Source organism: Apodemus sylvaticus, chromosome 21 (genome assembly GCF_947179515.1).
Source record: "Apodemus sylvaticus chromosome 21, mApoSyl1.1, whole genome shotgun sequence".
NCBI lineage: Eukaryota > Metazoa > Chordata > Mammalia > Rodentia > Muridae > Apodemus > Apodemus sylvaticus.
In genome coordinates, this window is record NC_067492.1 from 61768956 (window position 1) to 61841044 (window position 72089).

The following is a 72089-nucleotide window of genomic DNA, read 5'->3' on the forward strand; positions in this document are numbered from 1 at the left end:
AGAAAGTTTTTCCACTGTTTTGAATTCCAGACTCAACACATGGGCAATTCTAGTTTTGTTTTGTTTTGTTTTTAAAAGAATGTAACAAAGTTGCTTTCTGATAAGATTTACCATCGCCTTCCCAATCACAAAACTGTGTTTCCAAGTCTCTCCAAAAGCAAATAAGGGATGGAAAGGAAGAATACATGCAGATGTAAAGAATGGTAAACCTCCACAATAAGACAATAGAAAACAAACAAACAAGCAAACAAAAACAGGTAACTGGATCAGGAGTAGCATGTCCCCACAACACATACACACACAGACACAGACACAGACACACACAGACACACACAGACACACACACAGACACACACACACACACAGCTCTGCAAGACCCAGCTTCATTTCAAAAATTTCTTCAGTCCTGATTCTTCAACTGCCCCTGTGTCTTCACCTCTCCACTGGCCTTTCCTGGCCTCTCATACTGGCAAGGCTCAACTGCTACTCATTTTCGTTACCCCTTGTCTTAGTCAAGGTTTCTATTCAGGCACAAAGATCTTGACCAAGAAGCAAGTTGGGGAGGAAAGGGTTTATTCATCATACATTTCCACATTGCTGATTATCACTAAAGGAAGTCAGGACTGGAACTCAAGCAGGTCAAGAAGCAGGAACTGATGCAGAGGCCATGGAGGGATGTTTTTTACTGACTTGCTTCCCCTGGTTTGCTCAGCCTGCTCTCTTATATAACCTAAGAATACCAGTCCAGGGATGGTCTCAATCCACAAGAGACCCTCCCCTCTTGATCACTAATTGAAAAAAATGCCCCATAGTTGGATCTCATGGAGGCACTTCCCTAACTGAAACTCCTTCCTCTGTGATAATTCCAGTCTGTGTCAAATTGACACACAAAACCAGCCAGTTCATTTGACCCCTTGTCAACTTGACACACCAACATATCACTATTAATCCTCAACTCTTACTTTCTTTTTCATTCCCAAGAGCTAAATAACTTTAAAAGCCACATAGTCTTTACATATTAAAAATTAAATCCATTTAAAAGATCCAATATCTTTTAAAGATACAAAGTCTCTTAACTGTGGGCTCCACTAAAATAGTTTCTTCCTTCAAGAGGGAAAAATACCAGGGCACAGTCACAATCAAAAGCAAAAATCAGCCAGGTAGTGGTGGCGCACGCCTGTAATCCCAGCAATCTGGGAGGCAGAGAGAGGCGGATTTCTGAGTTCGAGGCCAGCCTGGTCTACAGAGTGAGTTCCAGGACAGCCAGGGCTATAAAGAGAAACCCAGTCTTGAAAACAACAAACAAACAAACAAACAAACAACAAAAAAAAAAACCCCAAAAAAAACAAAGCAAAAATCAAACTTAGATGTCTGGGATCCAACCCACCAACTCACTATGTTTTGGGCTCCTTCAAGGGAAGGGTTCACTTCTCCTGCTTTGCCCTTTTGTAGCACACACCTTGTCTTCTAGGCTCTAGCTGCCTGTTCTCCACTGCTGCTGCTGTTCTTGGTGGTAATCTCATGGCACTTGCATATCCCAAACACTGCTGTTTTCTGCTGTAACTAGGTTTCACCTCTCTTGGCGCTCTCCATGGTGCCAAACCTCAACTCCTATGCATGACCCCTTCAGTCCTGGGCCATCAAGTGCAGCTGAGGTTGCACCTTCACCAAAGGCCTTCCACAGCCATTCACAGTGCCAAGCCTCAGCTGCTCTTCATGGCCCCTTCATGCCTTCAAATACAGTACCACCTGGTGACTCTTGAACAGTACCAAGTCCAGTCACTGCACAAAGTAAAATCGTTGCTATGTCTGGAACACAGCCTCTGTGCTCTCAGAAAACTCTTCCCAAAAGATTTCACCTCAGTGATGCAGGTCTATTCTTAATCACTGCTAATTTCTTAGATCCAATTAACCAGCATTAATAGTCCCAGTAATACAAAATGTTTTGCTTTTGTCTTTCTATGATCTTGATATTCACAGGTGATTCTTTAGCCCCAGCTAACGAAAATCACAGAATCTTCACAATCAAAACAGCAATAGCCCTGATAACATTCTTACATTTTCTCTCTGAAATTTCACAAGCCAGGCCATCAATTTCTGCACTGTTCTCAACATTATCATACAAACTCCTATAAAACATTCTACAGAGCTCTTAACAACCAATGGCTCTTCTAGCCCAAAGTTCCAAAATCCTTCCACAGTTCTCTCGAAAACAATGTTCAGGTTGTCACAAGGATACCACACTATGCTGGTACCAATTTCTCATAGTCATGTTTTCTATTCCTGCACAAACATCATGACCAAGAATCATGTTAGGGAGGAAAGGGTCTATTGAGCTTATACATCCACAGATCTGTTCATTACCAAAGAGGTCTGGACTGGAACTCAAGCAAGTCAGAAAGCAGGAGCTGATGCAGAGTCCATGGAGGGGTTTTTCTGAATGGCTTGCTTCCCCTGGCTTTATCTGCCTGCTCTCTTATTTAACCCAAGACAACCAGTCTGGGGAAGGTACCAGCAAAAAAAAGGATCTCACCTCTTGATCCGTAATTGAGAAATTGCCCCACAGCTGGATTTCATGGAGGCACTTCCCCAACTGATGCTCTTTTCTCTGTGATAACTCCAGCCTGTATCAAGTTGACACAAAAAGCAGCCAAAACACGGTTCCTCTCACTTGGCTGCCTTGTATATCTTCAGTAAGAGATATATGCATAACCATGCAGAGACTTGAAATGACATGATTGATTAATACTACAGTGTTCCCTATGCTCCTTGGAGAGGTAAAAGGCGACAGGGATGATAGACTGTGTAAGGTGGATGGAGAGATGGGAGAAAGTAGAATTTAAATTAAATAAATACGTGTGGAAAGTGACCAAATAAATATAAATAGAATGAAAATTTAGAAATCACCATATTATTTTAAAATATACCCTATTCTACATTTCAGGTCTAAGACAAGGAGAAAAGATTTTTCAACAAAATATCATACAAATGACCTCTCATTAAAATTTACACAGTATCTATTTTCCTCTGAAATGTTATGATCACAATTTCCTCTGGCTGCATTACTCTCAATACTCCAATCTTGCAAGTCCTATGTGAACAACTGATTAAGCCACTTTTACAGATATTTATGTCTTTTGTCATCTCAATTTCTGATATTTTCAACATTCCCTCGAAAATAAAAAGAACACAGATTCTGTCCAACAGCAAAATCATGTATTGATATGAATTTTGTTGTTGCAGTTGTTGTTGTTCAAACTTGCTACTCTTCTACTGTGAAGGAATCCTCTGAGAAATAACCTCTCATGTAACAAATGGTTGTTGTGAATGGTTCTGTCAGATCACAATTCATCACTTTGGGAGCTTAGAGTAGAGACTGAAGCTACAAACTGAAGGCTAAAGAAAGGGAAACATTGTCTCCTGGCTTCCTTCCATGCTTGATCAGCGTCCCATGCTCTTATTGAGCACATGCCCACTTGCTTATGAATATTGTTACCCTCAGTGGAAGAGCATTCCCACATCAATCCTCAACACTATCACACACATAGCAACCAGCCATTCTGATGAGAGCACACCCTCCACTGAGACAACATCAGATGACTGCAGCTCTGAAATGTTGAAATGTTGGAAGTTTCACCTCTCTCCTGACTATGACTCCTAATGGTTTGCTAAGACTTTCTTATCCAGCACACCTCCCCTCCTTACATTTAACATTAAATAGCAATTTATCTTGAATATAACAAATAGGTCAGTAAAAGAGACAACACTCAGCCAACCCTCTTAAAATCAAGACAGAAAACTGTAGCACATGAATAACACTCCCGCACATACAAGACAAACTGGGAAACTAGTGCCTAGACCAATAATTACCACAAATGCAGATATTTAGAAAATAGCATAGGAAGATAACAATAACAACCAAGAAAATAAGCCACCATTCTCAGGTTCTCACTCCTCTTCTTTCCCACAAACAACCAATTTTGTATCAGAGGTCTTGTGTGTTTTACTTTCTCAGTATATGTTAGAGAACTAGGAGGAGGAGCAGGAAGAGGAGGAGGAGGTGAAGAAGAAGTAGTAGTAGCAGAAGAAGAAGATGAAGAAGAAGAAGAAGAAGAAGAAGAAGAAGAAGAAGAAGAAGAAGAAGAAGAAGAAGAAGAAGAAGAAGAAGAAGAAGAATCAGCATAAAGAAAATATTTCTGAGGAAATCACAAATGAAAGCTTTCCTTAACTAAAGGAAGGTGCCTGTTAATGTAGAAGAAGCATCAAAAATTCCAAAAAATTTGGGAAAGAGACTTTTGCCATATCATAATCAAAACACTAAAGATATTAGTTAAAAAAACAACAAAAATTACAGCAGAAAAAAATTAACAAATCAAGCAAAACAAAATGTAGTAATGTTTGAAATTAGAACTATTAGATTCATATCTGTGTTATTTTTTAAAGAATAAATTCATTACTTATACTATATTCTCCCTGCATGTATTCCTGCAGGCCAGAAGAGGGCACCAGATCCCATTACATATGGTCATGAGACACCATGTTGTTACTTAGAATTGAACTCCATGGCCTGTGTAAGAAAAACCAGAACTCTGAAACCCTGAGCCATCCCTGCAGGCCTAATCTAGCCTTCTTAATGTATACTGTAAAAGACAAAAAGCTTTGGACACAGGTGCTGCATAGTCACAGAACCACCCATGCTTCTAAAAGAAAGCAACTGGTCCACATGTTTTTGACAGAATTACCATCAGCCATGATACTGAAGTTATTAAGAGGCCATGTCCTGAACTAACAAGTTTTGTTTATGGATAAATGCTTGGCTCTGGAAAATTGAACCTCCCTTCAACAGGTGGGGCATGTATCAAACAACCCCAGGAGGAAACCAGAACCATAAGTGATAAACTGTTGAGCATTTTTACTCATCAGCACATTTACATCAGTGCCAAGGGGAGAAAAACCACATTGGGATTAGTACAGATTTTCTAGATCTGTACTTTTACAGACTTTCCTGAATCTTTCTATGTATATAGAAAGGGTAGTTAATAGAATGTCCCAATAAAGGATGTCTGTCCAGGGAACTTAGAAAAATCAAGGACTGGTTATTTTCATATTACAGGATATTACAGCTGATCATCAGTATATACCAGTATACTTAAGAAATAAGTACTTCCTAATACCAGTGTTAAAAAAAAATTCACCTTTGTTCAGGAAATTTAAGTAGTACAAGTACAAAAAACAAAGAACTACCTTTTCGTGACCTTTCTATATGTAGGCTACAAAAAGCAGCTATAGCCTAGGTCAAAGGTGGATCCGAACATCTCAACAGATCTAAAAAGAGTTTCTCATTTCAAAAGATATTATTAAGAAATATCTCCCACAGTAACCAGGGTTAGATTTATTGTTAGGGGATTAGAGGGTTATGGGTAGGATCAAGGTAAGGGTTTTTAGAATTAGGTTGCTTAGGAATTTAAAGGGTTAAGACAGGATTAGAGATTTAGGGTAAGCCCCAGGATTAGGGTCAGGTTTAGGTAGCCATCATTATTTTTGATGGTCCCATCGAATCAATAGTATCCCTATTACACAAAAAAGAAATGTCAGGGTTACGGTAAGTCTCAGGGTTAAGTCAAAGGACTTGTTTGTTGTGCTAAGTGAAATCAACTTCTATCTTTTCACTCATCTGCCTTCCTAGTCCTCTGTTTCATAATATCAAAATCTTCTTTCCTGCCCCAATCAAAGTGGAAAGTGAGTTATCCAAGAACCTAGATTTCCCAGATGGGAACTATCTTTACATTATTATGGGGCACAGTTCACATACAACAGAAAACCAATACTGCTTTAGTTGTTCTAAGTTTCATCTGGGGATCCTCATAAGATAGACAAATTCATGGGACTTGGTCAACATCTTTTATAATGATGTCATAAATATTGCATGGGCCATGGGTCATCACCACAGCTTTAATAAATATAACCAGGTGGTACAAGATAAAATGGTGGCCATCATTATTCTTGATGGTCTCATTGAATCAAAAGTATCCCTATTACAAAAAGGATCAGAATTATTCATTATTCATTTAATTTTTTTTTTTGGTTTTTGGAATTTGTTTCTTTCTTTTCTTTTTGTTTTTGTTTTTGTTTTTTTTTTTGGTGTTGTTGTTGTTGTTTTTGTTTTTGTTTGAGACAGGGTTTCTCTGTATAGTCCTGGCTATCCTGAAACTCACTCTGTAGACCAGACTAGCCTTGAACTCTGAAATTTGTCTGGCTCTGCCTCCAGAATGCTGGGATTACAGGTGTGTGCCACCACCACCTGCTACATTTTACATCTTAATGTTTTGATTTATTCTTTTTTTTTTTTTTGGTTTTTCAAGACAGGGTTTCTCTGTATAGTCCTAGCTTTCCTGGAACTCACTCTGTAGACCAGGCTGGCCTCGAACTAAGAAATCCACCTGCCTCTGCCTCCCAAGTGCTGGGATTAAAGGCGTGCACCACCACTGCCCGGCGTTTTGATTTATTCTTATTCTAATAGCTTTTACCTTACTTACTTAATGGCTACTCAAAAAATCCTAAAAGTTTATCCAAACATGTATTTCCAAAATATGCATAGTAGTAAAGGAAGTGAAGACTATGAAATTGAAAAAACGCAACAGATAATCATGGGATAAACTGCGAAAGGCCAGACAGACTTCTACTAGGAAATAATATTTATGCTACCTTGTGTTAGGTCTCATTGTCCATTATTTATGCAGCTAATTTTCCACTGAGTTACAATGCCCTTCAGTCCTCTTCTGCTCTAGACATGTCTGGTTTACTTTCTGCCCAATAAATTTACTTGCGGACTTTATGTGAAATTTTCATTCGACACTAAAAATTATGGTAATTTAATTCCAACAAGCAATAAAAACAAATGCATGGCTTATGAAAATATGCCATTTTATTACTTATGTATAGACTATTTACATGAGATCATGGTTTGTATTTAATATCAAATAGCAAATGGATTACAACTAAATTAAACTTGCTAGCATGGTCCTATTTCATTTTGTTTCTTATGACATTATAGTTAAAAATTTATATGAAAGTGTACCCTCACCCCAATCTTTTTGAGCACGAGTTTCAAAACTTTGCTAGCCACTGCTTTCCACCTAGGATGGAGTGCTTAGACCAAGGTGAATCCCATTGTTCTCCAAGGACACTAGCCTCCACCTGATGACAGCCTCCTGTGGAGCAAGCAGAACCTGTTCTGCAGACCTGTTCCCAGCTTTTTGGGGGAGGGGTCTTGCCCCCCCTGTGTGTATTTGGAGACCTTCATTATACTTTGAGCCTTGAGCAGAAAATCTCTTCTTGGTTCCATATTTCTCCCATCACCCTTTTCGCATACCCAGCTTTCCTTCCAGGTGACCCAGTAAAACATTTGAACGTAGCTGCGAGCAGCTACATGAAAGGATGAAAATATATTTATTCAATAAATCCAAACCGGTAAAATAAATATAAAATAATAATATGGCTTTCAATCTTTCTTTGGAATATGTAACATAAGGATATACTTTTAAATTAATGACTACTTTTAAGAACATAATATATGTAAACATACAATTATGGTCCAAATGGTATCTCACCGATCCCTAATCAAATTCTTGTACATAGCAAAGTCTGTATCCCTTAAGGTTCTAAATTAATTTTAACGGGTTTACAGCTCCTAGACCAGGTGTTGTTATTCATATTGGATATAGTCCTCACTCATACAAGAAAAACATATCTGTTCTTTATATTATGACATATACATATTTGAATTATTATACATATAAAAACATGTTAATTAAAAATATCTTTATCTTTTAAAGTTTTTTTTTTTTTTTTTTTTTTTTTTTTAGTGATCTCTTCTTGTGAAAATCCCTAGAAAGAATCTGATTCCTGAGATTTACAGTAAATCATGGTCAATTGTGGGACAAGAGAAGTTATGTGTCTCCAGAATGGTACTGTAAAATTATGGATAACAGGAATCTACTGTCACCTGTTTTCATGTGAGTCGAGTCTTGGACTACAGAGGCTAAAACATCTGCTTTCCATTCCTCACTGAGATGCGATAACTTTTCTAGTAGACTCCATTTTAGAGAATCACACATAACTTTGAACTCAGGTAAATTCACAGGCTGATACCTAGCACTAGTTTCCAAATTGCGCCCAATAAAGCCTGAGCCTAAATCCAGTCTCTAGGTTAATCCTCAACAACACCAGAGTTTCCAGGTTACACCCTCAGCAAGACCAGTGTCTCAGAGTATTCCCCCCAACAAACCTGCATCCCCAGTTTACAAGCCCATCCCTTGTCTACTGACCATCAATGCAGATGGGAGCAGAAGTTTAGGATTATGATATGACGTCCAGCAACAGTCAATTATTTTAATGGACATAGTAGTTTTCCAATTAGATGCTTGCACATGTACTCCCTACTTGATTCTTACAATATAGCCTTCCCCTATAGACATTAGGGGTTACCCCACCATCAAAACCATCATGTATGATGGTGGTTTGTTGGGGGAGAGGGCACGAGCTATCTTTAATAGAATAAAGATTCTGTTTTGAGCTGCATCCGTGTGTGCTTTCTTTTGGGATCACTAACCTTCCACTGAATCAACATGCACAATTTCCAGTAACATGGAATATCAGGCCAAGACCTGTCTTAAAAAGGGAAAATAGTTCGATTGAAGTGATGATGGTAGAGTACTGGTCTACCAATATTCAAAACCTATGGTTGACAATAAGGGCCTGCCAAAAGCTCCAAACAAATTCCTTTCTGACCATGAAACTGGCAGAGCAGCCTGCACAGCATCCTGGACCTTTTACAGAACCTTCTTCTGTTTTTAGCGCCCAACAGAAAGCTTGCAACTTTCTGGCTACTTGAGAAGCTGGCTGCGGTAACAAATCCAAGGAAGGAGTGTGGTGTCTCCAGAGTTCTGATATGCACACTAACTGTTGTGCTTCTCTCTTTGTAGTGGGAGTGCCCAAGTGCAATGACTTATTTTCCACGTTGGAATTTGTGTCTCTGAACACCCTATGCCACTAGATTTCTAAGCATTTCACTAAATTAGAAGACTACTAAATTTTAGTTGGATTTATTTTCAGTCCTCTAATGCCCATATGGATTACCAATGAGTTCACATTAAGTAATAACTCATGCTCTCTAGGTAAAATCTGCATAATGTACACTTCAGTTCACTAATATATTTATTGGAAGACATAGATGATCAACAGCCCCTCTACCTTAGTTATGACATAGGACTTCAAACATAATATATCCTAAAGGCAAAATTATAAAGGTATACAACTGTCAATTCCAAATACAGCAAATTGCTTCTGGTGATGTTAATGGAGACATTGTGGCAAAAAGGCATTTACTAGATCAGTAACTGCACACCATGTACCAAGAGATGTGTCCATCTTCTGAAATAAGGATGGCTCTAAGTCACCTTCCTGGACCTAGGAAATAATTTGCCCACTCCTTCCAATAATTTATGACTTAGCAGGAGGAAGAATTTCACATAGGATCCCTGCTCAGTCATATACCCAACAGAGCATTTGCTCCATTAAGTTAGTTTATGTTTTATTTATAACAGCTAGAAACTTGAAATAGTACAGATATCCCTCAACTGAAATATGGATACAGAAAACGTGTTTCATTTTCAAATTTGAATACAATTCAGCTATTACAAACAAGGACATCACAATTTTACAGGCTAATTCATACAACTAGAAACCATCATTCAGTCTGAAATAACCCAGACAGAAATGGAAAAGCATGTATATACAAACTTACAAGTGAATATTAAATATAAAGTACAGGATATCCACACTACTCTCCATAGACCAAAAGAAGCTGAACAAACATGAAGACCCAAATGAACATGGTTCAATCTCAGAAGGGAGAATAAAAAAGTCATGAGAGGCAGATGGAAGAGAGATATCTGGATAAGAGAGCCGATAAGAAAGGGGAAGGGGGAGAGAACAGGAACAGGTGAGGTGAGAGAAAAGTGAGGACCAGAGGGCCAGGAAAATGAATTGAAATCTGCAGCAGGTGGTGGTCAAAGGGTGGGGTAGATTTAAGATGTGCCAGAGATGACAAATTGGAGGGTACGGAGGAGTCTATGGGGATAATCTTAGCTGAAATGCATGGAAATTTGTTATGGACACTGAAGAGTGCAACATCCTGTAGACAGGCAAAACCCCCAGTGGAGAGTTAAGGACACCACCTGAACCCAAACCATTCCCACCCAAAATCTGTCCTGTCTATAAGAAATGTAATCCAAATGATGGAGTAGAGACTGAAGGAATACTGTAACAATAAGCTGACCAACATGAGACCCATCCCATGGGCAAGCAACAAACCCTGACTTTACTGAGGATACTGTTATACTTGCAGGCAGTAGCTTAGCATTATTGGCCTCGGAGAGTCTAAATCTAGATCCAGACTATATCAGATGCACAGACCCACAGCCTAACATTGGACAGGACTCAGGGTGTCATTGGGGAGAGGGTTGAGGGCCTCTGAAGGAACAAGAAGTCTATTCAAAGACCCTAAGAATCATCTAACCTGGACATTAGAAGTCTGAGCCACCAACCAAAGAGAATAACACAGGAAGGACTAAGACCCCCACCATATACATAATACATGTGCTACTCAGTCTTCACAAGGGCCCCCAAAAAACTGGAGAGGGAGATGTCCTTTATGCTGGTGTCTGACTGCCCAAACTGTTCCCTTAACATGGCTAGCTTCTCTGAACTCAGGAGGAGATAATGTGCCTAATCATGCAGAGATTTGAAATTCTATGCTTGGTGAATTCTCAAGTGGACCACACCCTACTTGGAGGAGTTAGGGATGAATAACTGTTTAAGGTGAATGGAGAGATTATAGAAAATGGAATTTAATTTAATTAATAAATGATAAATAAATAAGTGAAGAAATGAGCAAATACATATTACTAGAATGAAAATATAGAAGTCATCCCATTATTTTTAAATTTTACCTCACTCAGAATTTCAAGGTGTCAGCCAAGGAGAAAAGATTTCTGGTCAAAATATCACACAATGACCTCTCACTAAAGTTTTCCAAGTCTATTTTCATCTGAAATTCTATGATCTCAATTTTCTTTGGCTGCATACTGTCAATACTCCAATCTCCCAAGTCGGATGAAAACAACAGACTAAGATCCAAGAACAGCTTTGTATGATTTTGCCTCCTCAATTTCTGATAATTTCTACATTCTTTCAAAAGAGAACCTAGATTCTGTCCAGCAGCAAAATCACTTGTTAATAATGATTTTGTGGATGTTTCTGTTGTTCTAACTTGTTACTTTGCTGCTATATTGGATTCCTCTGAACAAAAGAATCTGAGGAAATAAATGGTTGTTGTGAATAGTTCTGTCAGACCACAGTTCATCAATTTGGGAACTGAGAATAGAAACTGAAGCTAAAAACTGAAGTTAAAAGCATGGACAAACATTGTGTCCTGGCTTGCTCTCCTGCTTGGTCAGTGTCCCATGCCCAGGTAACTCTCACATCCAGACCGGGCCCACTTGTTTATGAATATTGTCACCCTCAATTCAAGAGCCTTCCCACTACACTCACCAACACTATCTCACACAGACTTACCAACCAGTCATTCTGATGAGGGCACACCTTCAACTGAGACTCCCTCAGATGACTGTAGCTCTGAAATGTTGGCAGCTTCACCTCTCTCCTGACTATGTATTCTTGTGCATTGCTAAGATTATCTCTTCCTCGCCACCTCCTCTCCCAACTTTCAATATTAGCCAGCATTCCCTCTTGAACATACCCACCAAACACGTAAGTAAAAGAGGCAACACTCAGTCAATACTCTCTGATAATCTAGACATCAAAGTATAAGCCAGGATTAATCTCCCACCTAAACAAGACAAACTGAAAATCCAGCACCTAGCCCTATAATCACCACAAATGCAGATGCCTAGATACCAGCATAGGAAGATAAGGAATACCAGCAAGGAAAATTAGTCACTATCCATAAGTTGTCAGTCCTCTCCCTTTCCTAATACAACCTCTTTTGCATTAGATCTCTTCCATTTTTAATTTAGTTTAGTTTCTCAGGACATGTTTGAGGAGAAAAAGGAGGAAGAGGAGGAGGAGGAGAGGAGAAGAAGAAAGAGGAGGAGTAGAAAGAGTAGGAGTAGGAGCAGAATGAAGAGTAGTAGAAGAAGGAGAAGGAGAAGGAGAAGAAGAAGGAGAAGGAGGAAGAAGAAGAAGAAGGAGAAGAAGAAGAAGAAGAAGAAGAAGAAGAAGAAGAAGAAGAAGAAGAAGAAGAAGAAGAAGAAGAAGAAGAAGAAGAGGAGGAGGAGGAGGAGGAGGACGAGGAGAAGGAGGAGGAGGAGGAGGAGGAGGAGGAGGAGGAGGAGGAGGAGGAGGAGAAGGAGGAGGAGGAGGAGGAGGAAGAAGAAGAAGAAGAAGAAGAAGAAGAAGAAGAAGAAGAAGAAGATCAATAAGCATAAAGGTCTAGAAAATATTTCAAATGAAATCATAAATAAAATCTTTCATAAAATAAAGAAGGTGCCTGTTAATGAACAAGAAGCATCAAAAATACAAAACAGATTGGGAAAACATACTTTTGCCACATAATAATCAAAACAGTAAACATATAAGTTAAAGAAATATAAACAAACAAACTACAGCAGAAATAAAATAACAAACTAAATGAATCAAAATCTGGTAATGGTTGAAATCAGAAATATTAGATACATATCCATCTTCATTTATTAAGGAATTAATTACTTATACAATGTTCTCCCTGCATGTATTCCTGTAGGCCAGAAGAAGGCACCACATCACATTACATATGGTTGTGAGCTAACATGTGGTTGCTAAGAATTGAACTCATTACCTGTGTAGGGACAGCCAGAGTTCTTAAGCTATGAGTCATCACTCCAGCCCTAATCCTGCCTTCTTAATGTATATTATGAAAGAAAAAATTGTTTCGACACAGGTCAAAGAGTCATAGAAACCACCCATGCTTCTCCAAGAAAGCAACTGGTTTAGATGTTTTCAGCAGAATTACAATCAACCATGATGCTGAAGTTATTAAGAGGTCACGGCCTGAACTAGCATGAAAGAAGCACCACTAGAAACTTCACAGGAGTATACATCTGGATGATGCTTCTGATTCAACCTCATAGAGGACCCACCACTCCAGGTCCCATTGTTCAGCTGCATGTTCTTCCCATTGTGGGCAGGTATCCTATGCTCGACATGTCTTGATATCAGAGCTCCCTTTTGGTCCCCTCACAGCACACAACAGCAGAGTTCAGAGCAGGAAACAAAGAACCATTCAAGCCTGCACAGCAACAGGGAATACCTCAGAAGGAGAAGGAGAGGGTGAGGGCAAGTGTGAAGATCAATCAGCATAAATATCTAGAAAACATTTCCAAGAAAATAATAAATGAAAACTTTCCTAAATTAAAGAAGGTGCCTCTTAATGTAAATGAACCAGCCAAACTACCAAACAGATTGGGAAAGAGATCCTTTGCGAAATAATAATCAAAATACTAAATGTATTAGTTAAAGAAATATAAACAAAAAAAAACTACACCAGGAAAAAATAACAAATTAAACAAAGCAAAAACTAGTGATGTATGAAATCAAAATGATTAGATTCATATCCATCTTCTTTTTTTTTAAAGGATTTAATCCACTACTTATACAAATTCTCCCTCTAAGTTTCCTGCAGGCCAGAAAGGGCACCAGATCCCATTACATAGTTATGAACCACAATGTGGTTGGTAAGAATTAAACTCATATCTTGTTTAGGAACAGCCAGAGCTCTTAACCTCTGAGCCATCTCTCCAGCCCTATTCCTGCCTTTTTAATATATATTATAAAATACAAAAAAGGTTAGGCCACAGGTGCTGCATAGTCACAGATACCGCCCATGCATCTACAAGAAAGCAACTTGTCCAGATGTTTTGGATAGAATTATAATTAGAAATGATATTTAAGTTATTATGAGGACATGGCCAGAACTAGCAAGTAAGAAGTACCACTAGAAATCTCACAGGAAGTAACATCTTACTGATAGTTCTGATCCAACCCCATAGAGGACACACAACCCCAGCACCCACTACCATCTGGCTAATGCTTCCCATCCATTCCCAGAGAGGACCAACCACTCAGGCGCCCACTGCTCAGCTGCGTTTCCCTCTACATTGTGGGCAGATATTCTGTGCTTACCATGTCTTGATTTCAGAGATTCCTTGAGGTGCCCTCACAGCACCCAACAGAAGAGTTCAGAGCAGGACGCAGAGAACCATTGAAGCCTTCACAGCCACAATGAAAACACAGAAAAGCACCCGGAAGATCCCGCCTCTTTGTCTGCCTGGCAAGTCTGCCTGGCAGCTTTGATTGGCCAGCGATTCTTACCCCTCCTCAGGTTAAAGTGTGCTTCAGGTCTAAGCTCAACCTTCTCCTCCCCCCTCCCCAGATTTCAGGTGTGGTTTGCACTCTATTCGCAATTGAAAGAAGATTCCAAGAGGAATCCCACCACACCCGGTCCTGAGGGAGGACACACCATTCCAGCTCTGGCATGTCTGCTGCCAGTTCTTTCCCCCTGTAAATCAGGACCTTAAGAGGTCCTCACTTCTGACCTTGCTTGAGATATTCTCAAAGCACTTGTCTTCTTCCCATAATCAAGATGAATAACTTACATAGATTATTACCCAAGGTGAAAAGAACTTACCTGTATTACCCAGGAATGGATGACCAAATGCATGACACTAGCTATTAATATTAAAGATAGATATTCAATAACAAGAGTTTTAGACACGCAGTGGTGGTACATGCCTGTAATCCTAGCACTTGGTTGGCAGGCAGGTGAATCTCTGAGTTTGAGGCCAGCCTGGTCTACAGAGTGATTTCCAGGATAGCCAGTGCAATACAGAGAAATCCTGTCCCAAAAAGAGAGAAAGAAAGAAAGAGAGAAAGAAAGAAAGAAAGAAAGAAGAAAGAAAGAGAATGAAAGAGAGAGAGAGAGAGAGAGAGAGAGAGAGAGAGAAGAATCAACAAACAAAAGCAAACCAAGAGTTTTGTTTGTTTTACCTTACTTAAAAACAAACACAAATGCATGGATTACTAAAATAGGCCATTTTATTACCTATGTATAGACTATTCACATAAGATCATGGTTTGTATTTAATATCATGTACATAATAGCAAATGGATTGCAACTAAATTAAACTTGCTAATATCGCCTTATTTCATTTTGATTCTTATGACATTAAAGTAAAATATTTATATGAACGTGTGCCCTACCTCCAGCCTTTTTGAGCAGGAGTTTCAAAATTCTGTGAGCCACTGTTACCCGCCTAGAATGGAGTGCTCAGACCAGGGTGAAGCCCATTGTTTTCCAAGGACCCTAGCCTCCACCAGATGTCAGCCTCCTGCTGAGCAAGCACAACCAGTTCTGCAGACCAGTTTCCAGATTTTGGGGGAGGGGTCTTGCCCCTCCTATGTATATTTGGAGACCTTCATAAAACTTTGAGCCTTGAGCAGGAAGTCGTTTCTTGGTTCCATGTTTCTCCTCTCACCCTTTTCCCATACCCAGCTTTCCTTCCAGTTGCCCGGTAAACCATTTCATGTAGAGAGAGGCTACATGAAAGGATGAAAATATATTTATTCAATAAATCCAAACAGGTAAAATAAATATAAATTAATAACATGGGTTTGAATATTTCTTGGGAATATGTAATGTAAGGATATATTTTCAAACATTATTTATTTATTTATTTATTTACTTACTTACTTACTTACTTACTTACTTATTTTTGTTTTTTTCGAGACAGAGTTTCTCTATATAGGTGTGGCTGTCCTGGAACTCACTCTGTAGACCAGGCTGGCCTCGAACTCAGAAACTGGCCTGCCTCTGCCTCCCAGAGTGCTTGGATAACACCACTATCACCTGGCATAATTTTAAATTTTATTGTCTACTTTTAAGTACAAGATATAAGTAAACACACATATATCCAAATGGCATCTCACTGATCCCTATCCAAATTCTAGCACATAACACAGTCTGTATCTCTTAAGGTTCTAAATTAATTTTAAAGGGATTTAAACTCCTAGACTAAGAGATATTATTCACATTGAATTTAGTCCTCATTCATACAAGAAAAATACATCTGTTCTTTAAATTATAATATATATATATATGAATTATTATAGAGACAAAACATATTAATTTAAAAATATCTTTATCTTTTTTACCTGTTTTTTTTTGCAGTGATCTCTTCTTGTGAAGATCCCTAGAAAGAATCTGATTCCTGAGACTTACAGTGAATCAGAGAGTCAATGTGGGGACAAGAGAAGTTATGTGTCTCCAGAATGGTGCTGTAAAATCATGTATAATAGGAATCTACTGTCACCTGACTTCATGTAAGTCAAGTCTTGTCCTACAGAGGCTAAAACATCTGCTTTTCCATTCCTCACTGAGATGCCACAAATTTCATGTCAGACTCCATTTTAGAGAAACACATATAACTTTGAACACAGGTAAACTCACAGGCTGATACCTTGCACTAGTTTCCAAGTTGCCCCCAACAAAGCCTGAATCTAAATCCAGTCTCTAGGTTAATCCCCAACAAGACCAGAGTTTCCAGGTTACACCCTCAGCAAGACCAGTGTGTCTCAGAGTATTCTCCCCAACAAGCCTGCATCCCCATATTATAAGCCCATCCCTTGTCAATTGACCATCAATGCAGAAGGAAACTGGAAAAAGTGGATTACATTGATTAATTTTGTAGACAGATACCATGCACCAAGTTAATTCAGGTTCAGGTAAACCATCGAAAAAGTCCCACACTCCCCAAAGAATTAGAAGCAGTCATTAGAAGCCTCCCAATCACAAAAAGCCAAGGGCCAGATGGTTTTAGTGTAGAACTCTATTAGACCTTCAAAGAAGGTCTTTTACTATAACTTTTCACAATTTTCCATAAAACAGAAATAGAAGGAACACTATCCAGTACTTTCTATGTAACCACAGCTATATTGATACCTAAATTACCAAAAGGCTTAACAAGTAAAACATATACTGACTATTTTCCCTTATGAATATCTATGAAAAATAATGCACTAGAACTCCAACAACTAGAATTCTCCACGCCTGCTTTGGATTATTATATAATCTGAAACAGGTGGGACCTCTGGAAGCAAGGCTGAGTGGGAATAATTTTAGGAAAGATTCCTGCAATTAATGTTCTTGTCCTGTTGTTATTAAACATATATAATAATCAATAAGTAATAGCACACCCCTATGGAGCAGATTTCTGCAGATGCACAAAGATGTATTGTTTGATAGTCATGTTATATAGATGAATAAGTGACTTGAATTTTAATGATGATATTATAATAATTCCTAAAATTATATCTGTAAGTATTTTCTTTTAAAATGGGACTGCTACTAGGATCTTTTTCTTGTAGTCAAGACTGCAAAGAGAATTCTGCCAGTCTCCCAAGTGTCACAAGTTAATTGCTCTTAGATGGCAACAGGACATTCTCCTACTCAGAGCACATTCCAAGAGGATGCAAAACAATTAACCCAAGGTCATAAAAAGGGAAGTAGGATTTATTATAGGTGTTGGGACAGAAGATAAAATATTGACTGGGTTTATGTATACAAAACTTCACTTATAACTTAGTTATGCTTTTAAACTTTCTACGAACCTGTAGAGAAGACAAATGATAGCTAACTAGTTACCCCTAATGGATATGCATGCAAACATTCTCTGTTGTAAACTTCTATCTCAATTTCTGACTTGGTATTTTGTGTGAACTTGTGGTGAACTTTGTAACATGTGATCATGTATTCTGAAAGGTGTTTAAGAGCTGAGGACAAGAGAAGTCAGACCAGAAGAATTGAGTGAGAGGAGCAGATCTGAGAAAAGAACTGAAATGAGGAGTAGTTTTTAATCATAAGGGAACAATATTAGAAGGAGAATGCAGAGTGAAATAACGTAGAAACTATAGGTAACATAAAATAAGAGAACAATGTGCAGGAGGCAGAGGGAAAGAGGGAAAAAAGAAGATGTTAAAGAGAGCAGAGGAAGGCAGGCTTATCCTTACCCTGGGACAGGACGGGTCCCATGGTAAAGACAAGGCAGGCTTAGTCTTATTAAGAGAAACAAAGCTTTTCACTTACAAACATGAATTTAATTCATTTAGCACTAAAAGGGTGGAAGCTTTTTCTTTCATGATGCAATAAAGAGTCCATTTTCATCCAGAATGAGTGAGTACTTTCTGCACTGGTGCTTGGTCTTTTGCTCCATTTGCATATGTAAGTATGGATGTCTGTGTAAGTATGTAATTGTGAGAATGTATGCATGTGTGTGTTTAAGTGTGAAATTGTGAGAATGCATGTAAGCAGGGCGTAGCTGACTGTGTGCAAATATGTATGAAGTTGTATGTATGAATTTATGTGAGGTTATGCATATTTGCTTATGTAGAAGTTTCTCTTTCTGCAAGTGTTATTCACTTCTTCTGGTTCAATAGAAGTTTATTGCTCCTAAATTTCCCATAGACTGACAATCAATAGGCATCTGGACAAACGGGAAAAGGCTCTAGAAATAATCCTTTACTTAATGTCCTGAAGTTTTAGGATGAGGTGCTAAATGCCCAAGACTGCATTCTCTGGCTTCAGAAGAACACAAAAGGCAGTTCACCTACGTTAGAATAGTAACTTAGACTTAGATATGTACATTTTTTATTATTCAGCAACCCTAAATTTTTGGTAAGTCAAAGTCTTACCCATGCCGATGCTCTTCCCCCCTCCCCTGCCTCAAGAAGAACCAAAAAGAGAGAAACACATCTGCTGGAGATGGCTCCAGGCACATACTCATGGATTGGCAGGATTAATATCTTAAAATGGCCATCATGCTGAAAGCAATCTACAGATTTGAAGCAATTCTCATGAAAATTCTAACTCAATTAATCATAGAGTCATTTGCAAATTCATCTGGAGTAATAAAATAAAACAAGGAGAGAGAAAAATATTTTCCACGATCAAAGACCATTTGGGGGAAAATCACCATCTCTGACCTCATCCAATAGTGGTAAAATCTGTATGGTTATTGGTAATGAGACAGAAAGATAGATTAATGGAACAGAATTGAAGTCCCAGAAATGAACACATACACCTCTGTTCACACGATCTTTGATAAAGGATCTCAAATCATCCAGTGGGAAAAAAGACAGCAGTTTCAAGATATGGTATTTGTTCAATTGGCAGTCAGTATGTAGAAGAATGCAAGTCAATTCATTCTTATATTCCTGTACAAAGCTCAAGTGTAAGTGGATCAAGGACCTACACATAAATCCAGATACACTGAATCAAATGGAAGAGAAAGTGGGGAAGAACCTGAAACGCATAGTCACAGGGAAAATTTTCTGAACAGAACATCAATGGCTTGTGCTCTAAGATCACCAACTGACAAATGGGGCCTCATAAAATTGAAAAGCTTCTGTAAGACAAAGGACATTGTTATTAGAACAAAACAGAAGCCAACATATTTGGAAAAGGTCTTTACCAAGCCTACATGACATAGAGGACTAATATCTAGTACATACAAAGAATTCAAGAAGAAGATAAACTTTTAAATTGGTTCCAGAGAACCAATAAACCTATTAAAATTGGGTGCAGGGCTAAATTAATAATTCTCAATGAAGGAATATCCAATGGCCAAGAAGCATCTAAAGTTTTTCTTCAATATCCTTAGTCATCAGTGAAATGCAAATCAAAACATCAATCAGATTCCACCTCACACCAGTCAGAATGGCTAAGATTGTAAAATCAGGTGACAGAAGATGCTGGGGAAGATGTGGAGAAAGAAGAACACTCCTCCATTGCTGGTGTGATTGCAAGTTTGTACAACTATTCTCAAAATAAATCTGGTGGTTACTCTGAAAATGGGAAATAGTACAACCAGAGGACACAGCTATACCACTCCCGGGCATATATCAAAATTGTGCTTCAACATAATACAAGGACACATGCTTCACAAAGTTTATATCATGCTTATTTTTTTATAATATCCAAAGTAGGAAAGAACACAGATGTCCCTCTAGAGATGAATGGAAACAGAAAATTATTTACATTTACACAATCGAGGACTATACATGTATAAAAAACAATGACTTCATGAAATTCACAGGGAAATGGGTGGAAATAGAAAATATCATCCTGAGTGAGGTAACCCAGTCACAAAAGTATACACATGATATTCACTCACTGATAAGCTCAATAGCTCAGAATACCCAAGAAAAAAGTCACCAAGCAAATGATGCTCCAGGAGAATGAAGAACAAAGTGGGATGCTTCAGTCATTTCTAGAAGTAGAACCAAAATTTTCATGAGAGGCAAGTATGAAGCAGAGACTAAAGGAAAGGCCATCCAGAGTCTGCCCAACCTAGGGATCCATCCCTCATAGAGTCATCAAACCCAGACACCATTTTGGATGCCAAGAAATGGTTGCTGACAGGAGCTTGATATAACTGTCTCATGAGAGGCCCTGCCAGAGCCTGACAAACACAGAGATGAATGCTTATAGACAACCATTGTATCGAGCATGGGTTCCACAATGGAAGAGTTAGAGAAAGCACTGAAGGAGCTGAGGTAATTTGCACCCCATAGGAAGAACATCATCAACCAACCAGAATCCCCAGAACTCTATGGACTAAACAACCAAACTAAGAGGACACATGGTGGGACTCATGGCTCCAACTGAATATGAAGCAAAGGATGGCCTTGTAGGGCATCAATGGAAAGAGAAGCCATTGGTCCTGTGAAGGCTTAATACTCAAGTGTAATGTCAGGGAGGTGAGGTGGCTGTGGGTGGTTGTGGGCAAGAACACAATAATAAGTGAGGCAGAGGAGGGATGAGATAAGGAGTTTCTGGAGGGAAAAGAAGAAAATGGATAACATTTGAAATGCACATAAAGAAAATATTCAATAAAAGAAAAGGAAAATATATATTCATAAGCTCTTACGTGTTAATACACGTAAATTGTGTTACAGTGTTTAAAATGCATTTTATACCTGTGTATATTGAATAACAATCATTATACTTAAAAATGCTTATTTGTGTTACAAGGAAATGTAAGAATATGTTACAAATTTTAAAACAGAATGAACATTTTGAAGCTAAACATTAAGAAAATACTGTTTATGCACAGTGAGATAAACCATCAATAATATCAATATTTCCAGGATCTATGTAGAAATTTATTTTTTATTGATATATTTTTATTTACATTTCAAATGATTTCCCCTTGTCTGGGTCCCCACTCCCCGCAAGTCCCCCTGTTACTCCATCTACCCCTTCCCACTTCCCTGTTCTGGAATTCCCCTATACTCTTGCACTGAGACTTTCCAGAACCAGGGTCCACTCCTCCATTCTTTTTGGACATCATTTAATTTGTGGATTATGTCTTGGGTATTCAAAGTTTCTAGGCTAATATCCTCTTATCAGTGAGTGCATACCTTTATTGATCTTTTGAGACTGGGTTACCTCACTTAGTATGATGTTCTCCAGCTCCATCCATTTGCCTAAGAATTTCATGAATTCATTGTCTCTAATGGTTGAATAGTACTCCATTGTGTAAATTTACCACATTTTTTGTATCCATTCCTCCGTTGAAGGACACCTAGGTTCTTTCCAGCTTCTGGCTACTACAAATAGGGCTGCTATGAACATAGTTGAGCATGTGTCTTTATTGCATGCTGAAGAATCCTCTGGATATATGCCCAGTAGTGGTATAACAGGGTCCTCAGGAAGGGTCATGCCCAGTTTTCTGAGGAACCGCCACACTGATTTCCAAAGTGGTTGCACCATCTTGCAATCTCACCAGCAGTGGAGGAGTGTTCCTCTTTCTCCACATCCTCGCCAACACCTGCTGTCTCCTGAGTTTTTGAACTTAGCCATTCTGACTGGTGTGAGGTGAAATCTCAGGGTTGTTTTAATTTGCATTTCTCTAATGATTAATGATGTTGAATATTTCTTAAGGTGTTTCTTAAGGCTCTCCGAAGTTCTTCATGTAAAAATTCTTTGTTTAGCTCCATACCCCACTTTTTAATGGGGTTATTTGGTTCTCTGGCTTCTACTTTCTTGAGTTCTTTGTATATCTTAGATATTAGCCCTCTGTCGGATTTAGGGTTGGTGAAGATCCTTTCCCAATCTGTTGGTTGACATTTTGTCATTTTGACAGTGTCCTTTGCCTTACAGAAACTTTGTAGTTTTATGAGGTCCCATTTGTAAATTCTTGATCTTATCTTAATATTTTCAAATGCTAATATTCATTGAATGGAATTATTATTTTAAAAATATTTCATTTAAATTATTTATCCATTTCTAAGTACACAAAATTATATTATATACCACATACCCAGATTTTTATCCTTTGGGCTCTTTTTAATATGTACTTCTAGCATGTTGTTTCTATATCAATTTCCTAAAATCCTATCAGATTTCTCTTAACACTTCAGTCTTCGTTATTCTTTTACATCCTTTAAGTGATGTTTGAGCACAGAGATCTTCTCTCATTAAAGAATTTGTTCATTTGCTCCAACACAGTTAGCAGTTCACCTGCTATTATTACCTGTTACCTCTCATCAAGAGTAAACATACCAAACATGCTCTTTTGATGCAATTTGCATTTTCACTTGAGTGGTTGCCGCTAAGTTTTTCTATCTAAATCTGAAAAGTGTATTGACACAGTTCACTAATTTATAATTTTAAACCATATTTTTTCACCAATGAAAATTTCCACAGCTTTTCCAAGGAGGTGTGGAAAATACAGAAAACATCAGAAATGAATTTTCTACTAAACTAACATAGAAGAATAATAAGGTTAAGCAACCATCACTATCAAACTGTACAGTGTATTGTGGCTACCAATTGGAAAACATATTCTTCAAATCCAAAATACATGAAAATTGAATAAGAGATGCGATGAGCATCAGAGACAGAAAAGCACAGAAAATCTTGGTTTATGAAAGAAGTACCAAGCACAATGATTAGCTAAAAGGTGAATGATTTCAACACAACTTACCTCATTATCTCTAGGCACATATGGTAATATCTCATGCTTAGGATCTCAGACACTGAGGGTAGTTTCTTCTCAAAAAGTACATTTATTTTCCTAGTTTTCCTCTAATGCTATATTAATTAAATAGTTAATAGAAATATTGACCATCTATCTGATCCTGACAATAAGGAAAATCTGTATCTGGATATTTGTATGATTGGACCAAAATTTATTCTGATAACAGAATAGGAAGCCTTGCAGTCTTTTCCCACATTCAGTGACAAATACAGAATTGCAGAAAGGGCTTACTTAATGCCTATTTTACAAAGCAAAATAGATGTATATTCACAAGTACATATGTAATATTATACATGTAATCAGGTATAGTAGACCAACACATACATCAATATTTCAATGAATGAATGTATGCCCAAATCTTGGAGCGCAAAACTAGAAAAAATGTTATGAAGGCATTTAGATGAATGTTAATATAGGAATTGTTTGCAGACAATTGAATATAGAATATGATGCAATATCGTCATATTGAACTCTTACTTATTGTGGGAATTGTCGAATTAAAGCAGATGAAAAGGCATCTTTCACCATATGACATCAACAAAGACTCAACAGAGAGAATACAGGCTCATTTTCCAGCATTATGAACTGGAGCCCAATGAATTAAAGCTAAATTAAAGTGTGACACATTTGACATTATTAAAATAATGATTGGTGTAACAATTTTCAGTGGTTCCTAAACTTAGAGGGGGAGGAACAGGCCAGAAACCCACAGTTTGTTTACACAGTTAAATATTTCTAATTAGTGCCATTGATGCAGAAAATAAAGTTATTGGCTTAACTAAAATCAAAAATTTCTTTATAAAAATTGGCTTCAATTGGTCCTTTTTCTTTCCAAGGAAGTAAACCACAGTCACTTCGCAAATCTCCATCATTATCATGATTATTCTTTATCCTCCAAAAGCAAATGGGTTCAGTCAAACAGCAAAAAATAAGCGAAAAATTCAGGAGCAAAAAGGAAATAGTGAAAACATAAAGATTCTTCATGTCTGCTAGGATCTAAGATGCAGTTGTGAAATCTGTTTCTATGCAAACATCGCACACACACACACACACACACACATATATATTTACAACTTTGTGTCTGTTTAAAATCTACTGCTCTCTGGAAGTCCACTTAATTATATCCAAAATTTCCCTTCAATTCATCCTATGTCATTCTCCCTAGATACATTAAGAAAATTCTGGCATTAAGCTCTACATCTGATGTCCGAAAACTTTTGATCAAAACATTTCTGAAAACATGTTTTGGAGATCACGTTCTAGATCCTCAGGTGCCATGATGTTATTCATATTTCTGAAAACATGTTTTGGAGATAATTTTCTCCATCCTCAGGTGCCATGATTTCATTTGTATGCATGGCATAATTCCCAAGGACCATCTGCTCTTGAGCAGCTTGGTCCAGAATATGTGTCAACACCCATATATTCGAACACAATGGATTTCAACATAACTTCCATAGCCAAGAGTTTAGAAAGTCATAAAAGTTCCATATCTTTCACACCTTGAGAAGAATCATGGGGCATTATGTGTTCCACTGTCTAGTGTAGAGAAGTGCAGTCTTACCTGAAACACTGGGCCAGGAATTAAATGTGCTTTCTATTGTTTATATACTATTGTATGCTGGTTGTGTTTACAAAATATCTTCAAACTTACTGTGATTCCTATTATCTGGAGAGCATATCATTATGCCAAATCTAAAACCGCCTGGATTATAAAAAAATCAATGCCCATCCTGTCAATACCAGTACTTGTGCAGACATTCACTGAGTTATTATGCCGATCTCTTGGCTGATAAACATTTCCCGGCAGTCAGTGCCATTTGATGAACCATTTCTTTGTTGATGTTTGTTCACACCTCATTAAGAAGCTTGAGAACAATTTCATACATTTTTCTCAAAGAAATGAAAGAATTGACATGCCATTTCTGAGAGAGAATTGTTAACCATTTTATTGGTATTATTTCCCATGAAATTATTCCATTATTATATTTCTGCAATTTTATCAGAAGTAGATTCCTTCAAAATCTATACTTTTAAAAGGAAATTTTATATCTCCTTGGTCAATTAGTAAAGATATATTTTCTATGTTTACTATTTTACTTTTATTATTTTCCAACAAATTCTTCAATTTTAACATGTTTTTCTTTATATTTCCTCAATTTGATCAAAAATAGTATCCATTTAAATCTTGAATTTTATCAGAAATAGTTTCTTCTTAGCACTTCAATAATTTTAGAATTATTTAATTTTCTCTACCATTTTTTCTGTATTTTATTCCATGAAATCTTTAATTTTAACATTATTTCTATATATTTCTTCAATTTTATCAGATATATTTTCCATCAAAATCTTCAATTTCATTAAAATATGCTTCTATATGCTTCTATGTGCTTGGTCAATTAATTACAATATATTTTCTATGTTTTCTGTTTTACCATTATTATTTACCAACAAATTCTTCTATTTCAACATATTTTTCTTTACATTTCTTCAATATTTTCTGAAATATTTTACACATAAGTATTCGATTTAATCAGAAAATGTTTTTCTTATCTCTTTATTTACTTTGGAAACATTTCCTATGTCTTTCATATTATCTGTATAATTCTCCAGGAAAATCCACAATTTTAGCACATTTTTCTATATATTTCTTCAATTTTATCAGAAATACTTTTGATGAAAATCTACAATTTTATCAAAAAATATTTCTACTTAACACTTCAATTAGTTTAGAAATGCTTAATATGTATACCATTTTATCTATTATTTTCCATGAAAATATTCAATTTGAAAACATTTTTATACATATTTCTAAGACTAAGAGAGAGACAAGGGCTGTTTGGGGCATGTAGAATTTGACATTCATTTACAGATGTGGACACACATCTGGTGGGGAGTGTTTAGGGACATCTGTATCTCACAGTCTGACTGACAGAGGATGTAACACAGAGAATGTACCACACACTTTGTTTTCATCTCTCAGTCAGAGTGTCAGATCTGAGTCATCTTGTTTTCCTGAACCCTGTCCACTGGCATCATCTCCAAGCAGGACTGTCCTGAGAACGTTCCTCCCACCCTGAATCTCCACATGCTGAAGGTGTCCCTGGAACTCCCTTCTAACAAGTTCATGTGGCCTAGGAAGCCTAGGAAGAAAGTGGACATCTCAAGTCTTCTGCTGCCAACTTGATGGGCTGATTCTTCTCTTCATCCTGTCCCAGTTCTCCACAGTTAACACATTTGGAAATAAAGCACAACAGTTTCCCATGGTTCTGACACTGACAAATCTCAGTGGCTGATACCCCTGGCTTTTGAAATAGAGGTGATCAACATTTGTGTCCCAGGGAGTCTCCCGGGATGGGCTCTTTAGCTTCTGTTCAGTAGAGGGAAAGCAGTAACAGGAAGGCAAAGCCTGTTCCCTATGACATAAGCAATTCCTTGTCTGAACATTCTACTGTATCCTGGAGAGCTCTGGACATCCCCTGTGATGTCACCAGTGATGTCATAACACCCAGTGCTCTTAGGGATTTCAATTAGTCCCTAGAGTGTTCACCCATATTTATGTCTTCAAGATGGTGGAGGAGTCTACTTGAGAGTGAGAATGGGAAAGTTAGAGAAATGAGAGGCCAAAGGAAGCTGGCTTTCCATCTCACTGCAAACCAACAAGGAAGATGCGGTCCTGGGAAAGGCACAGGGAGTCATGGAACAGTGATGTGAAAGTTCCTGGAGTAAGCATCTGTGAGCCTGGCTTCCCATTAGTGGGTGACAGGAAATGGTGCCACAGTGAATTTAATGAACGTTCCTGCTTATAGTAATTCCTGAAAGGTGGTGATTCTAGCACATTAGTTTGTCCCTCCCCAAAGACTGAGCTAGCTAGTCCAAAGCTGCAAATTTTTATATTATTATGTTTTCCTTACTGGCTATTGGGGTGTAACCTGGGGGCAAAACGAGTCCATAGAGAGTCAGGGAGGAAATATTTCCCAATTTATATCAGTTCAATATTTTACCTCCAATTTGTTTTTCTAGGTATGGTGGCTATCAGACTCTAGTAACTCAGAGCAAAATATTTTGACACCTTACATTCTAAGATCTCCTCTGTCAACCTTATACATGAGAATAAAACCCTAAATTTCCTGAATCAGCAATTGTGTTTCAGATATACCTTTAATACAGCCAAACTACTGTCAGAACCAGAAACTGGATACATTTTCCAGATCTAGATTGTTTTAGACTTCCAGTTATATACTAACAAAGGAATTAGCAACTTAGATATTCACAGAACTCAAGTGATAATCAAGTAATTAGTTACCTAGATTCAGACAGACTGGTGTCAGCAATGAACATTTGTGCTGCCCTTTGCTGGATCTCACTGTCAGCTATTTCTGCAGCTAATTTTCCTCTGAGATAAATGCCCTTCAGTACTCTTCTGCTTTAGAAATATCTGGTTTACTTTCTGCCCTAATAATATGTTTACTAAAGGCATTTATGTGAAATTTTCAATTGACAGTTACAATTAGGGGAAAGTAAGTTCCAACAAGCAATAATCACAAATTTATGGCTTACTAAAATATGCCCTTTTATTACTTATTTATAGGCTATAAACATGAGATCATGGTTTGTATTTAATGTAATGTACATAATATCAAATGGATTACAAATAAATTAAACTTGCTAATGTAGCCCTATTTCATTTTGTTCCTTATGACATTAAACTTAAAAGTTTATTCGAAAAGATGAAAATATATTTAATCAATAAATCCACATAGGTAAAATAAGTATAAAATAATAATATGGGTTTGAATCTTTCTTTGAAAGAGGTAACATAAGATTATGTTAAAAATTTAATGTCTACTTTTAAGGACATGATATATGTAAATATACAATTCTGGTCCACATGGTATCTCATTGATTCCTATCCAAATTCTAGTACATAACACAGTCTCTATCCCTCAAGGTTCTAAATTAATTTTAAAGAGTATATAACTCCTAGACCAGGAGAAGTTATTCATATTGGACATAGACCTCACCTATACAAGAAAAACATTTCTGTTCTTTAAATTATGATATATTCATATTGAATTTTTATACAGACAAAAACATGTTAATTTAAAAAATATCTTTATCTTTTAAAGTGATTCTTTCAGTGTTCTCTTTTTGTTAAACTTCCTAGAAAGAATCTGATTCCTAAGACTGACAGTGAATCAGGCAGTCAATGTGTGGGACAAGAGACCTTGTGGGTCTCCAGACTGGTGCTGTAAAATCATGGATAACAGGAATCTACTGTCACCTAATTTTATGTGAGTGTGGTGCCAGGTCTTCGCCTACAGAAGCTAAACTACCCACTTTTCCATTCTTCATTAAAATGCCAAAGATTTTCAGGTAAGACTCCATTTTTGAGAACCACACATAATTTTGAACTCAGGAAAACTCACAGGCTGATACTTAGCACTAGTTTTCAAGTTCCCCGCAGTAAATCCTGCACCTAAATCTAGTCTGTAGTTTAATCACCAACAAGACCAGAGTTTCCAAGTTACACCTTTTACAGAATCTGTTCCTGTTTTTAGCCCTGAACAGAATGCTAGTGGCTGTCGGGGCTACTTGGTATACTGGCTGGGGTAACAAATCCAAGTGAGTAGTGTGCTGTCAACAAGACCAGTGTCTCAGCGTATTCCCCCCAACAAACCTGCATGCCCAGGTTACAGGCCCATCCATTGCCTAATGGCCATCAGTGCATATGGGTGCAGAAGTCAAGTTTATGATATGACCTCCAGTACCAGGCAATTATGTTAAAAGTCGCAGTAGCTTTCCAATTAGATGTTTGCACATGTACTCCCTGCTTGATGCTTACCATAAAGCCTTGTCCCTATAAACAATAGGAGCTCCCACACCATCAAAACCATTAGGTGTAATGGTGGTACACTGGGGAATCAGGCCTGAGCTTGCTATAATAGAATAAAGACCCTGCTTTGAGTTGAATCAGATTGGTTCATGGGTGTGTTTTCTTGGGGCTATCTAACATTCCCCTGGCTCAACATGCTCAATTTCCACTAACATGGAATAGCAGGCCAAGACCTGTTTGTAAAATGGAAAATAGTGGGATTGAGGTGATGACAGTAGAGCATTTATTGGTCCAAATTTCAAAACCTATTGTTCACAATAAGGGCCTGCCAAAGGCTCCAAACAACACTCCTATCTAACCATAAAACTGGTAGAGCAGCTGGCACAGCACCCTGGTTCTTTTACAGAACCTGTTCCTGTTTTTTAGCCCTCAACAGAATGCTAGTGGCTTTCGGGGCTACTTGGTACACTGGCTGGGGTAACAATTCCAAGTGATAAGTGTGCTGTCTCCAGGGTTCTGATATGCACATTAACTGTTGTGCTTCTTTCTTTGTGGTAGGAGTGGCCATGTGCAATGTCTTTAACCTTGGAATTAATGTCCCTGAATACTCTACAACACTAGATTCCTAAGCATTTTACAGAATTAGAAGACCACTAAATTTTAGTTGGATTTATTTTCAGTCCTCTGATGCTCTTATGCGTTAAAAATGAGTCCAAATTAATAGACACCTTGTGCCCTGTAGATAATTTCTCCATAATGTGCACTATAGATCATTAATATCTTATTTATTGAAAGACACAGATGCTAAAGATCCCTTCTACCTTAGTTATGATATAGGAATGTAAACATAATATATCCTCAAGGCAAAAGTGTAATGGTATACTACTGTTAATGGCAAATAAAAAACATTGCTTCTGGTGATGTTAATGGAGAGATATAGTGGCAAAAAGACATTTACTAGATTAGTAACTGCACATCATGTGCCAACAAATGTGTTCATCTTCTGAAGAAAGGATGGCACTAAGTCACCTTTTTACCTAGCTGCCTCCTCTCTTCACTGTTCATCTTACTGCTGACATCTAGGCTGGAAACTGCTCTACAGGTTTCTGATTTCTTTCTCATATTCAGATGCTTTTGTTCCAGCTCTCAGTCTCTGCTTTCACCTTACTAAGCTTTTATTGCTATAAGCAAAGTCAGTGTCTTGTTCTGAAGCAGGGTTTGCTGCTTCTTAATGAAAAAAAAAAAAAACCTCATACTGGACATTATGTGATTTATCTTTAACATTGCAGATTTTCATGGACTTCCCCAACTAGAGACCTTCCAGATTCATGAGTGACCTCTGCATCTGGACACAAATGTGTACTTAATAACTAATTTTTAAATCCATAGGAATGAGAATGAAATTATAACACATTATAAGCCACACCTGTTGTGTAGACTATATGTCACAGCTTGTGCTTTTGATTAAAATGCACAAGGAATCCATGTTTGATGCAGAAAATGATTAAATACAGATGAAAAAGAGAAAACCCAAAAGGTAAAGTAAACTTAAATTCCCCCATTGAAATTTATTTGAATATTCTATTATTGATTCCACTTGTTTTCCCAATACTGTTATACAAATATATATAAAAAAAAAAACATAAGGTACAAAGGGATATGTGCGAATGTATGTATTCATGTGACATTTTTTCTATCCAGACTTGATGAAAATATTTGAGGTGGAAGTGAGACATGTTTTTTTTCTATATTCTTTGTTTACATTCCAAAAGCTTTACCCTTTTCCCAGTCCCCCCATATGTCCCATAAGTCCTCTTCCCTCCATCCATTCTCCTATCTTTCCCCGTCCCTTTTCTCTGTCCTGGTACTCCCCAATAATACTGGATCAAGCCTTTCCAGGATTAGGGCCCTCTTCTTCCTTCATCATGGGAATCATTTGATATGCTATTTGTATCTTCAGTATTCAGAGCTTCAGGGCTAATTAATATCCACTTATCAATGATTGCATTCCATGTGTTTTCTTTTGTGATTGTGTTACCTCTCTTAGGATGATATTTTCCAGTTCCAACCATTTGCCTAAAAAATTCATGAATTCATTGTTTTTAATTGCTGCATAGTACTCCATTGTTTATATATACCACATTTTTTCTATCCATTCCTCCACTGAGGGATATCTGAGTTCTTTCCAGCTTCTGGCTATTATAAAAAGGCTGCTATGAATATAGTGGAGCATGTTTCCTTATTGCATGCTGGGGAATCCTTTGGGTATATGCTCAGGAGAGGTATAGCAGGGTCCTCCGGAAGTGTCATGTCCAGTTTCCTTAGGAACCACCAGACTGATTTCCATAGTGGTTGTACCATCTTATAATCCCACCAAGAGTGAAGGAGTGTTCCTCTTTCTCCACATCCTCGCCAACACCTGCTGTCTCCTGAGATTTTAACCTTAGCCATTCTGACTGGCATGAGGTGAAATCTCAGGGTTGTTTTGATTTGCATTTCCCTAATGACTAATGATGTTGATCATTTCTTAAGGTGCTTCTTGGTTATCCAAATTTCTTCAGGTGAAAATTCTTTGTTTAGTTCTGTACTCCAGTTTTTTATAAGGTTATTTGATTCCCTGGGGACTATCTTCTTGAGTTCTTTGTATATATTGGATATTAGCCCTCTATCAGATGGAGGGTTGGTGAAGATCTTTTCCAAATCTGTTGGTTGCCATTTTGTCCTTTTGACAGTGTCCTTTGCCTTACAGAAACGTTGTAATTTTATGAGATCCCATTTGTCAATTATTGATCTTAGAGCATAAGTTATTGGTGTTCTGTTCAGGAACATTTCCCCTGTGCCCATGTCCTCAAGGGTCTTCCCCAGTTTCTTTTCTATTAGTTTCAGTGAGTCTGGATTTATATGGAGGTCCTTGATCCACTTGGAGTTGAGCTTAGTACAAGGAGATAAGAATGGAACAAGTCGCATTCTCCTGCATGCTGACCTCCAGTTGAGCCAGCACCATTTGTTGAAAAGGCTTTCTTTTTTTCCCACTGGATGTTTTCGGCTCCTTTGTCGAAGATCAAGTGGCCATAGATGTGTGGGTTCATTTCTGGGTCTTCAATTCTATTCCATTGGTCCACTTGCCTGTCCCTATGCCAATACCATGCAGTTTTTAACACTTTTGCTCTATAGTATTGCTTGAGGTCTGGGATACTAATTCCCCCAGAAGTTCTTTTACTGTTGAGAATAATTTTAGCTATTCTTGGATTTTTGTTATTCCAGATAAATTTGAGAATTGCTTTTTCTAACTCTGAAGAACTGAGTAAGGATTTTAATGGGGATTGAATTGAATCTGTATATTGCTTTTGGCAAGATGGCCATTTTAACTATATTAATCCTGCCAATCCACGAGCATGGAAGATTTTTCCATTTTCTGAGTTCTTTGATTTTCTTCTCCAGAGACCTCAAGTTAAGTCATATAGATCTTTCACTTGTTTGGTTAGAGTCACACCAAGATACTTTATATTATTTGTGGTTATTGTGAAGGGTGTCATTTCCCTAACTTCTTTCTCAGCCTGCTTATCCTTTGAGTATAGGAAGGCAACTGATTTGCTTGAGTTGATTTTATAACCAGTCACTTTGCTGAAGTTGTTTATCAGCTGTAGTAGTTCTCTGGTGGAGTTTTTTGGGTCACTTAAATATATTATCATGTCATCTGCATATAGTGATAATTTTACTTCTTCCTTTCCAATTTGTATCCCTTTGTCTTCCTTATGTTGTCTAATTGCTCTAGCTAGAACTTCAAGTACTATATTGAAAAGATATGGAGAAAGAGGGCAGCCTTGTCTAGTCCCTGATTTTAGTGGGATTGCTTCAACTTTCTCTCCATTTAGTTTGATATTGGCTACAAGTTTGCTGTATATGCTTTAACTATGTTCAGGTATGGGCTTGAATTCCTGATCTTTCCAAGACTTTTAGCATGTAAGGATGCTGAATTTTGTCAAATGCCTTTTCAGCATCTAATGAAATGATCATATGTTTTTTTCTTTGAGTTTGTTTATGTAGTGGATTGTATTTATGGATTTCCGTATATTGAATCATCTCTGCATCCCTGGGATGAAGCCCACTTGGTCATGGTGGATGATCATTTTGATGTGTTCTTGGATTCGGTTGGCAAGAATTTTATTGAGTATTTTTGCATCAGTATTCATAAGTGAAATTGGCCTGAAGTTCTCTTTCTTTGTTGGATCTTTTTATGCTTTTGGTATCAGTGTAATTACGGCTTTGTAGAACGAGTTTGGTAGTGTTCCTTCTGTTTCCATTTTGTGGAACAGTTTGAAGAGTACTGGTGTTAGGTCTTCTTTGAAGGTCTGACAGAATTCTGCATTGAAGCCATCTGGTCCCGTGCTTTTTTTTTTTTTTTTTTTTTTTTTTTTTTTTTTTTTTTTGGTTGGAAGACTTTTTATGACCCCTTTTATTTCTGTAGCGGTTATGGGAATATTTAGATGATCTATTTGATCCTGATTTAATTTTGGTGTTTGGAATCCTCCAGATTCTCCTGTTGTGCTGAGTACAGGGGTTAGTAGTAAGATCTGATGATATTTTGAATTTCCTCAGTTTCTGTTGTTATATCTCCCATTTCATTTCTAATTTTGTTAATCTGGATACTGTCTCTGTGCCCTTTGGTTAGTCTAGCGAAGGATTTATCTATCTTGTTGATTTTCTCAAAGAACAAGCTCCTGGTTTTGTTGATTCTTTGTTTGGTTCTCGTAGTTTCTACATGATTGATTTCAGCCCTGAGTTTGATGATTTACTGCTTTCTACTCCTCCTGGGTGAATTCACTTCATTTTGCTCCAGGGCTTTCAGGTGTGTCATTAAGCTGCTAGTGTATGCTCTCTCCATTTTCTTTTTGGAGGCACTTAGGGCTATGGGTTTTCCTCTTAGCAATGCTTTCGTTGTGTCCCACAGATTTGGGTATGTTGTGTCTTCATTTTCATTAAATTCTAAAAAGTCTTTGATTTCTTTCTTTATTTGTTCCTTGACCAAGGTATCATTGAGTAGAGTATTGTTCAGTTTCCATGTGTATGTGGGCTTTCTGTTGTTTTTGTTGCTATTGAAAACCACTTTTACTCCATAGTGACCTGATAGGACGCATAGAATTGCTTTGATCTTCTTATATTTGTTGAGGTCTGTCTTGTGACCAATTATATGGTCGATTTTGGAGAAGGTACCATGAGGTGCTGAGAAAAAGGCATATTATTTTGCTTTAAGTGAAATGTTATATATATATATATATATATATATATATATATATATATATATATATATATATATATAATTGCTCCAAAGCTTCAATTAGTATCACTGTGTCCCTGTTTAGTTTCTGTTTTCCTGATCTGTCCATTGAGGAAAGTGCAGTGTTGAAGTCACCCACAATTATTTTGTTAGGTGCAATGGGTACTTTGAGCTTTAGTAAAGTTTCATTTATGAATGACGGTGCCTTTGAATTTGGAGCATAGATGGTCAGGATTGAGAGTTCTTGGTGTGTTTTTCCCTTCACCAGCAAGAAGTGTCCCTCAGTGTCTCTTTTGATGACTTTAGGTTGAAAGTCAATTTTATCTGATATTAGAATGGCTACTCTGGCATGTTTCCTGAGACCATTTGCTTGTAAAATTGTCTTCCAGCCTTTTGCTCTAAGGTAGTTTTTGTCTTTGACACTGAGGTGTGTTTCCTGTACGCAGAAAAATGTAGGATCCTGTTTACATATCCAGTCCATTATTCTAAGTCTTTTATTGGGGCATTGAGTCCATTGATGCTAAGAGATATTAAGGAATAGTGATTATTACTTCCTCTCATTTTTCATGTAATCTTTTATATCTGATTGGTTATCTTCTTTTGGGTTTGATGAAAGAAGTTTACTATCTTGCTTTTTCCAGGGTGAAGTTTCCCTCCTTGTATTGGAGTTTTCTTCCTATTATCCTTTGTAGGGCTAGGTTTGTTGTAAGATATTGGGTAAACTTGGTTTTGTCATGGAATATCTTCATTTCTCCATCTATGGTGATTGAGAGTTTTGCTGGGTATAGTAGTTTTTGCTGGCATTTGTGTTCTCTTAGAGTCTGCATGAGATTTACCCAGGATCTTCTAGCTTTCATAGTCTTTGGTGAGAAGTCTGGTGTGATTCTGATTGGTCTTCATTTATATGCTACTTGGCCTCTTTCTCTTACTGCCTTTAATATTCTGTCTTTCTTTAGTATATTTGGGGTTTTGATTATTATGTGACGGGAGGTATTTCTGTTCTGCTCCAGTCTATTTGGAGTTCTGTAGGCTTCTTTTATATTCATGGGCTTCACTCTCTTTAGATTAGGGAAGTTTTCTTTCATAATTTTATTGAAGATATTTGCTGGCCCTTTAAGTTGTAAATCTTCACTCTCATCTCTGCCTATAATACATAGGTTTGGTCTTCTCATTGTGTCCTGGATTTCCTGTATATTTTCGGTTACAAGCTTTTTGCATTTTGCATTTTTTTTTTGACCACGGTTTCTATGTTATCTTCGGCATCTGAGATTCTTTCTTCTATCTTTTGTATTCTGTTTTTCATATTTGCATCTATGGCCCCTGATTTCTTCCCAAGGTTTTCTATCTCCAAAGTTGTCCCCCTTTGTGATTTCTTAGTTGTTTCTACTTCTATTTTTAGATCCTGGATGTTTTTGCTCCATTTCTTCACTTGCTTGTTTGTGTTTTCCTGTAATTCTTTAAGAATTTTTGTGCTTCCTCTTTCATGACTTCTACCTGTTGATCAAAGCTCTCCTGTATTTCTTTAAGTGATTTTTGCATTTCCTCCTTATTGGTTACTATCTTTTTACCCATATTCTCCTGAATTTATTTAAGTGATTTTTGTGTTTCCCTTATAAGAGCTTCTAGCTTTTGATCATTTTCTCCTGAATTTCTTTAAGAGATTTATTTTATCTTTCATGTGTTCTTGTAACAGCATCATGACGAGTGATTTTAAATCCAAATCTTGTTTTTCTGGTGTGTTGAGGTATCCAGGACTTGCTGTTAATGGAGAATTGGGATCAGATGCTTCCATATTGCCTTGATTTCTGTTAGTAACGTTCTTATATTTGCCTTTTACCATCTAAATCTCACTGGTGTTAGTTGGTCTTGTTGTCAATGCAGGACTCACCTGTGCAAGCTGCCGCCTTGCAGCTGACCTCAGGATGAACTTCTGGCCCTCTGCACTGCTTGGAGATGGGGCATGTGGCCCAGGCTGCTCCCGATCCAGAGGTGGTGACCAGAATGCTCCCGCCAGAAGCCTGGCCTATGGACTGGATCCTCCGATCTTCCGGGTCAGACAGACTCACCAGTGTAAGCTGTCTCTCTGCAGCTGGCCTCTGGGTACACCGTTGGCCCTCTGCACTGTCTGAAGAAGGGGCATGTGGTCCAGGCTGCTCCCAATCCAGAGGTGGCATCCAGAAGGCTCCCTCCAGGGGCCTCCAGACCAGATCCTCTGCTCTGCCAGGTCAGACAGACTCACCAGTGCAAGCTACCTCCCTGCGGCCAGCCTCCGGATGCACCCCTGGCCCTCTGAACTGCTTGGGCACAGGGAGCATGGCCTAGGCTGCTACCGATCCAGAGGTGGCAACCAGAAGGCTCCCTGAGACATGGTTTAATTTAGCTTAGGCTAGTCTCAAATTCATAAGATAGCTGAACTGGGTCTTGGACTTATGATCTTCATTCTTTGTCTGTTGACTTCTGAAGTTTTAGGCATGGACCACCACAGGGAGCAGCAGGTGACTTCCACACCTAATTATGGGTTACAGAAACAATCCTTCCCCTTTGTTTACTTGAGAAAAAAGATGTCTGAAAGCACAATGTGACATTTTCTAGACAGAAGAGCCAGGACTACTGAGCACCCTCTGCCATCTTACTTCAATCCATTTCAATCATTTGACAGAAGTAATAATTAAGGCCACCTTATTGTAGTAAATATTATTTTTATTTATTTTTCAACCACAATTGAATCATAAAGGTACCAGTTAAAAGAAACAAAAAACATGGTATTTATAATAAGATTTAAGCACTAGAGTTGGACAGACTATTTTGTATCATTCCTGTTAGTAACTGTGAGATGTAACTTGTCATGATCTACCTAGGCTGCTCATGCACCCAGGCTTGTCCTCCTGGCCAATCCACCTCCCCCATGGCCCATTCTTCTTTCCTCCTCTTCTGTCCTCCATGGTCTCAATGCCAGACACCAAGCATGGGAACTGAAGCACCATCTACCTTTCCTCTCGACAGCATTTGGCTTTAGGCATCATTATTGAGCAATCATGGAAGGCAGGAAAGAAGTGATATAATTATAATATTATCCCAAAATTTTATTGTAAAATGTGACAACTCTTTTGGCCATTTGTCCAGAGTCTATGATCTTGTACTAGGGCACATAAATTTTACTTATAATTTTTCTCTCAAGCTGAACATTTTAAATGTAGAAAATAATACTCCTTTTAGATAGGGCCACATTATGATACTCAGATTTCCTATTTTGTTTGAACTATTGTAACTACAGTAATTTGGTTTAACGTAAGTTCAGTTTTCTTCTTTCTTTTTCATCCATATTCTTGATTACCTAGTGTCCAGATTGAAAAAATGGCAAGTCAGGACATATATTGTTTTTAAAAGGCAAAATAGTGGGATTGCATTGATGATGGTAGAACATTGGTCCAAAATTCAAAACCTATGGTTCACAATAAGGTATTACCAAAGGCTCCAAACAACATTCGTATCTGACCATGAATCTGGTACAACAACCTACACAGCAGCCTGGTTCTGTTACAGAGGCATCTCCTGTTTTTAGCCCCCAACAGAAAACTAGCAGCTTTCTAGGTTACTTGGTATACTGGCTGGGGTAACAAATCCAAGTGAGGAGTGTGGTGTCTCTAGAGTCCTATCATGCACACTAACAGTTGTACTTCTTTCTTTGTGGTGGGAGTGGCCAAGTGCAATGACTTATCTTTAACCTTGGAAATAATGTCTCTCTATACCCTATACCAGTAGATTCCTAAGCATTTTACTGAGTTAGAAGACTACTATATTTTAGTTGGATTTATTTTCAGTCCTCTGATGCCCTTATTGGTTACCAATGAGTCCAAATTAATTGACACCTTGTGCTCTCTAGGTAATTCATTCATAACATTCACTTTAGATCATTAATATCTTATTTATTAGATGACACAGATGATCAAGATCCCTTCAACCTTAGTTATGACAGAGGGCTGCAAACATTATATATCCTCAAGGAAAACCTGTAAAGATATATTACTGTCAATGTCAAATAAAGCAAATCGTTTCTGTTGATGTTAATGGAGATATGGTGGCAAAAAAGCATTTACTAGGTCAGTAATTGGACACCGTGTTCCAAGAGATATGTCCATCTTCTGAAGTAAGGATGGAATTAACTATACTTTTTACCTAGCTGCCTCCTCACTTCACTGTTCATCACACTGGTGATATAGGCTATGAACTGCTACACAGGCTTCTGATTTCTTTTTCATATTCAGATGCTTTTGCTCCAGATCTCAATCACTGCTTTTTCCTTACTGTAGTTTTCTTGTGATAAGCAAAGTCAGTGCCTTCTTCTGGGGCAGGCTTTGCTGCTGCTTAATGGAAAGACAAAATCTCTTGCTGGTCATTATGTGACTTATCTTTTTTAGTGCATATTTTCTTGGCCTTCAACTGCTAGAGACCCTACAGATCCATGTGTGACCTCTGCATATGGATCACAAATATTTATTTAATAACTATTTTTTAAATCCATAAGAATTAGTATGAAGCCGGGCGGTGGTGGTGCATGCCTTTAATCCCAGCACTTGGGAGGCAGAGGCAGGTGGATTTCTGAGTTTGAGGCCAGCCTGGTCTACAGAGTGAGTTCCAGGACAGCCAGGGCTTCACAGAGAAACCCTGTCTTGAAAAAACCAAAAAACCAAAAAACCAAAAAACCAAAACAAAACAAAAAAAGAATTGAATGAAATTGGAACACATTATAGGCCATAATTGTTGTGCAGACTACTTGTCACAGCTTGTAGTTTTGACTATACTGCTCAAGGAATCCATGTTTGATCCAGAAAATGATTAAATATGGATGAAAAAGGGAAAGCTAAATTCCCTCATCAAAATTTATTTTAATATTCTATTATTGATTCTACTTGTATTCTCAATGCTGTTATACACATATAAAAACATAAAGTAGCAAGGGATATGTGTGAATGTATGCATTCATATGATATTTTTTTTCTATTCACACTTTATGAAAATATTTAAGGTATAAGTGAGACACGGTTTAATTTAGCTTAGGCTAGCATCAAATTCATAAGAGAGCTGAGCCTGTTCTTAGCCTTATGATCTTCCTGCCTTGTGTATTGAGTTCTGAGGATTTAGGCATGCACCACCACAGGGAGCAGCAGGCTGCTTTTCAACTTCCACATCTAATCATGGGCTACAGGAAAAATCCTTCCCCTTTGTATTCTTAAAAAAAAAAGATGTCTGAAAGCACAATGTGACATTTTCTAAAATGAACAAGAACCAGGCCTACTGAGTTTCCTCTGCCAACTTACTTTTCAATCCATTTCAATCATCAGACAGAAACAGTAACTAAAGCCACCTTGTTGTGGTAAATATTATTTTTATTTATTTTTAATACCACACTTGAATCATAAATGTACCAAATAAAAGGCACAAAAGATTTGGTATTTATGATAAAATTTAAAGCACTGGAGTTGAACAGACTATTTTGTAGAGTTCCTGTTAATAACTGTGAGATATAACTTACCATGTTCTACCTAGGCTGCTCATACACCCAGGCCAGTCCTCCTGGCCCATGCACCTACCTCATGACCGATTCATCTTTCTTCCTTTCCTCTCTCCTTCATGGTCTCAACCCCAAGCACCAAGCCTGGGAACTGAAACACCTTGTACCTTTCTTCTCCCCAGGATTAGGCATCTTTATTAAGCAATCATGGAAGGCAGGAAATAAATGATGTAATTATATTCCCAATATAACTGTAAAATGTACCAGGCTTTATGGCCAAGGGTCGAGAGTCTATGATCTTGTATTAGGGCACATAAATGTTGCTTATATTTTTTTCTCTCAGGCTGAACATTTTAAATCTAGAAAATAATAGCCCATTTAGATAGGGCCACATAATGATATCCGAATTTCCTGTTTTGGTTGAACTACTGTAACTACAGGAATTTGGTTTAAAATAAATTCAGGTTTGTTTGTTTGTTTTTAACCAGATTCTTTTCACTTCGAGGAGTGATAACATCATTCCATTCCATGATGTTGGTAGATGATGTAATAAGGATCAAGAATGATCCCTCTCTAGTTAATGACTGTGAGTCCATTTAAGTCCAAAGAAGGTCTTAAACATAGCAACATAACCTCATTATAAGCAAAGGCTTTGAAGTCAATTATATGAGGTTGCTGGAGGTGATTAAAAAGGAAACTGTTAAATCACTTAAAGAAATCCAGAAAATACAAACAAATGGAGGAAATCCATGAATACCTCAAAGATAGCCAGGAAGACAGAAACAAAAATGTGTAGGAAACCAACAAATTCTATAAATACAGTCAAGAAAAAACATACCAAATTTAAAGGAAACAAACTAGTAGAGACCAAGAAATAGAAGCAATGAAGAAATCACAAACTGAGGGAATATTGGAAATCAAAATTTGGGAGTGCACATTGAAACTAGTGAGGGGAGGTTCGCTGAGAGAATACAGAGATGGAAAACAATTCTTAAGCACTGAAGATACAATAGAAGGGATGGATACATTAGCTAAAAAATGTTAAATTTAATACTTCCTGACAGAAAATATTCAGAAAATCTAGGACATCGTGAAAGGACAAAACATTAGAATACTTGCAATAGAGGAAAGAGAATACTAGATGACGGTCTAAGGAATTACTGACAATAAAACCATACAAGAAAAATTTCCTAACCAAAAGGGGGAGGTACCTATCAAAGTACAAGAATCATCAACACAAAACACAGAGTGGATCATAAAATGAAGTCTCTTCACTGAATAAAAATCAAAACATACAATAAAAATAAATAATACTAAAAGCTGAAAAGGCATAAAAGTCAAAAAAATATATATGTAAAGGAAGATCTATTGAAATCAGAAATGACTACTCTTTGGAGTCTGATAATGACAGAAATGCTTGAACACATGTGCTGCAGAAACTACAGATGCGCAAATTATTATATGTAGAAAAAAATTCAAAACAAATGGAAAAATAAGATAATCTATGATAAAGTCAAATTTGAGCAATATCAGTCTACAAATAGAGATCTACACAAAGTGAACAAAGAGGAAGAATCTAACTCAAAGTAGTTAATGATACACAGGTATTCAAAAATTATGTTTTATCTGCAAAAGAAAGGAAAGCACACACTCACAAACACACACATAAATATCAACACAACAAGTCATAGCAACAACAATAACAACAACAAAATTCAAGTAGTTAACAATTCCTGTTCATTAATTCTTTCAATATCCATGATCTCCGTTCATCAATAAAAAGACACAGGCGAACAGGTTGATGCAAGCACCAACCTATCCTTCTATTTCATACAAGAATTACAGCTCAACATCAAGAATAGGCATTGCTTTAAGCTAAAATTTTGTAAATATATATTCAAATCAAATGTACCAAAGAGGCAAGCAAGCATAGACATTTTAAAATTTAGCAAAATAGATTTTAACCAAAAAATAATCAAAAGAAATGGAGTACACTATGTATTTCTCAAGGAATAAATATCACCAAAGATGGCATTGCAATTTTTATTATCTTTGCCATAAATACATGGTCACCAACCTATGTGAAAGAAACATTTTAAAGCTAAAATTATATAATAACCCTCCTACACTTATACTCAGTGATTTCAATACCCCTCTTTGACCAATGGACAAATTCTCTAGGCCAAAATTGAACAGAGAAATATTCTAGCTAACTGACAGCATGAACATAAATCCAGCTGATATTTAGAGAACATTCTACTGAAATATAAGATAATATACCTTCTGCTCACCACATCATGAAACTTACTCATAAAATGACCACATATTCAGACACATTGAAACTCTTTATACACACAAGAAAATTGAAACAACACCATGTATCTTATCAGACCGTGATGAATTATAGCTGCATATCAACAAAACAGGAAAGAACACAAGGCTTGCAAAGTCATGGAAGCTGCACACCACACTACAGAATGAAAGATAGGTTAAAGCAGAAATGGAGGAAGAAATTAGAGATTTTCTAGAATTCAATGAAAATGAATATGCAACATGCACAATCCTATTTAACACAAAGAAAATAAAAGTGGTGCTTAAAAGAAAGTTCATAGTTCAAATGTCTCCAGTAAAAACATGGAGAGCTCACATATTGTCAATTTAAGGGCACAATTTAATGTCCAGAACAGAAAAAAGTGAATGAGCAATAATGAAATGGAGTATAAATCAAGAAACTATCCAACTGGGGGCTGAAATCAATAAAATAGAAAGAGAGGAAGACAAGGAATCAATGAATCATTGAGTTGATGCTTTGAGCATTTTAGTAGGCAAGACAGGCAATCCCTTATCGAAAGAGAGAGAATGTCAAAAATTAATGAAATGTAAAATGAAAATGGGGAGAAAATAACAGTCAGAAATTCCAAGAATGATAAAGAGCCAATTTAAAAAAAAAAAACAAAAAAACTATCCTTCGCTGAATTGGATATTCTAGAATAAATAGGTAATTTCATGGATAGGATCCACTTACCATAATTAAATCAAACAAAGATAAACAAAGAAATCAAATAAAAAAGATTTATTTATTTGTTTGTTTATTTTATGTATATGAGTACACTGTCACTGTATTAATACATACAAGAAGAGAGCATTAAATCCAACTATGGATTGTGGTGAGCCATCATGTACTCTCTGGGCATTGAACTTAAGAACTTTGGAAAAGCAGCCAGTGTTCTTATCTACTGAACTATCTCTCCAGCCCTACGATAAACAATTTAAGCATATCTAAACATCTAGGAAAAGTGAAGTCACTACAAATCTTCCATCAAAAGAGCCCATGACCATGAGTTTTAGGATAGAAACCTACAGCACTTCCAATAGGAGTTAATAAAAATACTCCTCAAAGTATTCAAAAATATAGATACAGAAAAAAAAAAATAGCTGATGTATTATGTGAACACATGGCTCTTCGAATATCCAGTCAAAACAGACGAAGCAACAAAAGAGAATTACAGGCCAATTTTCCTTAAAACAATTATGCAAATATGCTTAATGTAACAAAACAAAACCAATAAAATAAAATAGAAAACAGAAATTCATTTAAAGGTCATCCTCCATGATCAATGAGGTAGGCTTCATAAAGGTGATGCTGGGATGGTTCAACATAAGTTGCTTAAAGTGTAAAAAGTAAATAAATGATCATCTTATTAGGTGATGTAAATTACGGGACAATTCCCAACACCACTTTATGGAATTCTTGGAGTAAATAAGTACACAAGGATATACCTAAATATACTAACATCATATTACAGCAAGCTTATAGCCAACGTTAAATTAAATGGAGAGATATTTTAATCAATTACACTAATTCACAAACAAGAAAATGGAGTTCAATCTGTATTCAATGTACTATCTAAATATTTAACTAGAGCAATATAACTGAAGGGGATGAAAGCAATATGAATTAGAACGGAATAAGTTAAATTACGTTTACTTGAAGATGACATGGTATGCATAAGTGAACAAAAATTTCCCAAAGGCTATTTCTGAGCTTATAAACACTTTCAGGAAAGTTGTTGGATACATGACTGACTAAAAAAATACAAACAAAAATCAATGATTAGCAAATTGACTACAAAAAATTCTTGTCTTTTTTATTGTCCCGGTGTTTGATTTTTGTTGTAACTCTGTGTATCCCATACAGGCTTTACCACATTGCTGTCAATCACAGAATTTCTCTAAAGAATGAATGGTGTCATAAGGATGAAGAATATAGATGTGTACAAAGGCTTCTTTATATTAAACACTTTTTGAGGTTTCTCTCTAGCACATATTCTTTCATGGAAATGAAGACTACAGAATTGTGCAGTCTTGACAACATTAAATGAACTTGAAGTGTTACTTTCTTAAATTTCCATTGCTATGAAATGTCATAATGAACAAGGAAACTTCTATAAAAGCTCAATTTAATTGAGAGTTCTGCATCTTAATCCAAGGGCAGCTAAGAAGAAACTGTCTTCCAGGGATGTAATAGGTGCGACTCTTCAATAGTGGAAATTTAAAAGCCCACCCATACAGTGATGCACTTCCTCCAACAAGGCCACACCACGTCATAATGCCACTCATTTTTCTTGGCATATTTAAATTATTACATTCCACTTACTGGCCACAATATGATTGCTCAAACACAAGAGTTTATAGGGATCATACTTAAACATGTAGAATACATGAGTTCCTACTTCAAATGTCTCCGTCGTCTATATCAATCTCAAAAATGTCTAAAGGTAAAAGACTCTTCAGAAATTAATCCTATCATGTAATCATGTTCAAAAACAAAAAAAATGCACACCATCTGCCTCCAAATTCATAATATATTCTACACCATTCCTAAAGACAGCATGAGGAAAAACTGGACCTAAAAAAGACCAACGACATCTAAGCAATCTCCAAAATCTGCATCTCCATGTCTGTTGTCAAAGTGTTCTTCAGATGTCCAACTGCTTTCTGCTTTGTTTATTGAAGCACATTTCTTTCACTTTGAGTGGTTTTATTCCCTGACAGCAATTTTCCTGAGCAGGTATTCCACAGTTCTAATATCTTAAAATTTTGGTATCTCCAAGGTAATTTCAATATCACAGCTTCTTCTTTCAATGTCCGGGATCCACACATGATTTTCACTGTTCCTCCAATGAGTTTGGGTCACTTCTCAAGCTCTGTCCTCTGTATCACTCTAAGTTCTGGTTGACTCCACTTTCCTGCCCATGCTGCTCTTGCTGCTCATCCCATGGTACTTGTATCTTCAGGGTTCTGGGTTCATATGCTGTACCTAAGCTGGACAGAGTGCCTCTGTTATGATCGCTCAATGGTGCCAAGACTCAGCAGCTCTGCATGACAACCTCATTTATTTGAAACCAGTACCACCTGGGTGATTCTTACACATAACCAAGTCCAGTTTAACCACTATGTCCAGTCTTGGCTATCTCTGGAACACCCTTGCTTTGTCACTCAGAAAACACTACCCAGAAGATTTTACCTCAATGATGCTGGTTTCTTCTCCATCACCTCTAATTCTTGATCTACAGCTATCCAACATTAATTGTCTCACTAGTCCCTTCTAATATTGCCTCTAAATCCATAGCCATATAGACAAAGCTGCTAAGTTCTGCTGCTTGATGTGGCTGAAACATGGCCCCTTCCATTACATTATCACCCACATTCTATTTTTCAAAAACTTTGCTGCCTAAGCTTGGTGGTCCTGGAATTTGCTCAGTAGTTTGAGGGATCTGCAAGGCTCTGTCTGCTGAACTCTGGGATAAAAATCATATAACCCCATGCATGGACCTAAGTATATCTTTTTACATCTTAAATTGAAAACCCAGAATAGCAATTAAAATCCATCCCTTTTCAGTTTGACACATAGTGTATCTCTGTATTTCCACATGAAAACTGTAACCAGGTAATAATAATTTTTATGATGATACAATTCTTTCATACAACTGCAGATTGCTAAGTTTAGCTGGATGAAGACTTGCCTTAATATAACCATTCCTTTAATACCATTGAATATCCTTGATTACACATTTAGATTCATTCAAAATTCAGATAATGCTTTGCTCTTTGAGCCTTACATTTTGTAGTTTTTTTTTTCCTTCTAAGTTTGCTGTGCTTGATCAAAACTGTCACTCCAAAGTCCAACTGAGGATTTTTGAGATTTCCTTTATCAATGCAATCAATATAAATCTCTTTGCCTTAATCACATGGAGGCTCTTCAGGCAAGGATAATAGGCATCAACATTCTTTGCCAAAATATCATAAGAATTGTCTCCAGAATTGAAATAATTCTAAGCACCCATGTCTATCATATTCATATTCCGAAGTGCTTTTAACTCCCACCTAATTCCTGATTATATTCATTAGCTTTCTCTCTAATATGTGTTCTTTTATGTCTTTGGCGATTACTGTAACCTGCAAAGGCTTTACCACATTCATCACATTCATAAGGTTTCTCTCCAGTATGTGTTCTTTTATGATGTTGAAGGTTACTGGATACTGCAAAGGCTTTACCACATTGACTACATTCATAAGGTTTCTCTCCAGTATGTGTTCTTTTATGATACTGGAGATGACTGGGTCTTGCAAAGGCTTTACCACATTCATTACACTCATAAGGTTTCTCTCCAGTATGTGTTATTTTATGACGTTGAAGATTACTGGATATTAAAAAGGCTTTACCACATTCATTGCATTCATAAGGTTTCTCTCCAGTATGTGCTCTTTTATGATATTGAAGGTTACTGGATACTGCAAAGGCTTTACCACATTGAATACATTCATAAAGTTTCTCTCCAGTATGTGTTGTTTTATGATACTGGAGATGACTGGGTCTTGCAAAGGCTTTACCACATTCATTACATTCATAAGGTTTCTCTCCAGTATGTGTTCTTTTATGACGTTGAAGATTAGTGGATATTGCAAAGGCTTTACCACATTCATTACATTTATAAGGTTTCTCTCCAGTATGTGTTCTTTTATGTATTTGGAGATCAATAAGTCTTGCAAAGGCTTTACCACATTGATTACATTCATAAGGTTTCTCTCCAGTATGTGTTCTTTTATCTGTTTGCAGATCATTGGGTCTTGCAAATGCTTTACCACATTGATTACATTCATAAGGGTTCCCTCCAGCATGTGTTCTTTTATGTATTTGGAAATCACTGGATCTTGCAAAGGCTTTACCACATTGACTACATTCATAAGGTTTCTCTCCAGTATGTACCCTTTTATGATATTGAAGGTGATTGGGTTTTGCAAAGGCTTTACCACATTGATTACATTCATGGGGTTTCACTCCACTATGACTTCTTACATGCCTGCAACAATAATTGGCACATTTGAAATCTTTACAACATTCATTACCCTGATCAATCTTTTTATCAGTATCAATTAAGTATACAATTTGGTCCAATGGTATAGAAAGATCAGATCTTAAAGTTTTATCACATTATATGTTGATGGTGTTTTCCCAATTATGGGTTGCGGAAGACACCTTTGATAGTTACTGCATGGCTCATATTTATAACATCTGTTTTTATATGGGATTGATATGTGAAGAAATATACATCCTATTGTACTTCCTATCTCAAAAAATAGGAACGACTTAGAGCTTTATAACACTGTTTGCATTCAAAATTTTTCCTCTAGTGTAAATAATACCACATCCAATGTGAACCAAGAGAAACAGAAGATTTTCCAAGTTCTAGTACCCATAAAAATTTTCTATAGGGTGAGTTTGGAGAAGTTTGCAATAAATTTAGAAAACCAATTAAATGAAAACTTCTATCATAATCAGAAAGTCTACTAAACCAAAATACTACATATACTCTCCTTGTTTTGGGATAGAAAAAATTACATTGCTTATGTCAACATCCCTATGCTCATGTAACTGAAAATTATTGTGACACATGATATACCTTTTCAAAGAAGAACAAATGAAAGATTTTTACACACAATGCATTCACACTGCTTGACATTTTGTTCCTCATAGACATTTGATATTTGGATTAAGGTTTCTCCATGACATCATTCTACACACTCATAAACTGAACTCTCAGTTAGTATTAGCAATGTCACTACACGAATATGAGTACCACAAACTACCGTGGACTATTAACTTATCCAAAGGTTGTGGATATACATTTATCACTATTTAATATGCAACATCTAAATAATATAAGACTGCACAGATTGGAGGATTCACTGCATAGCACTAATGGAGCTGTAAATCAAATAATGTTATCACTAAAGACATTGTTTCCATGTCTTCTTTTTTAAGGGAATGCCTTGCATACACAAATCACATAGCCTACAATGAGATGCATGGTTTTGAGAAAATATTATAATCATAGCTACATTTAAAGGGCTGAAATTTAACACTCTTGCATTAATTTAAGGCTTCCAGAAAATACTAATTTTGGTAGAGGCACAATTGTTTCAGCTTGCAAATGAAAATTACCTTTCATGATCTCTAGAAGTTTGACACTGTTCTTCAATATGATGCTCTTTCCAATGGGAACCTAAAACACAGTTCCAGAAAAGAAATGATTTACATTGGAATTTAGATAAAATTCAAGTAACTGTGAATTTTCACAGCACTGAACCTGGTAGAGTCAGCACAATTTTCCTGTTTCTCAACTGAAATAACAGGAGATCATCAATAACCAGGAAACATCTCTCCATTATTTTGAAAGTCAAAAGAAAATTCATAGTCTTACTTATAATAGTGAGGTTCCAGTAGGTCTCCAGCATCACATCTTTGTAGAGATTCTTCTGTGAAGGATCAAGTAAATTCCACTCTTCTGAAGTGAAGTTCACATGCACATCATCAACAGTAACTTCATCCTAAAATATCCCACACACGTGTATAACACAAACATGACACGGATATCACTGTGAAGTAATTGTATACTTTTGTCACAAAATATTCAATTATTTTTGGTGCTTCCTCCAATTATTTCCTGATTCAGAAGTTATAATTTAATCACCATGTCATTTTTGAAGGAAACTGAATGGTGTGGGGATACCCATGGGGCCCACACGCCCTAAAAGGAAAAAAAGAGGTGATATGGAGGAAGGAGTTTGTGAGGGCAAGGGACCTAGTGTGGGGACAGTGATCAGGGGAATGTGGAATATATAAACTACTGGACATAAAAAAAATTAAAGAAGAATGAACTTTCTAAATGTACATACACTGTCATCTCCCCCAGTAGCTTTCTGGAAAAGTCATACAGGACATTCGGACAGACATGGATTACAGACATCATCCTATCTTGATGCTTTATGTTTCAATCAACTGCATTGTGGACCTGGTCATCATAGTTTCACGCTCATCATTTGGTGAAAATGTGTTCCATCTCCTGTGATCCTAATAGTCTTTATGGGCTCCCACACTGTTCAAAGTTCTAAATTCTCCTCTGATACTCAAGGCGATAGCTGGAAAGCCACATATTGTATAATCAAAAAACAGGTTTTATCTTTCCAACACGGAATAGCACAGAATACTCCTTCACATTCCAATAATAGGAACATGGACATATGGAGAGAAGGTTGAACCAAGACAAGAAACACAGCAGAACAAGCACCAAATCCTGTATCTTTGTCTTAACCAAATTGGACTTCAGTTTCTAAATGCTTAGGTAGCTCTCTTCTGTAACTTCACATACATCTCTCAGTTTGGTTATTTCATCTCCCTTTATGCCTCTTTTTTTAGCAGATTTATCAATGCCTAAGGTATCAACACATTATGGCCCCAAAATGCAAGTTGAACATCATCCTCACAACTTCTAGGCAATGAAATCTCAGAGCCTTACCTGAGGCTCTGACTCTGCCAAAAGATAGCTAGAATAGTGCAAAAGTGAAACCATAAAGGAGTAACCCATGACCTTGAAATTTATTTCTGTCACTTTCCAGAACCTGCATAATATGGATGATCCTATCATGTTTGGCTTCTATGTTGATGCACCCTTTCTCACTTTTACCAGAGTTGAAAATTCCTTCTTGGATCTAGGAAATAATTTGCCCATTCCTTGCCTTAATTTTTCACTTTGCAGAAGGAAGAATTTCACATAGGGCACCTCCTTAGGTATATACCCACCAGAGAATTTGATCCACTAAGTTCATATCTATATTATTCATAACACCTAGAAACTTGAAACTAGAAACTTAGATGTCCAGATGTCCCTCAACTGAAATGTGGATTTAGAAAATGTGTTTTCTTTTAAAATATGAATATTGGTCAGCTGTTAAAAGCAAGTACATCATGAACTTTATAGGCAAATGGATACAACTAGGAATTATCATCCAGGCTGAGATAACCCAGACACAAAAGGACAAGCTAGTATGTATTCACTTACAAGTGATGTTAACTATAAAGTACAGGATATCCACACTACTCTCCATAGACCAAAAGAAGCTAAACAAGAAGGAAGACTGAAGTGAGCATGGTTGAATATCACTCAGAAGGGGGGATAAAGCAGTCATAGGACGCAGATATATGAAAGAGAACTGGATAAGAGAGCAGATAAGAAATGGAAAGGGGAGAGACCATGAAAAAGTGTGGTCAGAGACAAATGATGACCAAGACAATGAATTGAAATCTGCAACAGGTGAGGGTATAGAGGTATGGTATCTTTATTATTTGTCAGAGATGACAAATTTGAGGACACCAATGAGTCTTTGGGGGTAATCTTAGCATAAATACATGTCAATGAGTTATGGACACTGAAGAGGCTCCATCCTGAAGCCAGGCAGGAACCCCAGTGGAGAGTTAAGAACACAAACATAACCAAAGTCCTTTCTATCTAAAATTTTTGCTGTCTACAAGAATTGCTGGTAAAAAGATGAAGCAGAGAATGAGGGAATGTCCAGGCTATACTCTGTCTATCTTGAGACCCATACCATGGGCAAGTACCAATCCCTAGCATTACTGAGGTTCCTATTTTGTTATACTTTCAGAGAGTAGCTTAGCATAATTGCCCTCCGACAGTGTCCACCCAGCACCTGAAACAGATGCAAACACCCACACCCTATCATTGGACCGACCCCAGGGGTTGGGGGGCTTGGAATAGTTGTGGAAATGATTGAGGGCCTCTGAACGAACAGGATATCCATAAGAAGATCCTCAGTGTCAACTAACCTGGACACTAGGATACTTTAAGAGAGTAAATCACAAAGTAAAGAGCATACACAGGATGGACTGAGCCCCCAAAACATATGTAGTACATGGACTACTCAGTTTTCATCTGTTTCCCCCAACATATGGAGCAGGAGATGTCCCTCATGCTGTTGCCTGTCTGTCCAAATTGTTCCCCTAACTTGTCTGCCTTTTCTGACCTCAGTAAGAGAGATATGCCTAACCATAAAGACATGCCATGGTTGGTGGATACTCCTGTAGTCCCCACACTCATTGGAGTGATAAAAATGAGTTAGGATGAAGGACTGTGTAAGGTGGAATGGAGAGATGGGAGAAAAAGGAATTTAAATTAAATAAAGAATAACTAAATAGGTGGAGAAATGAACACATACTTATAAATAGAATACATAGAAATTAGCCCATTATTTTTAATTTTAGCCCACTCAATATTTAATGGTATAAGGCAAGGAAAACTGATTTTTACCAAAGTATCATAAAAATAACCTCTTGCTACAATTTACCTATTGTCAATTTTCCTTTGAAATGCTATGATCTCAAATTCCTCTGGCTACAAACTGTCAACTTCAATCTTCCAAGTTCTGTGAGAACAACCAATTTAGATCCATGAACAGCTTTGTATGACTTTTGCCATCTCAATTTCTGATAATTTCCACATTCCTTCAAAAGGGAACCTAGATTCTGTCCAGCAGCAAAATCATTTTTTGATAATGCTTTTATTGTTTTTGTTGTTGTTCTAATTTGCTTCTCTGCTGCTATGATGGAATCCTCTGAGAATAAGCAGCTCAGGTAATAAAAGGTTGTTGTGAATGGTTCTGTCTGATCACAGCTCACCACTTTGGGTGCTTAGAGTAGAAACTGAAAGTACAAACTGAAGGTAAAAGCATGGACAAACAATGTCTCCTGGCTTGCTTCCGTACTTAGTCAGTGTCCCATGCTCTGGTAGCTCAAATATCCATCCCAGGCCCACTTGCTTATGAATATTGTCACCATTAGTGCAAGAAACTTCCTATATCTATCATCCACAATATCTCACACAGACAGCAACCAGCTATTCTGATGAGGGCACACCCTCAACTAAGGCTCCTTCAGATGACTGTAACTCTGAAATGTTGAAATGTTGGCAGGTTCACATCTTTCTTGACTACATTTCTTGTGGATTGCTAAGATGAACTCTTTCTGTCTATCACTCTCTTAGCTTTCAACATTAGTCACAATTCCCCCTTGAACATACACAGCAAACAGGTAACTAAAGAGACAACACTTAGGCTAACTCTCTGAAAATCCAGATGGCAAACTCTAACCCAGGAATAAAACTCACACCAAACAAGACAAACCCAGTAACTAATTCCTATAGCTATTATCACCACAAACCCAGATGGCTAGACACCAACATAGGAATATAATGAATAACAGCCAGGAAGCTATGTCCCGAAGAAATCCAAATTATGCTTTCACAGCAGGTCCTGAAAAACTAAAAAATGCAAGATATCTGAAGCAAAAGAGGTTGTATAGGGGAAGGGAGAAGAGTGAGAACCTTAGGTTGAGATAGAAGTTCATAAGAAAACATGAAGACAGGCAGAGAGACGGGGAGCAGAAAAAGAGCAATGAAGGAAGAGAAAGATAATAGAGTGCACTTGGAGGAAACCGAGACAGGGAACAAAAACAACAGGCTGCCCATGCATATAATGCACAAACTAGAAACGGCAGGTGAGGGAGGCAGATAATTGCTTAAGAATATCCTATGTCATTGCTTCTCTGCCTTTTGGGTAAGATCAAGTGTATAATATCCTGTGTCACTAAGAATAGGATATTAAAATTTTCTGTACACTGTCAATTATTTAGGCAAAGCTCACCCCCAGAAAAAGGATGGAAGACAGAATCACAAGCATTAAAAAATGAATAGAAAAATATGGATAAATTATTAAAAAATCTGAATTCTAAACCTTTCCTAGCACTAAAAAACCAAGAGTTCTGCAACATATGAGAAGTCAAAAATAAAAATATTTGGAGAAGAGGAAGGAGGAGGAGAAGAGGAAGGAGGAGGAGAAGGAGGAATAGAAGGAAGGATGAGGAGGAGAAAGAGAAGAAAGGAGGAGGAGGAGGAAGAAGAGAAGTAGAGAAGAAGGAGAAGGAGTGCTGGGTGGTGGTGGCACATGCCTTTAATCTCCACACTTGGGAGGCAGTGGCAGGTGGATTTCTGAATTCGAGGCCAGCCTGGTCTACAGAGTGAGTTCCAGGACAGCCAGGGCTACATAGAGAAACCCTGTCTTAGAAAAAGAGAGAGAAGGATGGAGGGAGGGACGGAGGGAGGGAGGGAGGGAGAGAGAGCGAGGGGGGGTAATAAGAAGGAGGAGGAGGAGGAAGAGGAGGAGGAGGAAAAAGAAGATAAAGGTCTGGAAAATATTTCTAATAATATCATAAATGAAAACTTTCCTTAACAAAAGTAGTTGTCACTTAATGTAAAAGAAGCATCTAAAATACCAAACAGAGTAAAAAAGGTCCCTTTACAACATAATAATCAAAACACTAAATATATAATTTAAATATAAAAAAAATTCATCAAAAAATTAACAAATTAAACAAATCAAAAACCAGTAATGTATAAAATCAGAACTATTAGATTCATAGCTGTCTTCTTTTTTTTTCAGTATTTAATCTATTACATATAAAGTGTTCTCCCCGAATGTATTCCTGCAGGACAGAAGAAGGCACCAGATCCCAAAACATATGGTTATCAGCCACCATGTGGTTGCTAAGAATTGAACTCATGTCCTGTGTAAGAATAGCCAGAGCTCTTAAACTCTTAGCCATCTCTCCAGCCCTAATCCTGCCCTCTTAATGTATATTATCAAAGTCAAAAGGTTTTGGACACAGTTGCTGCATAGTCACAGAAACCACCCATGATTCTACGAGAAAGCAATTGATCCCAATGTTTTGGACAGATTTGCAATCAGCCATGATACTGAAGTTATTAAGAGGCCATGGCCTGAACTAGCAAGTAAGTAAAACCACTAGAAATCTCACAGGAAGTCACATCTGGCTGATGTTTCCTATCCAACCCCAAAGAGGACCCATCACCCCAGCACCCACTGCTCAGCCACCCATTTCTCCCAATGTGGGCAGATATCCTGTGCTCACCATGTCTCGATTTCAGAGCTTCTCTGAGGTCCCCTCACAGCACACACAACAGAGCTTGAAGCTGGACACAGAGAATCATTCAAACCTGCACAGCCACAATGAACACCACAGAAAAGCACTTAGATAATCCCGCCTCTTTGTCTGACTGGCAGGTCTACCTGGTGGTCTTGATTGGCCAGTGAGTCTAATCGTTCCTAAAGGTTAAAGAGTGATTCCTGCTCAGGGCCAGTCGCTTTCTAGATCTCAGGACTGGTTAACACTTAATTAGCATTTAAGCCCACCCTCCTGAAGGAATCTCACCCCACCCAGCCCTGGGGGAGGACTTACCATTCTGGCAGCTCACTCAACCCATCTGATAGCAATAATCCTGACTTTAGACATTTAGACCTTTCCTGAAATTTAGACCTTTCCTGAGATTTCCCCACAGCACTTGCTTGCTTCTTCCAGAAATCAAGGTGAACAGCTTGCATAGCCCATTTTTCAAGGTACAGTGTACCTTGAAAGGTATCAATCTGACTCAGGAGTGGAAAGTTAACCAGGCTATTAGCATTAAAGAGTGTTTTTAGGAATCAAGAATTTTGGTATTTTTTTTTCTCTTCATGCTGGCCTCAGGGAAATTGCAGCTCCCTTTCAGCAGATGATAGGTAGAACCCTGGGAGAAAAGCCCGAAACATAAGGAAAACCCTGTTGAGCATTATTATTATCCAGCACTTCATCAGTGGCTAAGTGGAGAAAAACAGAGTTGGAATAGTATAGTTTCTCTAGATAAACATATCTGAAATCATAAAGAAAATGAATCTAAGTATACAGAAAGGTTAATTAATAGAATGTCCCAATAAAGCCCGCCAGCCAAGGAGAATTAGAAAAAACAAGAACTACTTGATTTCATGTTGCAGGATATTTCAAATGATTTTCAGTATATACCAAAATTTTGAAGAAATAAGTACTTACTAATGCCAGTTTCAAAAAAAAAAACAGAAAACAAACAAAAATGAAACAAATAAATCAACTATTTTTTAAAAATATAGGTTCAGAACCAAAAAACAAAAACAAAACAAAACAAGAAAACACTGTGTTCAATATCTGTTATATATATATAGGTTGCCAAGAGAATCTATAACCTAGATCAAAGCTGGATCTAAACATTTCAAAAGATCAAGATTAAGAAAGGGCTTCTACTTCAAAAAGTAAAATTAAGAAATATCCCACCACATGGTGGTGGCACACGCCTGTAATCCCAGCACTTGGGAGGCAGAGGCAGGGAAATTTCTGAGTCTGAGGCCAGCCTGGTCTACAGAGTTTGTTCTAGAACAGCCAGGGTTATACAGAGAAACCCTGTCTCAAAAAAAAAAAAATCCCATCAGTAAGAATGGTTTACATAAGAGTTACATGATTAAAGTATTATAGTGAGGATCAGGGTAAGGTTGTTAGGGTTAATGTGATTAGGAAATTTAGGGGTTAAGATAGAATTAGAGCTTTATATTAAGTCCCAGGGTAAGGGCCAGGGTTAGGGTTAAGGTGGTCACCATTATTTTTATTGTTCTCACTAAGTCTATAGTATGCATATTACACAAAGATAAAATATCAGGGTTAGGGGTTGGCTCAGGGTTAGGGCAAAGTATTTGTTGTAGTTTGGGAAATCAGCTTCTATCTTTTCTCTCCTCTGCCTTCCTTTTCCTCATTTTTATAATATCAACATCTGTTTTCCTACCCCAAGGAAAGTGGAAAGTAAATTATCCAAGAATCTGGGATTTTCTTATCCAAGAATTAGAGATTTCCTGACGGGAAACATCTTTACTACTGTGGGGAGCAGGTCACATAACATAGAAAACCACGGCAGCATTGCTTGTTCTACATTCCACTTGGGGATCCTCCCTCATAAAATGGAAGCAATCATGGAACTTGGTGCTCTTTTTTGATAATGACCTAGCCCCACCCATCCCACAGCCCTTGACCCCAGCCAACTTGATCATTTATGTTCATTGGGAAATTGCCAGCCCATACTCTACCAGGTCTTTGTCTTTACAGCCCAGCCTGTGTCATTAAAGAACCGGATTCAGTTTATTGGCCTGTGAATTCCCTACCTGTCTCAGCAGATCACATGCAGGAGCGAGGGCGGGGCGTACATCCCAGTGATCCATGGCGGCCAGGCTCGGCTTCAGTTCCCACAGGAGGGTCGTGCCAGGAGGCCACTGTTCCTGTCCAGAGGAGCACAGAGAGGGTTTGCACTCTGCCCCACTGCTAACCTTCCAGAGCCGGAAGCCCGTGCCTTGCCCGCCCTCTCCAAACTCAAGGACCGCATCTGCAGAGACAACAGTAAGAGCGTGCAGAGTCACTCCAGAGCTCACAGACACCCACAGCATGGAGAACTATCTTCATCTGAATGAGCATGGGAATGCAGTCCTGTCCCGCCATTCCCAGCCCAGTCATTACACGCCTGCCCGGGGAAGCTTTGCAATCCCAGCAGTGGCTAAAATGGCGCGCTCACCTCTCTCCCGCCTCTGCCACAAGGCAGACCCACTCGCAGGTTCCATGCGCAGCAATTCCGCACCCTGCCATTCCGCGCCCCGGAAGCTCGGCAAATCCAGCAGTTGCTAAAAGCTCACGCTCACCTTCCTCCCGCCTCTGCCACACCGCCGACCCACTAGCAGGTTCAAACTCCAGGCCCGCTTTCATTCATAAAAATGAAAGACAGGAAATGACATCATTCCAGGAGACTGGATGCGGGGCGGAGCCAGGGTGACGTCAGGGGCAGGGCCAGACAGAGATGCCAACATGGTGCCTACCCAGGGCTGAGAAAAACAGAAGAGGGGCAGGGCTGGGATCGCAGTGACCTAAGGACAGGGACAGTGATTGCTGGGTGACAGACAGGGTTGCTACTTAGCACCTGCTGGTGATGTGACTGAAGGACGTGGGGATGGGCGGGGCTCTGGGTGACATCAGGGGGTGGGGCCAGCGGTCACCAAGTGACAGAGAGGGACTCCAAAATGGCTCAAGCCCTGGGCTGAGATAGATGGTTGCAGGGTGGGGGCGGAGTAGGTGTGATGTCAGGGGCAGGGCTTGAGGTCACCAGGTAACTGACAGGGATGCCATTGTGACATTTTCCCTGAATTTGTAGAAATATATAAATATGTTTGTTAAATTTGAAGAATTTGATGTACAGTAATACACATGAAATTGTACACATAGATAATACATCAAAACTGACTGACAAACCATGTAAAAAAATTCTAAACAAATTGATGGCTTTCATGGAAAATATTTCTTATAAATTTGAAGAAATATACAGAAAATTTATTTCAAATTGAGATTTGGCATTGAAAATTAATACACATAAAAAGTTGACAAAGAAAACTAAATGTGTACGCAAATTCAATTTTAGGAATGAATTGAAAAATAAAATGATAAAATTGAAGAATCTGTTAGAAAATAATAATGGTAAAAAGATAAATTATTTTTACTAAGTCAAGCACCTACATACATTTTCTGATAAAATTGATGACTTTCATGAAAATGTTTCTGATAAAATTGAAGAAATATATAGAAAAGTACTGCTAAATTGAAGATTTTCATGGAAAATCATTCAGATAATATTGTGTACATAAAAACTTCTCTACATAATTGAAAAATTAAATAGAAATATTTTCTGATAAAATTAAAGTTTCTCTTAACTAATATTCATATTAATATTGAAGAAATATATATGTGTGTATGTGTGTGTGTGTGTTAAAATTGAAGAATTAGTTGGAAAATAATAATAGCAAAGTAGTAAACATAGAAAATATGCCTAGAATATTGTCCAGGAACCTTGAAAATTTTTCGATAAAATTGAAGATTTTTAAGGAAAATATTTCTAATACAATTGAAGTAATATACAAGAAATGTATTAAAATTGAAGATATCAGAAAAATAATACAGATAAAATGTTAGACATATAAGATATTTCTAAACTAATTGAAAAATGTAGTAAAAACATTCACTGAAAATATTTGTGAAAAAATGTAGAACTTGAAATATTGAAGGTTTTAATTAAAAAATAATACAGATAAATGGTAGACATAAAAATTCCTAAAATGATTGTATAATAAAGTAGAAATATTTTCTGATAAAATTGAGAGTTTACACATAAAACATTTCTGATAAAATTGAAGAAACATTTAGAAAAATGTGTCAAAATTGAAAAATTTGTTGGAAAATGTTAAAAAGAAAACTTTGACAATTTTATTTTTACTGAATGACCAAGGATATAGAAACATTTGGGATGAAAGGGAAGATTTTCATGGAATATATTCCTGATAAAATTGAAGAAATACATAGAAAAACTGTGAAAGTTGAAGATTTACAAGGAAAGGGATACTTATAAAAGGATAGACAAAAAATGTTTCTAAATCAAATAAAGAGATCATTAGAAAATTTTGATAAAATTGCAGATTTACATGGAAAATAATTCTAATAAAATTGAAGTGCTGTGAGGAAACAGCAAGTAAGCTCCATTTTTTGAGACATGTTGAGCATTGGGTCACTGCCCATAATCCTGAGGAGTCGACCTATGAGCAGTGGGAGCAGTGGTGATTGGCCATCTCTAGAGCTTGATGGGAAGCATCGGCCAGGTGTAGCCAGATGTTTGCACCTGTGAGGTCCCTTGTGGTGCTCCTCCCTTGTTAGATCAGGCTGTGACCTCTAAATAACTACACTATCAGGGCTGGATCTGCCCAAAACATTTGGATCAGGGGCTTGCTTGTAGAAATGTCATGGGCAAGATGCCAAACTTGGACAGCCCTAGTTTCTCTTGAATCTTCTACAAGTTCTGCCCTCAGCATTGACCACTTAGGTGTAAGATCCACGTGCTGTGAATATTGTAAAGTTGTTAAAAGGCATCTCATGTGTTGGGTAGCAGTCCCTTATTAAGTAAATATATAGAAGATAAGATTTGATGATGTAAAGGACTTACTAAGCTTAGGAAACAGTGACAGTAAGTAGCATTTAGCTGATGGAGGACTGCCTCAAAAACACCCCACAGATAGTATGCTAAGCAGGGTGTTTAGAGACATGCTAGTATTCACATGTTCACCAGGTTTGTCTAGAAATCTGTCTCCAAACCATAAGAAATGAGACAACTGTATTCTACATTCATCCACTTTGCACATGCTCATAGGAGAAAAGTAGTCTGTAATAAGCAGGTCAATGGGTTATTACAAAGCCAAAGCCAATATTAAGTCCTGTTGCACATCAAATACCCCTTTGCTAATTGAAAAAGGCACAGTTCTGCCACATGGGACAGACTGCCTTGGGTGACAGCCATTTGAAAAAGAAAAATTCCAATGTACTTGCAGACATAAGCCTAGCATGGCTGTCCTCTGAGAGGCAATATTAGCAACTAACTGAGACAGATGCAGATATTTACAACCAACCATTGGACTCAGGTCAGTGTTATGGGAAGGGTTAGGGGATGGATTGAAGGAGCTGTGGGAGATACAAGTCTCTTAAGAAGACAGACATTATTCATGTTTTTTGGGGGGAACTATAAATACTAAGAGCTATGAGTGTTCTTCTTAGCACTGCTTTCATTGTGTGCCAAATATTTGGGTATGTTGTGCCTTCATTTTCATTAAATTATAAAAAGTCTTTAATTTCTTTATCTCTTCCTTGACCAAGTTTTCATTAGGTAGGGTGTTGATCAGTGTCCATGTTTATGTGGGGTTTCTGTTGTTTTTCTTGTTTTTTTATGGCTTCTTAATTTTATCTATGTCCATTTTCTGATCCTGGAGGAGGTTGTTCAATTCTCCCACCTATGTAGTTTTTTTTTTTTTTCTGAAAATCTTTAAGGGATTTTTGTGTTTCCTCTTTAAGGGATTCTAGCTATTATACTGTGTTATGTATTTCTTTAAGTGAATAATTTATGTCTTTCTTAAAGTCGTATATCATCATCAAGAGATATGATTTTAAATCAGAGTCTTGCTTTTCATGTGTGTTGGGGATTCCAGGGCTTGCTGTGGTAGGAGAACTGGATTTTGCTGATACTAATTTGCCATGGGATCTGTTGATTATGATCTTGCCTTTGTGTCTTGCTTTCTGGTTATCTCTTATGTTAGCTGATCTGTCTCTGACTGAGGCTTGTCTCTCCTGCAAGCCTGTGTCTCAGTGCTCCTGAGAGACCATTTGTTTCCAGGAAGAACTTTGGTATAGAGGTCATTGGCACATAATCAGCTAGCTCCAAGGTGCAGGCATAATCCAGAAGGATCCTGTCCCCATCTTTTCCTTGGTTCCTGGGTTCTGATGGCTCTGCATGGATCACTCTTGATCCTGGGGTTTGAACAGAAGTGGATGTCTTACCTGTGCTCCCAGGTATGATGAAACTCCTGGGAGTTCAGCTCTCACCCTACAGAATTCGGATATGGAACACTGTGGCAGAGGATCAACTTTGGGTGCAGGCAGAGAATGGAAGGGTCAAGTCCCATGCTGTTCCTCAGTTCTTTTCAGCTGAGTGCTCTGTGGGGTCCCTTTGAGCAGAAGAGGTCGTCTTACTTGTACTCACAGGCTCATCAGCACTCCTGGGAGACACTCTCTCTCACTGCAGTATTTGAGTATGGAGAACTGTGACACAGGATCCGCTCTTACATTTAGTGTTTTGAATATTGTGTGACAAGAAAATTTTATTTATGCTCTAAATTGTTTGGGCATCTATAGGCTCTTTATATATTGATGGCCATCACGTATTTTGCTTTAGATTTGAGAAAGGTTTTTTACTGAGTATATTGAAGATTTTTCTAATACTTTGAGCTGTGTGTTGGAGGATTGAGACATGCTATTGGAGACAGAGGAGAAGAGGAATGGGGTGGGGAATTCTGGGATTGTGTACCAGGAGGGTGGTAACAACTGAACTGAAAATGAAATTAATAAAAAGTAAAAAAAAAAATAATAAAATAAAAAATAACACTGAATGATCTCCCGTATTCAAGAATACATAGGCTTAATATAATATGATGACTACAAAATAAAAGCAGCAGTTATCAGTTTTAACACAAGCCCCCTCAGATTTTCACCTCATTTTTTTTGCAGACATTTCATGGGCAAACAATACAGATAACGTCAAGGAAAATTGTTCTTTTAATACTGGGTTTGAAGATCTCAGATGAACAGCTATGTAGTGCTATTCTATCCTTAGAATATGGCTGATTTTGATTCTAAGGAGGCTGGTCCAAGGATGTCCACAACTATGCCTAAATCCAGACCAGAAGGAATCCATTTTTACTATCCCTGACTTTGCTCTGTCTCAGGGCTAAGTCAGCATTATAATCAATTCCTTTATAATTTCATTTTTATGTGCATGGATATGTTGCCTGCGTATATCTGTGTGCAAAACCTGAAAAGTCAGAGGAGCATCAGATCCCTTCGGACTGTATTTACGAAACTTGATTACCTACCAAGTTGTTTATGGGACTGAACTTTATCTTCTTTCAGTTCACAATCTTCTTCACTAGCATGCTGCCTTTCAACCTGTGATTTTATTGAAAAATTATTTGACATTTTAATTGAAGTATATGTTGCTATACCTTGTTATCTCTCAATGCCTTCCCCACTTATTCTGTTCCAAGTCATTCATTTTAAGTCAGTATGTTTTAGAAAGTATGTACAAATATGAGAATACAATATACTGAGTGCATTTCTATTGGTTGTGTATATATGATCCAGGGATGAACACTTAGATGAACACATGCATTGGATAAGCAATTTGAAAGCTCTCTCTGCCTCAGGCTAAAACTCCCACTTGCAAGACACTAGCTGTCTTTCCACTTTCATGGTCAACCCATATCACTCTGGAATCATAAACCAAATTATACTATTTCAGAGGTAACCTTAAACATTATAATTTATGATTACATCACAAAAGGCACTAGTACATGCCATAAATTTTTACAACTGCAAAAGATCTTTCATGTAACGTAAGAGAATTGTGAAATACAAAAAGGTTTCCTTACTGTTGCCTTCATGTGTCTTCTCTCAATACATGTTTAAAAGTACAAATAAAATCGAGGGGCATCATAAAGTCAAAATTGATTCTTGACATTTGTCACAGTGGTTTTTTTTTAGCAAAAATAAATAATCTTGAGTGAAACAATGTAAGTGTGTTGCTTCAGATCTTGCCAAATTCATTGTAGTCACAGATTATGTTTGGTATTTTTTATTGTTTTCAAAGACTATTGTAATATGTAAGGGCTTTAGTAGATTGATTGCATATCAAAGAGTTTCCTCCTGTACAAGGATACCAGAAAGTGCAAAATATTAACCCATCTTCTATGTTTATGGGGTTTATCTGAATTATGACTGTTTCTTATGACGTTTTCAGTCTTTTTCTAAGACTACTGTTAAAAGCAGAGGCTTTAACACATTGCTTATGCATAGCATTTCTCTCCAGGATGGGTTCGTTTATATATTTATAGATAAATGTGTTGTGAAAATGTCTTATCACACTTATTGCATTTGTAAGATGTGTTCTGTTGTGCATTTGATATGATGTATATAATATATATATGATGACATATATATATATATATATATATATATATATATATATATATATATATATGACTGTAATATATAAATGTTGGAAACAAGCAAAAAGAAATGTGTCCTAAGGACTGCCTTTTTGTTAACAACATTCATTTAAATATAAGTTCAAACTAAATTTAAGTGCCAGGTGATAGTTGACCTTAGTACTTAATATCTAGGTAGCTTTCAATATTCATGTTCTGTTCCCCAAAACCTAACAACTATTCATAACTGTAATTTTCATTACTCCTGTTTTATTCCTCAAAATATAATTCCTGTTCCTATTCACAAAAGAACATATGACTATGATAGATGATAACATAACATCTATATTCTGTATTAGTTGAAATAGATTAAGAATAGAAATGTGTAGTAATTGAGGAGAAATATAGATATAACTTGTCACTGGTATTTGTAGATTTCAAGAATGGAAGCTATATAACTTTCAGACTCTGTGTGTATAGGAGTAGAATATTTCAGATAAACATGGGAGTGTATTATTCTTGCCCAGCTTTATCAGTACTGACTTGATTACAATAATTTTATATCATTTGCATTGTTCTGATGTTTGAGTTGTGATGGACATCAGTGGACACACAGCATAAATGGTTTACCACATTGCTGTATTTCATATATTTTCTCTCCAGGATGCATAATTTCATAATGATAAAGACTACAGATTTTTGCAATGCCTTCACCATACCAAATATATTCACAAGAATTATCCACAGTACTAATTCATACATGATGAAGATTGCAGAATTGTGCAGAAGCTTCACCAATCTAAATTCACTCACTTTATTTCTAAATTAGATTTTCTTTCAATTACTAAGAATAGATGAAATGATCAATGCAACTTTTATAAAAGGAAAGCATTGAATTGGGGATGTCTTTCAATTTCAGAAGTTAAGAAGATTTTCCTCATAGGAGGAATCATGGTACGCATACAGGCAAACATAATGCTGGAGAAGCATATGAGAGTTCTACATCTTGATCCAAAGAAAGTTAGGAAGAGACATTTTCCCTGGTGCTAAATGGAGGGTTTCTTCAGCACTGTGAGGAACCCCAAAGCCCACCCCAACACTGTTAAACTTTCTGAAAAAAAAAACCGCACCTGCTATTAGTGCCACTCCCTCTCCCACATAAATCATAACTACCACATTCCACTGCCAGGCTCCATATGATTGTTCAAACACAAGAGTGTATGAAAACCATACTTAAAGAAAGCATATTGCAAAACATATGATTTCCAATGTCAAATGGCAGCATCATCTATCAAAGTCTCAAAAATGTTAAAAGTCCAAAGGTCAAAGACTCTTCTGTGATTAATCCTATCATGCAAGGGTAATCTGCTATATCTTCGGAAACAACCAAGAATATCATATACCTTGAAATTCACAAGATATACTTTATTATTCCTAAAGGTAATCATGAGGAACTACTGGACCTAAAGAAGACCAAAGCTAGCAGAACAATCTCCAAACTCTTCATCTCCATGTCCTATTTAAAAGTGTTCTTCAGGTCTCCAACTCCTTTCTGCTTTGTTCACTGAAGCACAATTTGTTCTCTGACTGGTTTTATTCAATACCTGTACTGGTATCATATAGTTCTAACATCTCAAAAAATTTGGGTCTCTAAGATAACTTCAATTTCACAGGTCCTTCTTTCAATTTCTTGGATCCACACATGATCTTCTCTGCTCCTTCAAAGAGATTGGGTCACTTTTCCAGCTCTGACCTCTGTATCACTTTAAGTTCTGGTTGAGTCCATTCTACTGCTCCTGTTGTTTTTGCTGTTCGTCCCATGGTACTTCCATCTTCAATATGCTGGATTCTTCTGCTGGAACTAGTCTTGACCCATAACCTCCCTTATGCTTGCTCAATGGTGCCAAGCCTCAGCTCTTCTGCATGACAACTTCATGAATTCGAAGGCAGTACCACCTGGGTTATTCTTACACATAACCAAGCCAAGCTACAACATTAGGTCCAACCTTGGTGAGCTCTAAAACACACCTTTTTTGTCACTCAGAAAATACTACTCAGTTTTCACCACACTGATGCTGATTTCTTCTTCATCACCTCTAATTACTAGCTAGCTAGCATCAGTTGTCTCAGTAGTTCCTTCTATTCTTAACATTTAAGACTGAGCTGCTGATTTCTGCTGCTTACTGGGACTGGGACACGGCTCCTTCTATTACATTATCAGGAGCTTTCAATATTTCAAATATATCACTGCCTAATCTTGGCTTTCCTGGAACTTGCTTAGAGATCTACCTTGATCTCAAAGATCTTCATGACTCTGTCTCAAGAATGGTGGGTTAAAAAGCATGCAAAACCATGCCTTTAACTAAGATTTTCTGTTTGTATTTTAAATTCAGAACCCAGAATCCAAATCTATCCCTTGGCAATTTGACACATACTTGCATCTTCATATGTCTACATCGAAACAATAACCAGGTAGTAATCATTCCTGGTATGATATGGTTCTCTTTCATACAACTGCAAATCCATATGTTTAGCTGAATGTAATCTTGTCTTAATGTAACCATTTATTTAATGCCATTGAATATCCTTGATCACAAGATTAAACTTCTTTCAACTTCCTGATGATGCCTTGTATTTTGAACCTTTCTTTTTTTATTTTTCCTTTCTTAGTTTCTCTGCTTGTTAAAAACTTTCAGGCCAAATTCTATGCAGTGATTTTTGGACTTACTTTGTCAATATAAATAATGTAAATTTCTTTACTTCAATCTCAAGGAAACTCTTCAGACAAGGGCAGCAAACTTCTTTGCAAAAGCATCAAAAAAAAAAATCTCCAGAATGGTAATAATCCCAAGAACCCATGTCTATCATGTCCTACTATGATACCCTCCTAACTCCCACTTAATTCATGATCTTCTTCATTATGTTTCTCTCTAGCACACAGAATTTGGAGACTTATCCTGGGGGAAAACATTTTCCACATTGATTACATTAATAAGGTTTCTGTCTGGTGTGTGTTCTTTTATGATACCGGAGATGACTGGGTGTTGCAAAGGCTTTACTACATTGAATTCATTCACAGGGTTTCTCTCCAGTATGTAGTCGTTTATGTTTTTGTAGATTACTGTGACATGAAAAGGTTTTACAACATTGATTACATTCATAAGGTTTCTCTCCAGTATGTGTTCTTTTATGATACTTGAGATGACTGGGTCTTGCAAAGGCTTTACCACATTGGTGACATTCATAAGGTTTCTCTCCAGTATGTGTTCTTTTATGAATTTGGAGATCACTGTGCTGTGCAAAGGCTTTACCACATTGATTACATTCATAAGGTTTCTTTCCAGTATGTGTTCTTTTATGATATTGGAAAGTACTGTTGCATGCAAAGGCTTTCCAACATTGATTGCATTCATAAGGTTTCTCTCTAGTATGTGTTCTTTTATGAACTTGGAGATCACTGGATCTTGCAAAGGCTTTACCACATTGATTGCATTCATAATGTTTCCCTCCAGTATGTGTCATTTTATGTCTTTGGAGATAAATGGGTCTTGCAAAGGCTTTACCACATTGATTACATGCATAAGGTTTCTCTCCAGTATGTGTTATTTTATGATATTGGAGATTACTAGATCTTGTAAAGGCTTTACCACATATATTACACTCATAGGGTTTCACTCCAGTATATCTTCTTACATGCCTTCAATGATAATTAGCACCTGTGAAATCTTTACCACATTCATTACTCTGATCAACCATGTAATCAATATGAATTATGTTAACAATTTGTCTAATGGTAAAGAAGCATCAGATCTTCAGGTTTTAGAACTTTGTATGTTCATGTTGTTCTCCCTCATCATGAGTTGTTCAAGACACCTGTGATGGTTATTACATGTCTCATATTTATAACACCCTCTTTTTATATGATGTATTTTAGCTATCTGAAGACAGTTAGAATAACTCTGATCTTTATAACACTGATTGTATTCATATTTTTCCTCTAGTGTGAATTACAACACATTTGACTGGGAACCAGGACACACAGAAGAATTTCCAAATTCCTAGAACCCATAAAGATTTTCTACACGATGAGTTTGGGGATATTCCCTGTAAAACTAAAAAAAACCAACTAAATGCAAATGTCTTTCATATTCCTAATTTCTTTCAAAGGCAGAATATAACATATCTTCTTGTTTTAGAACAAGAAGTGTATGTTTCTTCTTTCTATGTACCTATGCTCACATGATTATTATCCATTGTGACACATGATATACCTAATAAAAAAGAATAATAAATGAGAGGTTTACACATTGCATTCACACTGTTTGAATTTTTGATTCTCATCACATGTGCAATATAGACTAATGTTTCTCCACAACAAACATTCTTGATTCTCATAAAATGCCCTCTCAGCAAACTGAACCATATTACTACACGAATATGAGTATCACCAAATTTTCTATGGACTATTTGCTTATTAGAATGTTTTGGATGTAAATTTATCATCCTTCAATGTGCAATTTCTAAATATTATGAGACTATACAGATTGGTAGATCCATAGAACAGGTCTAATGGAGCAACTTATCAAATGCATACTCAAATCAGATACCGGATCTTGAGGTCCATGGTTTTGAAAGAATATTATAATCATATCTACACTTAAAGGACTGCTATTTTACACTCTTGCTTTTTGCTGGAGATTCCATAAGATATTAAAATTTCCTCAGAGACAATTTTGTATCAGATTGCACATGAAAATTGCCTTTCATGACTTCTATTATTTTGACAATGTTCTTCAAAATGAATTATAGCCTAAAACACAGTACCAGAAAATGAGTGATAAAGTATTGGAAAATAGGCAAAATTAAAGGTACTGTGAATTCTAACTGCAGCGTGAAAGTTACAGTGAAATTTCAGTGAAACTGAATTATTCAGCTCAATTTTCATGCAATTAAAATAATAGAAGATCATAAATAACCAAAAAAACATTTGTTTCCTTCAGAAAAAATTACAGTCTTACCTATAGCTTCGAGGTTCAGGTAGGTTTCCAATATCACATTTTTGTAGAGACTCTTCTGGGAAGGATCCAGCAAATTCCACTCTTCCTCAGTGAATTTCACATGCACATCATCAAAAGTCACTGCATCCTAAATATCTCATACATGTACAACACAAAGCATGATACTAACATCACCAGAAAATAAATATATGCTTTCTCAAATATATATTCATATAATTCTTGTGCTTGCTCTGCTTATTTTCTGACTCAGAATTTATAATCACTGTGTCATTTTAGAAGGGGCTTTAATTATAAGATTCACCTGTGTCACTTTTGAACACTTTGAATAGCCTTGCTAGAGAAATGACAATTGAGAGGGAGATGGAGGGGAAACAGATCCACAGTACTTAGAACACACCTGAAAAAAATTATGAACAATTACTAACTAAAACATGATGGGCAAACTGGGTGTATTTGCTCATGTCTTTAATCACAGAGGCACAAGCAGGTGTATGTCTAATAACTTGACACTGGCATGACCTTTGTAATGTATTCTAGGAGACTAAAAGTTATATTTTAAAACCCTCAATCCATACAAAAATCATCCAAGGAAATAAAAGTGATATAGAAATCACAGTTCTTTACTAAAGTTCCTACAACGAATTATACATTCACTGCACATCTGAATTCATCTGGCAGAAACAGGATGTGTAACATTTTAAACTATAACATTAATAAAATTTTACTAAAAGATACTACATGCTTAAGTTGTTACAAATGGACAATTGAAAATAATAGTAATATAAATGTTGATCATAAATAAGCAACGTAGGGCAGGAGAGAGAGCTCAGCATTGGAAAGCACCTGCTGGTCTTCCACATAATGGTGGAAAATTCCTCATAAACACATGGGGGACGAACAGCTACTCATTACTTCAAGATCAGGAGTTCCGAGACTATCCTCTGACAACACTAAAGATGAGACAGACATGGTATTCATATTCATGCACACAGGCAAAATACTTCCATTTATTCAAACATTTGAGAACAAACACAAGACTGAGAAAGAACAGCATTAATGTGAAACCTAACGAACCTGAATCCTCAGATAATATTGATGTCATGAACATATGCCATTCTGAGAAATAGAATATAGTCTATATATTTGGCCAAATTTCAACACTAAAGATGTGGAGGAAAAACCGCACAAAAATATGCTTATATTACAAGCACAAGACATGTGTCTTTTGTCGTTTCTCTTCCTACATTAAGGACAGACAAGGTTCACAGAAAAATATGTTTTGGAAAAGAAAAGCAAAAAATAAAATAAATTTAAAAATATAAAACAGCCAGACTAATAAATAGATTATTATTGAATAGCAAATGTATCTATTGTATTTTATATAATTTAAGGAAAGAGATTATAGTGAAGGTATGGGAGCATGAGAAGAAAGCTGAAGGGTCAGTTTCAACCACAACACAGTAGACAGCAAGAACACAATGTTTCCCCTCTAATAGAAATGGTAGGTTAAATCTGGAGCAGAGACTGAAGAAATGGCCAATGAAAATTTGCCCCACTTGAGTGCCACATTATAGACAAGCACCAATCCTTGACATTATTAACGACACTGTTATGCTCCCATACTGAATCCTTGAGCAATTGTCCATTGAGAGGATCCACCATGCAGGTGACTGTAAAAGATGCAGAGATCCAGAGTCAAACATTACATGGACCTTGGGGACTATTATGGAAGATTTGTTGGAAAGATTGTAATCCCTGAAGAAGAGAGGAACTCTACAGGAAGACCAAGATATTCAAGTAAGAAGCACCCTTGGGGACACTCAGAGACTAAGCCACCAACCAAATAGCATACACAGGACGGACTAAGGCTCCTGGCACATATATAGCAGATGTGCAGCACAGAGGCTCAGAAGGTCGTCTAACAACTGTAGCAAGGGCTTTCCCTATGGCTGTGTGTGGGGGGGTATATCTTTTGAATCTGTTTCCTTAACTGAGCTGCCTTGTCTGGCTTCAGTGAGAGAGGATGTACTTAACTCACAAGATAATTGATGCACCAATTTTTGGGCTACCTTGGGGCCCCACAACCTCTCAAAGAAAAACTGAAGAGACTGGGGGAGGTACTCTGCCATAGCAAGTGACATATAATGGGGAGAGTGATAAGGGTGACAATGAATATATAAATTCTTGGAAACACAAAAAAGAGAGAAAAAATAAAATTTTCATTCTACAAACACTTTCCTGGAAGGTGTCTGGAATGACTCCTCCTACAAGATCTTCCACAAGCTCCACAAAGAAAGCCAGACAGGACAGACAAGCTGCCAAAGACATCATCCTATCTGGCAGGGTAGGGTATCTGTTGTTGTTTTAATCAACTACATACCCTGATCACTATAGGCAAAGGTTCATCGTGTGATGTAAATTCATTGAGTCTTTATTCAGTGATCCTAGCAGTCTGCAGGAGCTCCTACACTGTTCAAATGTCTAAAGTCTCTTTTGACATTCAAGGCAAAATCTTGAAAGTCACATCTTTTAACATTTTGGCTACTTCCTTTCCCTGTATACATCTTTCTATGGCAGATTTACCAATACCTTAGTTATCTCAACAAGTTGTGGTCGCAAAATGCAACTCAAGCATTATCCTCATAATTCCTGTTTAGTTTCTTCAGGGCCAAGAAATGCAGCAGGGATATCCAGTACATTATGGTTATTATTCATTTGTATGTAAGTACATATATGCATGTCCTTTGGGGTCTGTGATACCTCACTCAGAATGATTGTATCTAGATGTATCAATGTGCCTGCAAAATTCATGTTGTCATTGTTTTTACAGGCTAAATATAATTCCATTTTGTAAATGATCCATATATTCTGTATCCATATTTTGGTTGAGGTACATCTTAATTTTTTTCTTAGTTTCGAGCTGTTATAAATGAAACAGATATGAACTTAATGGAGCACATATCCTTGTGGGTAGATGGCTAAGAACATATCCTAAGTGTAACACTTCCTCCTGTTAAGTTTTAAGTTCATAAAAGGAGTAGGCAATGTGTTTCCTAGTTGCAAGAAGGAACTTTTAATAAAACCTGCTGCAAATGTGATTTAAGTGACGCAAAGTCCATCAACTTAGAAGTCAAACTTGAGAGGATTATTCATATGGTGTGTCTTCTGAAAACTGATAGATGATAAATTTCAAGATTATGGATTATTCCTGTATGGTTTCAGTTTAGCACTATTACACCATTCTTTTGTACAGTCAGCACCCCAGGGAAGTTCATTGCAGTGAAATTATGAGGATGATGTCAGTGTTCTTAGCTGCTGACTGCCTTTTGGAAAGACTTTAGGTCAAATACCAGCAAGCACATGATGGCTAACAACCACAAGTAATGAGATCTGACACCCTCTTCTGGTGTGTCTGAAGACAGCTAAGAGTGTTCATATATATAATAAATAAATCTTTAAAATGAAGGAAGTCTAAAATGAGCATGGTTGAATCTCACTCAGAAGTAGAAATAAAATAGTCATAGGAGGCAGATGAAAGAGAAAGAACTGGAAAGGCATGTAGTTAAGAAAGGGGAAGGGGAGGTAACAAAAAGTTGTGGTGAGGAGAAAGGAAGGGCCATAGGGTGAGGAAAATTAACTGAAGTCTGCAGCTGTTAGGGGTGTAAGAGTTTAGGCATCTTTAGAATATGCCACACACCACGAAAGGGAGGGCAACAGGGAGTCTACAGGGTTGATTGTAGCTGAGATGCATAGCAGTGTGTTATGGACACTGAAGAGTGCCAGATTCTGCAGCCAGGCTGTGACCCCAATGCAGTTAATTATACCAAACAAACCAAAAACATTTCCACCCAAAGTTTGTCCTGTCTACCAGAAATGCAGGCAAAAAGATGGAGCACAGAATGAAGGAATGTCCTAACAATAACCTGCCCAAATTGAGACCCATCACATGGTTAAGCAACAATCCCTGACATTACTGAGGAAATACTTTCTTATACTTAAAGAGAGTAGTTTAGCATACTTGTCCTCTGAGAGTATCCATCCAGCACCTGACAGAATCAAATGTAGACACCCACAGCCTAACATTTGACAGAGTCCAAGGGGTCTTTTGGGGGAAAGGATTGAGGGTCTCCAAAGGAATAGAAAGTCCATAGGAAGACCCTCAATGTCAACTAACCCAGACACTGGGAGGCACTCAGAGACTGAGCCACCAACCAAGAAACATAAACAGAATGGACTAAGGTCCCGACAATATATGTAGTTCATGAGCTACTCAGTCTTCATGTGTTTCCACCAACAAATGGAGCAGGAGATATATCTAATGGCTTCTTGGCCTTTTGACTAAAATCAAGTGTAGGGGATGTCCCTTATGCTCTTGAATGTCTGTCCAAACTGTTCGCCTAACTTGGTTGCCTTG